Source organism: Sinohyriopsis cumingii, chromosome 10 (assembly GCF_028554795.1).
Source record: "Sinohyriopsis cumingii isolate HCF-2022 chromosome 10, ASM2855479v2, whole genome shotgun sequence".
In the NCBI taxonomy this organism is placed as follows: Eukaryota; Metazoa; Mollusca; class Bivalvia; order Unionida; family Unionidae; genus Sinohyriopsis; species Sinohyriopsis cumingii.
In genome coordinates this window covers 87,980,339-88,052,427 of record NC_142970.1, presented here as the reverse complement: position 1 = coordinate 88,052,427, position 72,089 = coordinate 87,980,339, and the positions used below count along the sequence as shown (strand labels likewise).

The 72,089-nt window shown below is 35.5% G+C and overlaps 2 protein-coding genes across 2 annotated transcripts; both read left to right on the top strand.

Moving 5' to 3' along the window:
* Nucleotides 1–5,233: 5,233 nt before the first annotated feature.
* Nucleotides 5,234–10,183, top strand: LOC149790547 (uncharacterized). Its single transcript, XM_089971419.1, has 3 exons — nt 5,234–5,372; nt 5,959–6,195; nt 7,609–10,183. The coding sequence occupies exons 2-3, from the start codon at nt 5,962–5,964 to the stop codon at nt 7,903–7,905; spliced, it is 531 nt and encodes a 176-aa protein (XP_089827545.1). The 5' UTR covers nt 5,234–5,372; nt 5,959–5,961; the 3' UTR covers nt 7,906–10,183.
* Nucleotides 10,184–15,021: 4,838 nt separating this feature from the next.
* Nucleotides 15,022–34,817, top strand: LOC149790546 (uncharacterized). Its single transcript, XM_089972594.1, has 3 exons — nt 15,022–15,169; nt 26,693–26,778; nt 33,282–34,817. The coding sequence occupies exons 1-3, from the start codon at nt 15,050–15,052 to the stop codon at nt 33,433–33,435; spliced, it is 360 nt and encodes a 119-aa protein (XP_089828720.1). The 5' UTR covers nt 15,022–15,049; the 3' UTR covers nt 33,436–34,817.
* The last annotated feature ends 37,272 nt before the right edge of the window (nt 34,818–72,089 follow it).

Genomic DNA, 72,089 nt, shown 5'->3' with positions numbered 1-72,089 from the left:
CATCTTATATGGACAGCTGGCCACTGGCATGAGAAGAGTCGGACGCCCCTCACTCCGTTTCAAAGATGTGTGCAAGAGGGACATGAAGGCATGCAACATTTCACCCGATGGCTGGGAAGAGCTGGCTGAGGACCGAAGCACCTGGAGACTGATGGTAAACAATGGCATATCAGTCGCTGATGCGAGGAGAGGCCAGTTGGTGGCAGAGAAACGTAAGAGAAAGAAGAACGCAACAGCAACCACAGTAATGCAGACTTCCCAGTATGTCTGCACCAACTGCAGTAGGGACTGTCACTCACGTATAGGCCTGCACAGCCACAGCAGACGTTGCCAACAGAGACAGGCAACACCCCAAGGGCGCTATTCGCATGGTCTTTCGAGACCGAGTCGCCAATGATGATGATGATGATGATATATATATATATATATATATATATATATATATATATATATATATATATATATATATATATATATATATATATATATATATATATGATATTCAATATAAATATATGACATGAGAGAAAGATATTCCTAATCTCGTCTAATTTTTTATTTAGTCTGATATATCTTTACACAGTAGAGCCACATAATGTGCTTTAATATTAAAAAAAAGCTTACTGAACATAATCAGTCACTTGCAAGACAATAAGAAGCTAACTACTCGTTTAAAATAAATAATGTTACGGGAATTAAGTTGAAAGTATGGTCATGTGCAAGGTATTAAAATGGTCCCATAGAACCTATAATAAAAAATGTTATTATACATATATTTTCTGTAATCTTGATAAATTTTTATAAAAATGTCTAAAATAATGGAGCTAATGTTTAATTTCATTATTATAAATTCACGTAAGATGCAAAATTTAAGTTTACACTCAATAGGTCAGTTGTGCTTGTCATCAAAATATTCGAAGACAATTTTATGTTTGAAAAGCACGACTCCTCTCCACAACGAACTAAAGTCTCTTGGGCAGTTCTTTAAGGGTAACAACTGCCCATGGTTGAAATACAAGTTAAGTATGTGAATTTGCCTTTTCATTCCCAACAAGTATATTTCTGGTGACTGGTTCGCATTATCAGTTTTTTTCTCTCAACACGCTTACAACGTAGTGGATAGCTATCTTGCAGAGTAAGAATGGGTCCCAGGGTTAAAGTCAGTGTATGCATACATTTGGCTTTTCAGTACTTCTGTGTGTGTGTGTGTGTGTGTGTGTGTAATTCCAAGTAATTATCAGTGTCCAAGACCGTTAGGGTAGGAAGAGGCACAGAGGTCACAATCAGTTTCATATATACATTTGTATTTTCATCCCCGATAATTGTATAGGTGATTAAAATGTGTCAATGTTGTGACTCAGAAATAACAGGAAATGTCATCTGCATGATTGGTTTTGTCTTTTTTATTTGCATGTTGGGAATTTCATTAGTTACTATGTTCAGGACCTATGTTCTTGAGGTAGGTCAAATCTACAACGCATCACCCACGGGTCTCATAATGAAATTTGTTGACACTTCATAAAACATAAATCATATATGAATGTTCTAGGCCATGTATGTCATACATCCGAGGAGTTTTTGAATTTATGTAAAATTACTCTCTCTCTTTCTGTCTGTCTCTCTGTCTCTCTCTCTCTCTCTCTCTCTCTCTCTCTCTCTCTCGGTTAGAGCGTCCGCCGCGGATGCGGGAGGTCGTGGGTTCGATCCCCGGCCAAGTCTCATTGCTAGACATCACTATAAACTGCCACACTGCAGACATCGTAGCGATATGACTAAAAAATTGTTAAAGCTACGTTAAAAATACTAATCAACTCTCTCTCTCTCTCTCTCTCTCTCTCTCTCTCTCTCCTACGCACTCACGGGCACGATAAAAAGTTAAGCAATGTCAGGACAATTTACTTCCACAAAACTATCATTAAGAATGAATTCCAATCTTGAAAGCCTGGAATAGTGTTGATGTGCAAATATTGTTGATGTAACACAGTGATATAAGTTAAAACGTCTCTAAATGAGTTAAAAATACTCCAAAAATAGTGATTTAGTCCAAAAGTATTATTTAGCACTTTGTAATTCCAGATAATAACTTCAATACTAATTTAATATAATCACAAATCCTCTCACAAAATAACAGAACACAACTATAATTGATTCCACTAGGCCTGATGTTAAAATATGGAATAAAGATTTATGTGTACATGTACTTCTCCCTTAAATAAAAACGTAAGTCACAATATAACGACCATAAGAATACTTGAAAGTTCATTGCTAGAACATTTTGTTTTGTTAACAAGATCGTGTCTAATACTATAGATTTTGTAAATAACATGTAAAACATCGAGCAGTCAAAGTTTTTCCCAGGAGAATACCAGACCCCAAAAACCATGTTTACCTTCAAGTAATAATGATCTTAAGATAAAATATAAATATAAAGACAAGAATTAGCTATGTAATATATTGCTTACAAAAAAGTGACATTTGCCGGGTAGTCTCAGTTCCTACCCTCGATTATGGACAACGGTTATAAAAATATTAAATATATATACAATCATTCTGACAGTAGCATTTAAATGTACATAGACAAAAGTAAAGCCTAGAAGTATGATATTTCGTTAAAATGTTTTCTTCAAAATAAAATTCTAACTGTTAACACATTAGAGAATGGTCCATCACGGAATAGCTTGATATGAAAGGTCATGCACGCCGTTTCTTAATGCTACCTATTACTTCATTTTCTTTTACGTTTTCTCCTTTTTAGTTTATATGTGAAATCAAATCTTATGAGATAAGCGGCCAGATTTATAAAGAATATAATATTTCGTTATGACAGTAACACCCAAGCTGCTAATATTTATTTTTCCATGTTGATTTTGGTCATCAAGGAGACAGTGAAATTCTAATATATTTAAGTCAAGTCTGCGTTGAATCAGGCTATCATTTCAAAAAATTGGTATAAACGTTTTCCAGTTTCAAGTCGGATGCACAAAACAATTCCACAAGCCTCAGCCATCTTGAGAACGATAGAAGGATTAATTGATATAAATAATTTTATAATATTGTTCACTTAAATTTAATTGCGATATGTACTAATATGGAAACGCTCTTGAAACAGTTCGATAGAATATCCATTTTCAGAATTATCTCCTAGCTATATCCTCAAATATCACATGCAATATTGGACTTGTGTGAATTACAAATTCCAATCTCTCTCTCTCTCTCTCCCTCTCTCTCTCTCACACACACACACACACACACACACACACACACACACATCCTCTGCAATCTCGACTAACGGGGCTTATCACATATTATCACCTAACATATTTCGAACAACTTTAGCTTTTTAGCAAAAAATTTAAAATGAACTTAAAACTATAAGTTATAGACATATACAGAGTTTGCTGGTGAAGTGAGGCAACTCTTTTTTCTTTGTGTGTGTAGATAGATAGATAGATAGATAGATAGATAGATAGACAGATATATAGATAGATTGATAGACAGACAGATAGACAGATAGTTATTGCTGACTTAAAGTTTTAATGCACCGTTTTAAACTTTTCTTGCTACCTTTAAATGGTATTACAATAGGTGTTTATTGTCAGGGGTTTTGTCCAACGTATTTGTCCGTTAAAAATGTAATATTGGGATTAATGTTATTTAGAACGGCCAGATCAGAAACAAATAAATAATTAGGTCTTCTTTCATCTTTTCTATTGTATGTTTCTACTGTAAAAAGAACTTAAAAATTTCAGAATAAGGAAAGCGTTAAAAACTGAAAAGAATTAAATGACCTTCAATATTAGTGCATTTGAATGTCTTACATTTACAAAACCAACCCAATAAACAACTTGATAAAGAGAGAGAGAATGAGAATATATATATATATATATATATATATATATATATATATATATATATATATATATATATATATATATATATATATGTATACTGTCTGTATATATCTACCTGGGATATTTTCTTTAGAAAAATGTATTCAGTTCAAATATTAGCTTAGTACATCTAAGTAGATAATGACAGGTCTCTACTGTGGTTTTATTATAAGTTGTTTGCATAATTGCCCCCTTCCGTTAACGTGCTTTGTATCTTACAGGTGTGTATATTAAAAGGAAAAAGAATTGGAAACCTTGGAATGTAAATTGCTCTTTCATCTTTTTGGATAATGCTCTAATTAAAATCGTTGTCAATAGCAACCCATACGACTCAAAATCAAAACTCTGAAGGACAGTTTTAGATCCCGACGGTACCAGAGTATCTGTCTATGTATGTATGTATGTATGTATGTATGTATGTATGCATGTACACATGCATAGAGACATGCTTGCATCCATGCATCAATGCATTCATCCATCCATCCATACATACATTTCAGTACATACATTTCAGGTTAGCTACTGCACCGCTCCGGCGGCATAGTGGTTAGAGCGTCCACCTCGGATTGGGGAGTTCGTGGGTTCGATCCCCGGCCGAGTCATACCAAAGACTTCTAAAGATAGTACTAACAGCTGCCTCGCTAAGCGCTCAGCATTAAGAGGTTAGCGTTAGGACTGGTCGGCATGGTGTCAGAATAATGTGATTGGGTGGGACATCATGCTACGTGTCTGCGGCATGATGCCTCAGTACTAGACATCACATTAAACTGCCACACTGTAGACATCTTAGCGATATGACTGGAAAATTGTTAAAGCCATGTTAAAAATCTAAATCACACAGAAATCAGGTTAGTTACCTATTGGCAAAATTCTTAAGTGTAAAGCTCCATTAAACATTGTTAAATCTTTCTATCTGGCCATCTGAACATTTTCATTTGATACGTGACTGAAAAGAATAAGCCTCTGTGTGTTCTGTATGTAATCTCGTTTATGTCACGTTGGATAAAATTTCCCGAAAAATGTTGAACATTGTGTAAAATCAGCTTTCACTGTATCATATTGCGGTTAATAAAATAATTGTTGTTATAAGCATTTTCTGTTACTTCCCCAGAATCAAAATTTTCTGAAATATTTATTTGCCTCCATTTAAAAAAAAAATACTGAATGTTAAATTTACGTTTCCGACTTATAATCGGTTTTATGTTTCATCTGAAAATACACATTAAGGGTAAGGCACGCACGCACATATATCTTTGCTGTTACACTACTAGTAACGGTACTTTGGCACTCTAAAGTCATGAGCTCTCTCGATAACACGGTAACATTTTGTATATTATCAGAGCGTGCAGTTCATCTACTTGATGATGGCAATCTGAGGTATGGATTTCATGGGCAAAGATCACCTTATTACAAACAAAATCATTTAAACGTGTCCACGCCAAAGGCATAGGAATAGTGAGGTTCAGAAGTGCGATCATACATGTAAGTAAACAAAATATCTGTATGATACGTTCTTGTTCTTTTTCATCCTTTCTTTCTTTTCTGTGCGAAATGAAGAAGCGATTCACCTTATAAAGATGTAATATACATACTTATCGAACACAGGCATGATAAGCTAAGGTGGATCAGTTTAATTATTCTATTGTTGCTGTAATTGTCTCATCTGCATTATTAAAAACTTGCAAAGGTCCCGGTGTGTGTGTGTGTGTGTGTGTGTGTGTGTGTGTGTGTGTGAGAGAGAGAGAGAGAGAGAGAGAGAGGGTGCAGCTGAGGAGGAGGGAGAAGGGGAATGCGACCTATATTCTTATAAATTTTTGTTTGTTTCTTCAGATAAGGTTCCATGCTTGTGATGAACGTTTGTGCCTTAGCATATGTATGTATGTATGTATGTATGTATGTATGTATGTATGTATGTGTATAAACGAATAGGTAATTAGTATGGTATTTAGGCATGGAGATACGCAGATTGATCAGTCCTTTTGCAAGAAGTTAGTAGGAATGTAGGAGGGATGTATTTGTAGTTCTGGGACGAATGGATGGTGTGTAATATATATAGATGTTGTTACAGATAATGCCTGGCAGTGTTTCGGAACGAAGAATTACAAGGAAAGTTCATTTAGGCCAAAATGACTATCCTGTACTCTCCTGTAATGATACAGTATTCTTCAATCATTGTGTTCCTGTTTTGGGACATATGCGTGGGACACTGGCCGTCAGCATGCCCAAAAGATACGAAAATACCATGACAAAGTTACCGCCCTTGGTTAAAGAAGCTTCCTTCCAGAACATTTCGAGCAGAACAAAGGTAGAGGAGATAACCTTCTTAGTATGGTAGATAACAAACGATGTTTAACTTTTCAGTATGGTAGATAACAAATGATATTAACCTTTTCAGTATGGTTGATAACAAACGATGTTAAACTCCGGCTAAAACCATAAATTTGCCTCAATGTAGGACAAGCCGATACTCGCTTTATATCAGTCAACCAAATTTTTTCTAATTCAGCAAGTCATAAAATACAGTCAAAACAAAATTGCTAATACAAACAGTAATGGGCATCATGTTTTGTGTACTTTCCTTGATTTTACATTTTTTAAAACATTTTTTTCGGGTTCGAGCTTTTTTTATTAATTTTATCAGACCACTATATAGTTAATCTTGACACTCGTAATTCATATATATATATATATATATATATATATATATATATATATATATATATATATATATATTGAAGTAATTATTTTCTGAGTCTTTCAAATGAGTGGAAGCTAAAACTTTAGCCGATATAATACATAATTTCCATCAAAGTTCCATACACCTACTCAATTAGTCGTCCTCCACTAATGATGATAAAATAATGTAAAATATTAAATTTATACATGTCGAAAATAATGAATTCTAGATAGTAAGTATAAACCGAGTTGAAATGAACTGCTCCCAGTCGTGAGTGAATATAAGTTCGAAATAAAACAATTAATTAAATGAAAGTGCGAATTTTTTAATAATATAATTGTTGTCAAGTCACACAAAATGAACATTGATTAATGTACTGTAATTGACGCGCACACTAGAAAAGGAAAAGAAATCTTATCAGTATACAGGAAAATGAGGAATATGAAGAAATCTTCATGACTCAGTTGGAATAGTCTTCATAGTTTGTCAGATGATGATCCTATCTCTCAGTTTGAATATTTGGAATAGTCTTAATAGTTTGTTAGATGATGATCCTATTTCTCAGTTTGAATATTTGGAATAGTCTTAATAGTTTGTCAGATGATGATCCTATCTCTCATAGATATAAAGATTGCAAGCTGAATGAAAGTGCAATCTTGGTATGTAACGATAACAAAAACAGTTTCAATTAAAAAGATCTATCATACAAAACATTTTTGCCTTCTTTACGGACAGATACTTAAATGTATTAATCTTTTAATTATTGCAATTAAATCTTGAACATTTTGTGTTTCAAATGTCAAGATCTACGTAATAACGTTTGAAAAATATTCCTGGCCATTGAAGATGATTTAATTTGTCGAATAAATTATAATAAAATACCATGCACAAATTATACGTACTTTGACTATTTCTTGTTATTCTATCATTGCACCACCCGACCCCCATATTTCTTTCTACTAACAGCGAATTTCCTCCCTTGACTCTGAAGAAAAGTAAGGAAAATTTGGCAGGTGTTAATCCAAAATTAATTTCTTTCAGGGGCGCTTGCCGTATAATCAAACCACTCTTTCAAGCCCAAGGAGACGCTTAGATGAACTCGCTCGGTCAAGAAGACCAAGAATTCGAGAAGAGAATGAAAAACGGATAGTTGCTCATCTTAGAAGACATTTGAACCAGCGGAGAGAGACAGCGCGTCTCCAAAAACGACGTTGTGGACACACACATGATAACGTCGAAGATCACAGCAATGGGCCACCGACAAATTTGGAAGATTTAGTAGAAGCAACGCAGAGTATGAAAAAGGAGGGAAATGTAAATGGTCCACTTCAGGCCTGATTCGTGTAGAGAGATCTTCTAATTCGCGTGCTTATAATTATAGAAAGTCGGGTCGTGTAGGAATTGAATAGATGTTCTTAGTAGAGCCAGCTGAAAGCGATTTTCCTGCGCTGGATAATCCATTAACAAAAGAGACTGTTTTGTGGGAGAGGTGGAAATGGAGGCACTATTTAAATACACTTCCTTTGTTTTGTTACTCTCGTTGTTTGTGTTAATAACGGTCGTACATGGATCGTTGTTTGTGTTGATAACGGTCGTACATGGATCGTTGTTTGTGTTGATAACGGTCGTACATGGATCGTTTTTGAGTAGTTTGCAAAGCTGATACACCAGTCGTTGACTAACAATCTCTGGCTTTTTTGTTGGTTAAAATGAAAATGTAATGGTTTTGACTGCTTGAATGTCCGTCTTCCCCACATTATCGTTGAAAAAAATTAAAGGCCGTTTGAGAGAAGCTGAAAATATCTTTTACATCGCTATTTTTCAAAATAAATCATGACCCACACCTCTGAAACAGTGCTACTAAAATGGCACCGGCCAGTGGGTTCCACTGGATTGGAAGGCCTTATTCTTAAGTGAGACCAAAGTCTGTGATCATGCGATCTAGAGCAAGTACCTCTGGAAAAATCCAGCTGTTGATAAGTGAGGGTAACTAGCGATGGGATGTCGCTTTTCGTATTGGGATGTTGGTGTGAGACAACGTATCATAAGTCGTTTCAGGACTTACAACTCGCTAGTTTATAACACTAACTTATGAACCTTTTCTAGACTCTATTGAGTACCGTTCACACAAAAAGGTTTCAGACGATATGATAATAAAATAAATTCGAATGGGAATATTTTTGATGGTGGACATTTCCAAGTACTCAATGATTTGCACTTGAGTAATCAAAGACTTCAGGGAAGTTTGTGCAGCACATCCAGTCTAAAGGGAATGCCAAGATACACTAATTACACGTTGTATCATCTTCAACCATCCACTGAACTCTCGAGGGAGTGCCAAGATACAGTAATGACACATTGTATCATCTTCAACCCTCCATCGAACTCTCTAGAGAGTGCCAAGATACAGTAATGACACGTTGTATCATCTTCAACCCTCCACTGAACTCTCTAGAGAGTGCCAAGATACAGTAATGATACTTTGTATCATCTTCAACCCTCCAATGAACTCTCGAGGGAATGCAGTAATGACACTTTGTACCATCTTCAACCCTCCAATGAACTCTCGATAGCAGCATATTCGGCATCTAGTTAAGACTTCATGTCACCGTCAAATGAATTTTATTTGGCAGAAAATTGTTTTGGTGCCTTGAAATTACACTGGTTAACACGCCCGCCTGTAGTCCTGGCAATGATCGTCTCAACTAGCGAATGGTTTCCTGCTGATCCTCAAGTATCCTCCAGCTTAAGGGGCACCGCGGCTATTTGAGTGCTATGAACATTCTTGGAAACTGCTGTATACTAGACGTCAGAACGTTCTTTATAAAGTCTTTTTATTCTATAGAACATAGCGGCACTAGGTTCGTTCCAATCGACATCGTTTGAAACTGTTGGTATCTCCGTTGGTTTTCTACTGACAAACCATTTCCTTCACATGTGGTCAAATTTATGTCAGTACTATTGCATACATAATACTCCTTCACCGCCCCCTTTGCTGTACACACAGTAACCAATCCGCCCCCTTTGCTGTACACACAGTAACCAATCCCGTGCGATCACTCATTAAATGCACGTTAACAGTCACATGTTGTCATTTATTTATTGTTTCAGAACAGAAAGGGTCGGCATCTAATATCACATTCCTTCCCTTTTTAGTCCATCATGTCACGATTCGATCAGCGGTCTCATTCTGTGGAATTATTTCATCTGTTTCGACTACAAGACCAGACTTAAAGACTTATTAATGTTTAATTCCTTAATTATTGCCAGCATACTTTTCTTTTGTAATTTCATGGTGTTTGTTTATGTAATATTGTTGTTGTTTGTGTTCGAATGTGCTATTTAATATTGTAAAGAACTTAGAGCTTGTAAGGATTATACGCTGTCCTATTATAATTATTATTATTATTATTATTATTATTATTATTATTATTATTAAGAATCTTCACCAACAGTGAGTTGATGACTAGTAATCAATCTAGAGAGCATATTGTTTTACTATTGTTAATTACGTTGAGAATTTCTGAAAAAGAACATAATAGTGTTGCAATTATCTGATATCTAAATATTAAGATATTGATTAAAGATTACGACTATTCCTTTTTTGTAACATGATGCACATTTTGAAAATAAAAATGCTTCTTTTGTTGGAAAAGTATTTTATTTGCGTACTTAGTTTGTGAGTGACTTGATAATGAGTGATATTGGAGCGTAGCGTGTTTTACGGAGAGAGAGAGAGAGAGAGAGAGAGAGAGAGAGAGAGAGAGAGAATGAATATGCTGTAGTCACTAACCACTTTTATTGTTGTGTAAGCAGCATTTGATATCATTCTTCATTTTACATTAGACATTTAATTTACAAGAAGCAAGACAGGAGCAGCAATATTTGAAATGAATGACAGACAAAAAGGGGAGGGAATGATTTACGTTCTGTTACGAATCTATGGTCTTAAATTAAGTAACAGAAGAAGAAAAAAAAAAGAAGTGAGAAACAACAAGATTTGTGGCATTCAGCAAATAATTTATTTTCCTAGAATACAAAGTGAAAAACGTAAGAAGAACTTACGGTATTGCGAAATAGATACCAAATAATCCTCGAATTTCAAACACAAGTCCAAATGATTAAAGTTCGGAACAAAACTTTAGTGGTAATCCCAAAAAAATAAAATAAAATCCATCTATGGAAGTGTTAATGTGCCTGTGGTTGCCCGTGTGTTAGTGTTCTGCCAACAGTCTTTTGTTTTATCATAATTATAGAATCCAAGATATATTCCTATTTGAATTTCACTATGAATCTAAGTCTTTATTTCCAAGAATGCCATGTTTTAGCACTTTTTTTAATCAAATAAGCTGACTAAATAAATTCCTGCCCAAGCCTATTACTGGAAACAACAACAATACAACTGATAATGTTTCCAGTAACACGATGATATAATCCTCTTCCTGACCTAAGGTCACTATTAGCATTTTCTATATAAAAAATCCAAACGACAACTTTTATCTAATGGAAAATTTCAGTCTGGAAGGGTCCAAATATTCATAAGACGGAATCTTAGTTATAATTACAAGGCCTGTTACTAAAATGATAAGAAAGGACATGGAAAACACAATGTCCTTGACTCGGACCAAGATAAACACGTTTACTTTTATTAATAATAATCTTAATATTAATCCCAATACTCACAGAGAAAATATTAGCTGTGTATTAGTTGCTTACTGAAATAAATAAAAAATAGTGAATGAGGACAGGTAGAAAACGAAGTTGATTTTGGACAAAAGTCAGCAATAAAATGATAATTGTACATATCTCACATCATATACTGAAATAAAACAGTTATAAGATGAAACAAATAACAAGGGATGCAAATTAAATATACATAACATCAGTACTTAAACAGAGTATGCAAAATTCAGTAGAGGAAAGCAAAGAAGGCAGAGAGGCATACGTTTAGTCTCCTTCCTAACTGATGTTAGTCTTATGGTCACGTGCCAACAAGATCTATACGGCCGTTTACTAAACGAGAAAGAGAAGAATGAAATTAGAAAGAATTTGTACAAATCACGTGAACAAATCCTCAACGATGGAGGTGTTCAATGAGCTTTGTTTATATGCTTTACTAAAATATTTTAACGACATATGCTCACAGTGATTTTAGATCATGGAGGCATGTTTATTTTTGTGTTTTTACACAGACAGTCCGTGTGAATTTACTCAGAGTAGAGGATCGCACACTCTGTTGAGAACAAAGCTGAATTAATGCAACGTGTTAAATGAGCTCTCTTTCTGCGAGGTTCTGCGAACAGAAGATTGACATTCTTCATTAAATGATTAAAACATGCTGAATGTCATAACAGTCACTTTACCGTGGGGTTTCTGCATAAGGCTAGTATGGCAGGTACAGAGAAAGACCACGTGTTTCACGGATTTTACCCTATGTGCATCTACCATTGCATTTTTATTTTTATTGCAAAAGTAACATGTTCGTCTTTTGAATCAAATTTACGTAATTAAACAAGACTTGTACCAAAGGGGGTATGGTTAAAGATGGTACATAAATATAAATATGGATTAAAGCAAAATGACAATATTCAATATTATATCTAAATCATAACATAAACTAATTTACATTAAACAGTCAGACAGAATTAGCTAAACACTAAAATCTTTTGAAGCTTCTGCAAGATTTAAACAGGCAAGAGAAGCAAAGCGTTTCATAAAAAAAATCACTACAAGCTCGATTTCAAATAATTAGAAATATAGCACCAGCAACGACACAAGTTGGTACTCGTCCTCACCTATTTAATCAGATCCACTTATCCTACAAGTACACAGCTCTTTAAGCAAGATAATATATGTTAACGATGAGTCATTGTGATATGTATAGGAAAGAAACTTAAATTTAAACATGTCGTGGTGAAAAAATTTCAATCAACAAGGATCTTTAACAAAACTATGCAAATGTTGGAACAAATCTAACGAGAAATTTGTCAATTCCGAAAAACTTGGCACTCATTCTAAACATTCTTACAAAACCTGAAGCCTATAAATCAATACGCTCATCTCATAATAGAAACAGTATCACTAACTTCAACGACAGTGAGTATTAGTTACAAATGGAGGGAGGAAGATAGCAAATAAAGGATAAATAAACATCTTGATCAACTACCTCCTTCGATAAAAAGGTAAGAAAAATAAAACAGACGAATTGTTATATTGTACATTACAGAAAGTAAAAAAATTGAGAATCATTTTATGGAAGAAATAATTTCTTTCAACTATATATCTTGAAATAATATTGCAACTTTATGGATACTATAGACCTTTTCCAGTACTAAGGCCAAGAGGAATCGTGAATGTCAGGGTTGCGGGGGTGGGTGGGGGTTGGGGTGGGGAGGAGGGGCAGAGGAGGGAAGGCTAATGCACATATGATCAGCTCAGCAGCAACATAAATTAAATGTATCACGCCGTCGTCTTATCCCTCAATAATTAGTTTAAATAAAATGCAAAAGCTGATTGCAAAATGGTAAGTACCATGAGAAATAATGTTGAAGAATTAAAGTTAACATGTATATGCATGTATTTATAAGCAACTTTCTTTAATTCCACGTTGGAAGAGCAACCATAAGAATACTGAATGCGTGCTCCAAGCTAAAGAAATATGCATTACTTAAATAACATTTTGAGAATCAGGAAGTTTGATTTCGGCTATCATTTTGGATCAATAACGAAACGTACTGCCTACTACTGCGAGCACTAACATACCAAGTGAGTTTTCAGAACTTAAACAAACACACCCCACTCCCCCCAACCCCCCCCCCCCCGCAACATCTGGTACTTGGAAAATTTTAGATGTTGCGATTTCACCAGACACAAGAACAATTAGACAACAAAAGTTACTAATACTCGTCAAATCCTAATGTTAACGATACATTTTCTAACTACGTATGAGGTAAATTGTATTAATAACACAATTTTGATGAAACAGACAATATACTAATGTAAATACGTGTATAGAAAGGGTTAGCTTATTTCCATATTTAAAAGTCATTGCATTTCTGTTTTGTCCCTGTTCATTTTTCTTGAAGACAAAGCAATGTTAATGAGGTTTTTTTTGTTTTTTTTCGGTCAACAAAATTCTCACAATTACTGAAACAGCACATTTCGCAGCACGACTTTGGATAATGTAGACTGGAAACTCCTATCTAAACCTATAAAATACAATCTTCATCTACATGCATCAGGCAATAAGCCGAAATAACATGACTTGTTTGTCATATTTAACGATTTTAAGCGTCAACACTTAAGTCCGGTAGTTATCTCTATCCAGATAGTTGGTTGTCAGGGTACTTGAAATTCAATAAACAGATTAGACTGTCTTCGGGTTTTGGTTTCGTTTCGTGTTTTACAGCTCGGCAACACAAGCATTATATTTATAACCGACTATTTAGCCGCAAGTACGGCTTCTTTAGTAAGTCTATATAGCAAAAAAAAAAAAAAAAAAAAAAAAAAAAAAAAAAAAAGTTTAAAAAAAAAATACAATTTAATTGGGCCAGTATGTTCTGATGTCTTTATTTTTTGTTCACATATCGCACAAGCATAGATAACCAAGCGCACCTTATTGGCAATGCAAAAATAAAAGCAATTTATGCTGATAGTTATCCCATTTAAAACAATGTTGACCGTTAAGTTAGGTGACGGATATTAGGCCTCAAAGTCCGAAAAGGTACCAGTGAACATGCAAAGGTCATAATGCACACACATCTGCCAGCGATAATATTGACTTGCGGTTCATATATATTAGCAAGTGTTAGGGTTTGAGTGACATAATGAGATACGTTAATTTTTTTTTATTTTATGGAAAGTGATGTAAATATTTTCTATATAATTACCGCTCATGTCTGGGCAAACATGAGGTGTAAGTACTAACTACACAATACCAAATTTACAAATTAACTTGAAATAATTAAAAAAGTCAAATTTAATGACAATATTTTTCTCATGTGTATCTTTTTCCAAGTATCACACATATATTCACAAGGAACACATTCAGTGTCACTATTTTCGAACTTAAGAAAATTGTAGGTACACTTACTTCACTGAGACGAGGCACTGGGATGAAGAAAAAAAAAAGCACAAAAGAACCTAAAAAATCTCCAACCCACCCATCCAAAAACCCCAACTCCCTCAATAAAAAACCCAACAAATAACAAAAACAAAACAGTGTATTTTATTCTTTCGAATTTCAAACGTCCAGAGATCATATTTGAAAAGAGCTCTTTCGTTTTTTTACTTTTGATTAACATTTTATAAAATGAAATGACTTCAAATTGTGGTGACAGATTTCCACTCAAACTTTTATATCTTACCTTTATTAGCAAAGTTCAGATCCGTGATTTTCTGAGCTAGTAATTATAAACGAGATCGGATCTGCAGGTAAGTCTGTAGTTTAGGTAATACTGAGATCAGGTGATATTGTTTACAAATGGCAGACGCTGGTGACGACACGAAAAAGGATGCTGATGAAAATACAGAGGAAAATGGATTAGAAGAAACAAGAAGAAGTTTAGAAGATTTTGTCACTGATCATTATAACCAGCAGATGGTAATATGTAGAAAATATTTGTTTCGAGTAATGTTTGCATTTGGCTAGTGTAACTACCGTACTCCTCGATTTTGTTAATGGTTCCTATGTACCGCCAAGTCGGCCTATTCTGCGCGTCGGGTAATTCTGCGCAACGATACGTCATTTCTGTAAACATTTGATCACGTGCTATTTTGGGTCAAAAATCTTATTTGTATCCATAAAGTGTACAAAAATATCCCACATTTAGACTCGAAATGCACATACAAATGTGATTTCTACATGGCAACGTGAAGACCTACTCCATGACTTTCTTGAACCTGTAACCAAGAAAATTCGATTTACTATGCATTTTTTAAAATCATACAAATAAATACATTATATAAAAGATGGAAATGTGTACCTTAAAACAAAATTGTATTTTAATCCAAGTTTCCAATTTTGCAAGAAGTTGTCCCACACATACAAAATCGTCTGCTACCCAACGTGTCTAGTTGCCGTTAGAACATGAATTCTCAAAAATTACCTGGCGTATAGTCTGTTTCTAAATTCTGTAGTAATTTTTCCTGATCATCAAGACGTTGTAAACACATTACATCCTATTCATTGTTGTTTTTCTTCCACGTAATAGCTTATTTTTCATAAAATGTTGAACTTTACTAACCTTTTTACAAGATCGGTTTAGATTGCTGAATATCTCTTGCCATTTATTAGCATTTTTACGTTGAATTTTGTAAAACTAGCTATAAACCTGACCTAATTACTCGACTGAACTGCTGACAGAAACAGTCCAAAAAGTAATATATTTCATTTCTATAGCCAGATGGATAAACATTACATCTTTTCAAAGCTTTGCGCAGAATAGGCCGACATATCGCGAATCAGGAAAACAGGGGGTGGGGTGGTATCCCCTGTGACCAAAATTAATATTATTTAAATTGAACAGAATATTTTATGGTGACACTTGCATCTTTTCAAATGGTAAGGATTGCTGTATTTTAATTTTGTCAATTGCTCGAATTTGGTATGTGTTTTGCTTCAGTATTGGAAACAAAAAGCTTAGGTGTGCAGAAATGGTTGACAGCAGTGTATTGTTGTTAAGAAAGCAAATATACATCTTATCCAAGACGAGATTAAACAAAAAGTAAAATGGAGACACAGTCTTCTTAATTACTGTTAAAAACATAACCAAACAAAAAAGGTAATTTTGTCTCTTCTGTCTAATGCCCAGTTATTGTGTAAAAACACAGCTGGAGTCATACAGTAGAATCATGTAGTCCTACTTGTAAGACGTATCACATGTTATTTATATTTTAGTGCTTCTTCCCTGACGCCCAAAACATAAATATCAGCGTCTTATATGTAGGACTAAGAGTCCTGTTTTTTTAAAAAATGAAATGGAATCATAAAAGTATTATCTTGAGTGTATACTCATTTTATCGAACATTATTTCATTTCATATGCCAAAATTTAAAAACTTAAGAAAAATTTGAAGTAAAATATCTATAACTTAAATAATGAAATGTTTTGAAATTTAATTGATTGAGTAACTTAAGAATCAGCAACTATTAATCGAAAATGCTTCATTTTGCATGCCAGATTTCCAGTTCACATCACAAATTATAGTCTGAATATATCTCACCATTTGCTTGCACATCCCCCACCAATGATTTAAAAAATGAAAAGCATAAATGAGATAAAAATGTACTGAATTTAGTCGGTTCATTCACTGATTTATAATTTCAACCTGATTATGACCGGGGGGCCCTAACACCATTATCGTCTGAGTGTTTCATACCAAATGGATGTTTTCAGTTTAAATAGCAATGCTTGTCATTTCCAGTTCCTGGACATTTCTATTTTCATTGAAGGGATGGATGCATGTACATAGAAGGTAAAAACTACATTGTCTGCTTCCAATATTTGCAGTGTCAAATCAAGCAAAGGAAAAGAATAACAACTACAAATTTACCTGTCATGTAAATTTAAGAAGCAGTATAATTTCTGTGTGTATGGCTGTAAAGGGATACAACTCTCAGTTTTAGGGTAATTTACAGAATTATCCAACAGTTACTGAATATGATGAATTACTCAACTCTGTTGTCTGAAGAAAATAGACTCTCCCATAGTGTATGCCATGTGGCGCTGTGTTAGAAACTCTGTTAAGCTTGAAATGTGCATATGATGACAGTACTATTGCCACCCTGGTCGCAGTCAGGTTAGAAATTATAAATTAGCGAACATAAATACTAAAATCTTTGCATTTTTTTATCACTTTGAACATTTTTGTTATTGAAATCAGTGGGGTATACCAACAAAAAGGGATTTATGCAAAAACTATAATATACATTGAGAGTGAGGACTGATTTTGACCTTTAGCAATGAAATAAACTAATTTCTGGATTAAGTTTAAGTAAAATAGCAATAACTAGTTTGAAAAAAAATGGTATAGTTATGATGATTAATCCATTTCACATTTGCTTTTATGTATTGAGTCTTTTTCAGTTATTGAATATCCTCTTTGCTAAAAATAATGCATATTCCCATTTGAGAGAATGTGATCAAAACATGTAAATTACAATATCTTGATATAATGATTGCAAATGCATTGTTTATTTTTGTTATTAATTTCAAGGGTTAAGTTATACCATCCAAAAATATATTTATGATTCCATTTGACATACAATTGCACATTGCTCAATTTTACAAAAAAATCCCCCAAACCCCTCAAAACACAAACAATCTATTGCACATTTAAGTCCAACCTAATTAAATATGGTTCCGTTCTACAGTTTTGTACTTCTGAGAGAGGAACTGGTGTAAGGTGAAGTTGTTTGCACTGGCAACATGCACAGTGGAGAGAATGTTGGCATACTTGTGAAATTTCTTTACATGTGGTAGTTTTGGAAACTTATGCACTATCTAAAAAGGAGGACACCTAATCAACATGGCAGATCCTAGGTACTCTAAAAAAATGAGCTTGAACTAAAGTTCACTAACTTTAGCAGTTATTAAAGTATAGAAACTGAATTATGCCTGAGTGGACAATTCTAGAATCTCAGAGTGCAATAAATGAGTTATAAATTATGTAAGAAGCAGAGTTATGAGTTCCTTTTTTCCCCGAGTTACATGTACCTTTGTTGTCCAGGAAGTAAAAATAACCAAGCCGAACTAGCAGTCTTTTGAGAGGTGCACATTTAAAGCAAGGCAAAGTTGTATAGTCCATAACCCAGGTTAAACCCATCAATCATGTACCAAAATTAAGGCAATTAATATATATTTTTTTAAAACAATTCCTTAGATATACAAGATCTTTCTTTAAATAACCATGATAACCAGTGAGGAAAACCTGGTAAATTCTTTATGTTTAAATATCAAAGCCTGAACAAAGTATGAAACTGTGGAGTGTTTGCACATGACCACTTTGCACACAATGTTTTTGGTTCCAGCCTACAGTAATTAAGTATTTTAGAAAGACGGATAGGTATGAGGTGAAAGTGTATGCTTATGCAACAAGCACAATGCAGAGAATATTGGCATATCACTATGTTGCTTTCATATGCTGCAACTCAGATTCTTTTCATTGGGTATATGAAACCCCCAAAAAAGAAAAAACCTGAAGCAGACAGCTGATTGAAATGGCTGCTCCTATATTAGCGTGAACCAGTTCTTTTATTCTTGGTTTAAAAGATAACTGAAGCAAAATTGGCAAACATTGTATTGCTGTTTCATGGAAGCATAAAATTCTTTTTGTTGTTGTTTAAAATGTATCAGAAATTTCATTTTTATAATTGTGAAATGATATGATCATAATATTGTTATTGTAGTTACATACTTTTATCTCAGAAAAGTTGTTCCATACCAAGATGTTTTTATTTGCAGCAGTATCTCAATCAAATTTAGCATGTTGATAAAGATATTTAAGCTGCATTAAAAATATTATCCTTTTTGAATATTTGGAGAAAAAAATATTTTCTATATCTTTTTATGCAATAAATTAATAGTGTGTTTAGTTACTTTTGGCAAATTGGCTTCAGGCACAAGCTTAATTATGAGAGGTATACAAATGAATTTTGCTTCATACATATATTTTATGGAAGCAAAGTTTTATTTTACCAAATACAGGTTTTTTGTCTTATAACACACCTCATGATAGCATGATTTCAGATATAGTGTGGTACTATCTTCATTTCCTGTTCCAAACGCCATCAATTAAATTTTTTGACAGTGCAGGCTATGTGAGGATTAAGTATATTATGCTATTCTCAAGATATCGTAGTTTAGTAGTTACTGCAGTTTTTGGTACAACCCAATTTGATACATAATGCTGCGTTTGGTAATGGACCCCAACAACCACATTATAATTAGGGAGAGCTGTATGAGACTTAAAAGTTGTGTGAATACCTGGTTTCAATCAAAAAGTCCTTCATTAAAATCAGATAATAAATAAGAAACATCTTTATATGCTAATTGTTTTCTCAATTAACTTTACATTGTCAGAATCGCAGAATATTTTCCCACAGTAAACTGCTTCATGCTGCACAACATGTGTGTCTAAAAATAGTGTCATGTACTGCTTTGTAAGCAAATCATGTACAATCATGTATTAAATGCTTTAGATTGAATGATTAGATTTGTTTGTCCATTTGAAAGTAGAGATGATAAAGTTAACAATGTGGATGAGTTCACTATTCACAAATGAAACTTTCAAACAAGTAAATGAATGAAAATAGTATTCACAATGTCCACAGCAAATGTGAGAGATGCAGTGCCAAAAATACCATTCTTATTATTTAGACACTAATTTAGGAGAAGTGTTCATAACTTTTCACAGATAGAATGGTTCAGGCTTTAGGGTCTATAACAGTTGCACAGAAAAGCATAATGAGGCCAAGGGTTATTGCATATCTGTCAGATATGTACCATTTTTCATGTTAGCTAAAATACTAAATTAGAGAAAAAAACATGGAACTGAATGTTTTGGTATAAAACTAAGAGTCTCAGAGTCAGTAAGCCAAGATGACGAAGAAGTCTTATTTCTGCTAGCTGTCAAACAGTAGCTGCTTTGCAGATTTCCTCAGAGTCATTAAGCCAACACAACAAAAAGTATTCCTTGTGCTGTCTGAATGGAGTGTCACACAACAGCTGCTTTGCAATTTTCCACATTTAAATATTTTGATATAATGTTAGGCTAGGGATAGAAGTCATACAAGTTAGCAAGCATGCTTTTGACAGGGCACAAACATATCTTCTTTATCTGGTAAGAAGAATGGCAGTAAATATGCTTACATTTGTGAATCTTGTTTTTCCTCAGAGTTTACTTTCTTAGTTCTGCAATCCGAATGATATCACTCAAAAACTTGATATACACATCATGAAAATGTACTGTAATTTTGACTACATTTCTAATTGAAATCACTTTATCCTTACTGATCTCAAAATGAAATGAATGAGCTATTCCATAGCATGTTTTTGATAATTTCAATTAAAAGAATTATTAGGTTTTGCACATTATGATTCCAAACAATCAATGACAGAACAGAAACAGAGGTGCAGTTGATTCATTGCTAGTTGCCTGCTCAAATTACATGTACATTGTACAAATTGACTTAGCTATAAAAAAAAAAATCTAAAAAAAATCTAGTCCATCACAAGCACAAAAGCAAAATTGAGTTGGATCAACAGAAAAACAAAATCCATCTATTCTAGACCAATGGAAAAAATGTTTCAATGTGCATTCACTCTCAATAGAACTCTAAATTTCAATTTTAACAAGACCAAAACAAGGATTTTTAAAAACTAATGTTGAGTGCATGACGAAGTTCAAAGGTCATTAAGGTCTATATCTATATCTCTCTTTCTCCCCTCTCTTTCTCTCTCTCTCTCTCTCTCTATGTATATATATATATGTATATATATATATATATATATATATATATATATATATATATATATATATATATATATATATATATATATATATATACATATATATAAAATGATTATAATGCGCTTCTGTTGCTGGTATTTCTTATGCCACTTCTCATTGCCTATTGAGTATGTAATTGCACAAGAAATACAATTCTTAAATAAACCTGTCGAGCTTAGTAGAATGAAAAATTTAGTACTGCATTATTTCTAAATGTACTATGACACATACCATGATATACCACAAATATATTAGGGACCAATGATTGATTTGTTCAGGAGGCAGGAACCTGACACTTTTTTAAATTAATTTTCTTCTATCGCTAGCTCTATTTACATCAAAATAACACCATATTATATCCATGATTTAACTTGGAAAAAAATGTTAATTGTTTTGAGATAAAGGAATAGATATCACAAGCTCAAAGTAAATCACACACCAAAGCCCCCAAAATTAGATTAAATTAAATGGCGTGTGACATGAATGTTTCTTATAGTAGATGAATTTGCTATGTGTATGCTAATTGTTGTATAATTTACTATGTTTATGCCAGTTGTTGTATAATTTGCTATGTGTATGCTAATTGTTGTATAATTTGTTCTGTATATGATAATTGTTTTATAATTTGCTATGTGTATGGTAATTGTATAATTTGCTATGTGTTTGCTAATTGTTGTATAATTTGCTATGTGTATGATAACTGTTTTATAATTTGCAGTCTAAAAGCTGTAACTGAAGTGGGATGATAAAGCTGGTATTACAAAAGACATGGTGCTAACATTAGAGAGACTATGGATAAAAATAGGAACAGTATATATGACTGAAGCCAACAGTTTTTCTATAACTACACTATTGATACAATAGACAGTGAAGCTTTAAATGAGATGACACCTGGACAAGATATTTCTCACAGATGCTCAGCAAATATTAAAATTGTAGGATGATTGATATATGCTATTATTTAAAATGACATGGATTTTTTGTAAAATCAGAATTTAATGTCTGAAATTTGGATTTGGCCCAAGAATGTTTCACAGCATTCCATGCATTACATTTGTCAAATATGTGATTAATGGATTATAAAAGTAATAGTAATGAAAATATATTGTTGATACACTGTATCACTAAAGTCATCACAGGATTCTTCTGGAATTTCTGTAAATTCCTTTCTGAAAAAAATTTCACAAGTACTGGTACAATGAAAAATTACTATGGTATGTACCACTGGAAAATGCTATGGTAAACTGGTATACTGGTAATACTGCATTCCTCTAAAAACCTGCTTTTTTCGTAATGTGACAGACATACTGCTCTGGTGGCCTTGAGGTTGGAGCGTCTGCCTCAGATGCGGGAGGTCATGGGTTTGATCCCTGGCTGAGTCATAACAAAGACTTACAAAAATGGTACTAACAGCTGCCTCGCTTGACACTCAGCATTAAGAGGTTAATATTAGGACTGGTCAGCCTGGTGTCAGGATAATGCGACAGGGTGGGACATCATGCTACATGTCTGCATTATGATGCCCCAGTGCTAGACATCACTATAAACTGCCACACTGCAGACATCATAGAGATATGACTGAAAAATTGTTAAAGCTACGTTAAAAAACACACATACACACACACACACACACGCACACACACAATGTGACAGATGGTGGCAATCATATTCTTCCAATTTCAGTCAAATTGGGTGATTGCACTGCACAATATAAACTTGACCTATTTTACAAAGATTACATGCAAAGCTGTAACTAATTTGTATGATATTGAAAGAAAATACCTTCCTATAATATATCCTATCAAAACTATCCTAGTGTAGTGATTGTAACTTGGAAATGTCATGCTCTGTAAATATTAAATTCAACTTACATTGCCTTAAAACGATGCGCTTATGATGGGAATTCTGTGCACCACTAATTTAATATACTTGTATGGAGAAAAGCTATTAGTCCATTCCATGTTTAATAAAATTATGATTTTATAATATAGTGAAAAGATCCCTGACTCCATGATATCTCCTATCTCTTTTTTTCCTAGTTATTTTTATTCCTGAATTTTGAACCATGTTTTCAGTTTGAATGTTTGATTAAAACCAAACCTTGCTGAAATATACAACAGAAAGAAAATGCCTACAGCAGAAGGAACCAAGAATGAAAAACAACAATGGAGGAAAAGGAAAAGAATGAGGAAAGATTACTATAAACAGATAAACTGAATTTCAAGAACCCATAGTACAAGGAAACATACGGAAATACTTATGTCATCGCTAACAAAAAAACGTCAGACCTCCACAAAAAACATTAAATTTTATGGAAAAACATGTACAAGAAGAAAAACCTAATAATATATAGGTATACAGTATATATATATACAACAGGAAACAGGTAACTATATGTAGGAGTGCAGAGAAAGGGTGACACACAAACACTCACCATGAAATATGAAAGAAGTAGAATAAACTCATAAGAATTTGATCCTTAGAGGTAATTAAACTATATATATATATATATATATATATATATATATATATATATATATATACCTTTGATTTTAATATATTTTAAACGTAAAGAAAGTGAAAGAGACCTCAGTGCGGAGGTCACACAAAGCATAATTTTGGTAAAGGGGAGAAAGAAAGCTGACCAACACAAAATACACGAAGGGAGGTGAGTCCTGACCTGGAAACCTCTAGTCATAGAAAACAAGATTGATGTATGCAAGCTGAACTAGAAATACCTTCATGTATTTAGAAAGTTAATGAGGGTGACAATGCTAAATCTCTAACCAGACATACAAGTATGTGTTATGGACGACTTGGAGGTATCCACAAATAACACCTAATCTATGAAAAAGTAGTTATTTACAGTCGGAGAAACATTTATAAAATATAAATGATTGAATAATCCAACACTTTTAATTTACATGTTTTCAAAGCAGGTAATATTGGAAAATAAAAATTTCTCCTTTTTTCACATTGACAAGGAAAAAATCATCAGGCAGCACCCACTTAAATTAAGATATACTGATCAAGTGAGTAATTGCCATGGATTATCTTAATTGCATACTCAATAAATGATAAGAACAGGTGTCATTTGAGTCTGGTCTTTGTATCTGGATATAGGATGTTTATTTGGGAGATTAATTTTAAATGGATACATGGAAACATTAAGGAGCATTGGCATTAGTGTATTTTATATCAGCGACTTCTAAAGAATCACTGTTTAAAATGATAGTGTATTGGGACTGCTACTATTAAAGGCCCTGTGGAGAAGATTGACCTCTTTAATCCAGGTAGCTAAAATTAGCAATTGGATCTGGTAGTCATAGGTTATCCCATAATATTTTTGGGGTTAGGAGGAGTCAGGATGTTTTTGAAAAAAATGTCTGGTCCGCAGATGGCTTGCATTGGTATTTAGAAAAAAGAAGTAATAATGTCCTTTATGTTAGATTTAGAAAATAAATTATGTTGAAGTAAAAGAAATATAGCCTAGTTCACAAGAAAATCACAGCTGTCCCCACCCAGTTACAAATAAATGGTTTATCCTTTATGAGAGATGCACATCAGAACTAAGGACAAACTGTATACACTCCAACCCAAATTACACTCATCAGTCATACACCAAATCAAAGGGAATTAAAAGTTCTTTAAACATTACCAGTCCTAAGGTATACAAGGTCTTTTTAAAATACACTGCTGCCTCATTTTAGCGTGCCAGGGTAACTAGTGAACCTGTGCATCATGCAGAGGCAGGTATGGAATCAATTTTTTTAAGCAAAGGCAAAAAATAGGATTCATTCTTTTTTAAAATCATGATAATAATCTGAATAATGCCCATTGACAAGGACTTTGCTCTGTAAATTTGTCTACATATTAAAAAATAATGAAAAGGCTTTACCTGTATTTCCCAATTTGAATAATTTACAATTTAGCAACCCTTCTTGCCAAATGGTATCATACCTGTTTTGTGCCAAGAAAAGCAGTGTAGTGATTGCAAAAGAGAAAAACTCACTGATGTGTAGCCTTAACCCTGTTGGTAACCATGATGCTGTGAACTAAGTTACATTAAAATTAATGCTCTTCAGCTAAGTGACCGGACATCCATGAATAATTTTCTCAAATTTTTTATAGATAACTGGCAGAAAAGTAAGTGGCACATAACTTTGATTTTCTGTAATCTTTATACCATGGTTGTACTGTACTAACATTTTATTGCAATCTACAGGTATGTAAGATCAGTTAGTCATAACTAATACCTTAGTTCTTATAAATAATAGTCAATTAGTCATCTGATTAAATAAAGCAGGATACTCTGTGAAAGTAATCACTGCCATATATCAGATGTTCATTACAAATTTGATCATTTCCCGATGCAATGGATTTCTTTAGGCTGTGCATGATTTCTTTTCGTTCACACACACTGTTATTGTTCATTAAAGCCTCAATATGACCGGCACCATCTTGAAGAGGTTGACTTCATTCCCACTTTATAAATGCAAAAATGCATTCCTTAAAAATATGGCAAAACTTTGGTGTGTGAATATCCCCATTATCTCTTGCTAAGTCATTTGAAATGGAAGCATCATCATACGCACAAGCCCCATCAGTTGATATTTCCTGACAAAAATGTATATAACTTTAACTCCCTTACCATTTATGACATTTCCAAAATTATAAGTCAAATGTGGGAAAACTGAGTTAAGTGTATTTGTTATTATGGCATCAGATTGTGACTGTAAAGTATTTATTTTTATTCAGAATAGGTAAATCTTAATATGTTCAGTAAATTCTCTCTGTTTTCTTTAATGTTTACACTGCATTTTAGACAGCAGGAAATTAAGCTTATGCATGATCAGTCTTTTGACCATGTTATATAGTATGTGAGGGGCCCCAAGTGGCCGAGTGGTCTAAAGCGCTCACCGTTCTGGATCACTGCCATCACACCTCTGCCTGCGTGGGTTCAAGTCCAAGGTTCGGCTAGCATGGGTACGTGGGAAAGCCTGACAGTAGCTTCTCGTGGGTCGGTTGTTTGTCCCTGGGTTTTCCAGGGTTCTTCCTCCACCAGTTATACTGGCTGCCATGTGTTTCTAATAGATAATGGAATTTATAATTTTATTACTAAACATGTTAAAATAAACACTAATTGTTGCTATCTTCATATAATGTGTATTGTTATACTCTCCTTATGAGGGCCTCAAGGGAGAATAGTCCTTGATTAATAAGTTACCCTCTGTAAATAAAGCATTATTATTATTATTATTATTATGTATAGCCTATCTTGTGCTGAAAAATGGCGTTAAACCCTAGAACAACAACAACAACTATATAGTATGTGACAGCTAAAACTGTTCAAATTGTATAACAAAAAACCGTAAATGAAAGTGATTGAATGATGAATAGCTGTAGGCACCACCAATTAGAAATGCAATTCACAACCTTTGGACTTGATGTTAGATCTCTTTGTTAAACACTTGTGTTTTCTCATCATATTCGTTTTCTTAATTGCATGTTTGAAAAGAGAATGACTGCATAGCCAATCCTAATGTTTTAATTATCTCTTCGAAATGACATTATTGCCCATTATAAATAATGGCTATATTGTTTTCACTTCTCAGGATGAAGGAAAAATGGATGCAACAGATGAAATCTGTGATGAGCGAACAGCCAACTTTTTCTCAAGGGCATTAGCAGAAAGTCGCAGGTATAAATATCTTGCTTACAAAATAAAAGTATTGTAGGAAGACAAAACTAAAATATTTGAAAATTCAAAGAAATTATGATATAATTTTTGAAGACATTTTTTTAAAAGTTTGTGATAATAATTTCTTGCTGGTACTAATGGTTAGTTGCAAATAACGTGTTAGCTCTTAGTCCCTTAAATCAGTAAGACTAAGCTTCCAAAACATTGATGTTCAGAGCTTCCATCAATGATTTTTTAAAACTAAAATATCTAACAGCATATAATTAAGTTTATCAGTGTAACTCATATTTGCAGTGAATCTAATCAATGTTAGATGCTTATAAGAACTGATTGTACACAATCATACACCACTTGTAGCTTGGTCTGTTTAACGGGCACAAGTTCAAATATAGTGACACTATCCAAACTAGACCCTCTTTTACTAATTGGCTTCCTCTTCAGACTGGCTATATATTTTGAACACTAATAATACCGTATATGCATGCTTATAAGTTTAGACCAAATACAAAAAATGTACACCAAGATACACCATAACATAATGTGATGGTACATCAGAGTCTGTCCTGATTACTCCTAACAATCTGCATAGACTTGAATGGCAGCCATAAAAACAGCTGACATGCTCCACACCTCCTGATGATACAGTTCCTTAAACAGTGTGGTCTGCATCGATGAGACTCACGTTTGGTAATGTCATGTAGCTTATTTAGTGGAACATTTTTCTTGATAACAACAAATTCAGTTTCCATATACCATAATATTATTATTTGGCCAAATTACTTATGATAAGGTTGGCAAATCTTGGTTACATCACTTGAATGACCTGTCCCGAGAAAATGTTTAAAATGATGAAAATGATATGATGTGAACCTTGTTTCGAAAAGAACTCTCACTATAAAAATCTATCTTGATGAGATCTCCTGGTTTGAATCTAGTGGTGCCTGTAGAGTGACATCAATACAATAAAAACAGTTTTATGTTCAAACATCTTAATGTTTACAATTTAGTAAATTTACCCAAACATAGGATAGATCTTAAAAATTATGTGAATGTTTTCTGGTAATTATTTTCAGCCAATCAGCAACCATCATTCATTTAAATAGGGTATTTAATACATCAGCACACATGCTGGTTCCCTAGCTTAGGATGATCCAATATTTTCACCACTACAGCCCACATAGAAAAAAAAATAGTTTGTCATGATATATATTATAGTAAATATACTATAATTTTTAACTGACTTTGTATGAGCATGGGCCACAAAACAATGACCCATGGGCAACATTTGGCCCAAGCATCTGTAGTTGGATCACTTTGCCCTAGTTGATAAAATAATTAGTTGCTTGTGACCATTTAGTAGCATTAAAAAGAACTAATTGTTCATGCATTCCTAAACCAGTCAAATTGTGTTTGTATATTTACATTGTTATGTGAATCCTTGTCATATATTTGGAGTTGTGGTGTCAAGATAGTTATAGCTCACTTAAGTTGGCAGCAGCCTACAGCTGACATTGCTATGTTCTGATTTGATTTATGTACTTAATGATAATTGGATTTATTGTATCACAGACAAGACAAATTTTGAATGTTCTGGAGAGCATGTGTTAGTTTACATGTAAAGCATTTTGTCACTGGTTGACTATCAGGCTCGATGAAGTCAATCCTGTGCTGCTCTTCGCTGATGAGTCCGATATGAGATGTGTATGTCCTGGAGCAGTGTGTACACCATAGGTATGAGTTGGTTCTTGAGATTGGGGCCTTCCTACGTTCCCTGGCATCAATGACTTTTGTTCTGCAGGTATCCACGAAGGTTTTGCACCCATTACTAAAAGCTGCACACCAGCCAGGTCTATCCTTGGCACAGGACTCAAGGTTTGTCACAGATATTGAGCAGCATCTCAGGCTCTGCTTGATGGAGTCTTTGAATCTTTTCTTCAGGCGACCCCTCCATATGGATGACATGATGCGTCCACTGGAGTTGGGCTCTTATGACCATGGCTTCGATACTGGTTAAGCCTGCTCTATCCAGCACTTCTAGGTTCATCACTCTGTTTTGCCATCTGACACCCATAATCTAGCACAGGGCTCTCATGTAGAAGTCCTCTAGCTGCTTGATGTGCTTCTTGTATGTTGTCCAGGTCTCACATCCATATAGAAGGCTTGTTAGCAACTGCTTTATATACCTTTATCTTGGTGGGCAGTTTGATATTCCTGTCATTAAACACGAGAGAACAGAGATGTCCTAATGATTGATGCATGCCGGTATTTCTTTGTCTAGCGATCCATAGGAATATATGATGCTTCCAAGGTACCAGAAGTGATCGACAGCTTTCAGTTGGGTGTCTTTGATAGACACAATCGGGGGGTGAGCTATGGTGCCTGGGACATGTTGGTGAAGTACTTCTGTCTTGTTCAGACTGATAGTAAGTCCGAAGAGTCTAGAGGCTTCCACGAAGCTAGTAACGATGATCTGGAGATCTGCTTCCATGTGTGCCATGAGAGCAGTCATCCACACAAAGTGCTTCAAGAATAAGTTCCTCCATTGTTTTGGACTGGGCATTCAGTCAGTGAAGGTCGAAGAGAGAGCCATCCAGTCTGTGCTTTATGTACACTCCTTTCTGGAGATCATGTGTAACATGGTTCAGGACACATTTTGCATTGTTTAATGAATTGTATAAGGGAGATAACCCAGTGTACCATATGCGATACATTATAAGCATTTACATTTACTGTCTTGTTACACCTGTAGTCTGACTATACATCCCTGTTTGTTTGTACTCCCCATACTGATTTCAATAATGGAAACCTTGAATGTGATAAAAAGTGCAAGGAACTTAGCCAATTCATTCATTAATTTATAATTTCTAACCTGGCCGTAAATAGAGTGACCCTAAAACCATCATCATCTGTGTGTTTCATGCTTAATGGAAGTTTTCAATATAATAGATGGACATGCTCGAGATCGATTTCCAGTTCCTGGACAAGTCTAATTTCAGCAAAGGGGTGTGTGCACAACTTCATACATTTGTCATCTTCTTCCGATATTTACAATGTTGAATGTAGCAAAGTAAAAGAATCACAACAAATTTGCCTTTCACAATGGATTTAACAAGCGGTTTAATTTTTATGTTCTTGTGTGCAAAGGGATATAATTCCAAACTCTCAGCGTTCTGGTAATTTATGGAATTATCGGGCAGTTACCGAATAGGATGAACTACGTCATTATGTTGTCTGATGGAAATAAACTAGCCCAAAGTGTATGCAATATGGCACCATGTTAGTATAGAAAATCCATTAAGAATGAAAGGTGCAGGTGTTGCCATTATTAGTGCCATTCTGGTTACAATCAGTTAGAAATTATAAATGAATGATTCAATTGAATTAGTTCTGTGCACTTTTTATGACATTAAACGTTTTCGATATTGAAATTGGTGTTGGGGGGAAACAAACAAACAGGGATGTATATTCAGACTATAAACTTCTTGAGACCCTGGATGACTGGGAACTTTTACAAAGAATTTATAATTTTTCATGGCAATCGACACAGAGGAATTAAAATTATTTTAGTTCGTTAAAGTGCATTATCACTAGGCATGCATGTTATTATGGGTACACTGGGATACTGTATTTTTTGTTGTTGGTACATACCATGGTACATTTTCACTATTCCAGTACATTGGTAGTTTCCAATAGTAAAGAATGGGCAGAAGTTCCAGATGAATCTAGTTATGAGTTTTATGATATTAAAAGCATGTTTTCTTTTTTCATAAAAAAATAATTTGCAAAAATTATCAATTTTTTTCACAAAATAGTTGTATTTGTAACAAATTATCTTCCAATACAACAAAATATAATTATATTTGTGAATCTTTAATCAAATGTCACGTATACCAATTTGGAAGCTGAATGTGATGTGAAAGATATTAAGGTCAAATCCAACTTTTTGAAAGATTTTGAAATACAAAAAATGTGGAAAACTTTTATTACTTTTAGTTTTTTTACTAGGGTATGCAATTGTGTTGAGTACATGTATTCATTTATAAGATGACAATTATTCTAAGATTTTCTGGAGTTAATTGTTTTCTGTTCCAATTTTATGTAATTTCTATGGTCCAGCAAATATTTTTTTTGTTTCTTGAATCAGTGTGTTTATGTATATAGGCCATTTATGATAAATGTCATGCCTGGATATTAGCATCCCACCCAAGGTTTCCATGCCAAAAACAGTATATGAATAGTACAGCTAATAAATTGTAGGCTTCATTGTCAACACTTCTTTTTATAAACAAGGTCTCCAGTATCACAGCTCAATGTTTTTCATAGGATGTTAGTATAGTGTATTTTTCTTAATTGTCACACATCAGTTAAAGGTTTTAGATGGCAACTTACACAGTAATTATTATACATGTAACAAATTGATCTACTTTAATGTACTGGAAATTTTATTTTTTTGGTGTGGGTCTTTTTTATTTTCTTTTCTTTAACTCAAGATAATTCATTTGTTTCAAATAATATAATGGAGATAACATGGTTTTGCTACGATATGAATGACAGCAAGATGTTTCTTCAGCAATTTGAGAACCAGAAAATTATTTTTAAAAAAGAGTCCCAAGCCCCTGACCCAGAAAATGAAATTGTTGGTCCCTACTATTGGGGTATAGTGTGGTACCTATCATGGTATGTTCAGAAATACTGTGATACAAATTTGTTTGTGCTACCCAGCTCTAATGATCACTAACTGACTGAAGCAAACTTTATCTCTCTTACATTACCAGCAAACACACTGAGACTTGAAAACAACACAGCAGATCTTGTTAGATTTTGTCAGAAAACACATTTCTAGAAAAAAATCTAGTCATGCAGTGTCTGAAAATTGCGAGGCATTTCAGTATTATTATCACCAAATCATTATTGTGCTCAAAAACATGAAAAAATATGGGTAGTCTTTTTCTCTTCTTTTATTAAATGAAATCATATGACTGGCAAACTTGTTTCAGGATTTGGATGCTTAATGATGACAACTAACTTTGCTCAACCCACACACCTAGAATGATGCCACATAAATGTACATGACTTTGTCCCCCACCTCCCAACCCAATATTAATTATATATTTAACCCTACTTAACATGTCTGTAATTATCTTGTCATTGTTCAAGACAAGTTCAGTGTTTGTTTATTCATGTATCTGGTATATGTATATCTTAATCAAACAAGTACAGTACCAAGGTCTGTACTAATGACATAATTTGGTAAGATTAAGTATCTGAAATATTTCTTAACTCTGTTTTTCATTTCTTAAGAAAATGCAGAATTTCCGATTCCTTATATTTAGTTCATAACATTTTTTTCCCCAGGCCCTCATTTAACTTTCCATTGCATAAGTGATGCAAGCTGAATGGGACATTTGACCAAGGGTATAGCCTGGCATTTAAGGCATGGTGATATTAGTTACCAGCTTTGACACTGTTGGGATCCGGCAGCAGGTCAATTGTATATATATCTTATTTACATGTACTAACTCAGATCCAACTGCAAGCAACATAGACCCAGATCTGCCAATCAAAATGCACTGGCATATCTTGGTCTATTCAGTTTGTTATAACTAATCAGTAGAACAAACAAGATGGACCTGATCTTCTGGTGCATTATTCCATGGCAGTTCTGGGTCTACGTTGTTTGCAGTTGGACTTGACTTGTAGGCATGTAGATATGGTAAACTATATCTAGCTCATGATACAAGAGTGATAAAAAATATAGACGATAATATATAATTTTAGTCTTGCTACAGATGATGGCGATGATGATGATGATTGTAGCGTTGATTATCATTTATTATGATGATTCCACCTATCTGAATATGAATAAATTCATGATGAGACCATGGCCTTAGTTTATCTCGGGTTAAATCCTGGTATGAACATAGTGTGTGTGTGCATATATATATATATATGTATATATATATATATATATATATATATATATATATATATATATATATATATATATATATATATATATATATTTATTAAGGAAAAGAATAGACAAGAAATAAGTTTACAAAATTAGGAATGCCTTCTAGAAAGTATTAGAAATTGACCTTTCAATGGATAACTATTTCAAGACGACATGGGGTGATGCAGACTATAGAAAAAGATTATTTTCTATTGAACTTCATTTTTTTAAGGTTCAAAGTTTTCCAATATTGTTTATAAAATTTATTGAGAAATTGGGAAGGTATTGTTTTGATTCTGACAATAAATGAATTCTAATGCAGAATTAGATTCAAATACTGTAAATAACAATGTATCAGTTGGACGACAATTTAAGTGAATTAAATAAATTAACCCAATTAGCACAAACTATAAAAAGCTAATATCTAGAATTAGGAAAACTAAAGAAACAAAATAATGTTGCAAATACAACTAAATTATAGAATTTGTCAAAATTTAAATGCATGAAATATATTAATATTTTTGTTTATTTTAATTTTATTTCTTTTCAGAATGAATGCAGAGGTGCAGAAATCTAACAAAAAATCAGAGAAGTTGCACACAGAGTTAGGTACAGAGAGATATGCGCAGTGGCAGGCTGAACATGCCTCTGAAGTGCTTTTACCGCATGAAGTTGAACTTGTAAAGGTTTCCCAATATCAGTGAAAACAACTGCTTTGCACTACTGTTGTGGATTTGAGAAAATTCAGTGGTTTTACAGGAAAACTTTAAAAGATGTTAATTTTATGATCCATTATTAATTGTTTCCATGTTTATGGCTGGTTGTCTGATATTATTAACCAAAATAATTATGCACTGTTATAGTGTATATGAGGTTATTTTGTATGCAATAGGATTGCTTTGAAAGATCTGATTGTTGAACTTCTTAACAGTTTCTAAGTATCAGTAAAAATGTATGTTCTATAATTTTGCAATTTCTCAAAAATATACATTAGTGACATAGATGTTCTTTGATAGATATTGAAGTTGAATTTTTAAATTTTTTATTTAGACATCTGGAAAAGTGGAAAAACATTTGTATCAATGCCTTTAGTTAGCATTTATCAGTTCTGAATGCTTCTGTTACATAAAAGCCCATGATTTCATTCTGCTGTAGATCTTTTACATTAAAAATGAACTGTCACTGTCTGGTATTTCTGTCTTGAAGTCAGTGTCATAGCCTGTCTGAGCTTTAGCTCATGCAGACATGACCCTGTGAATACTTGTTTTCCAAAGCAAGTTTGTCAAGCAGGGAATAAATGTCTGCATTATAACTTGTTATCAGGCGCTTCTTAATAATAATATTTATAAGTATATAAGATTCACTGACATTCAGGTCATAACCTAGACACAGGTAGTGTCAGAATGAATTTGCTTCTTCCTAGTATTTATGGTGGCAAATAAAACTGCATTGCCAACTTTCTGGTCTATTAAATATTCCAAGATTGCAGTCTCTGAGAATCAGACTTATTAGGGGCTGCTTTGATGCTGATTTCATGGAAACCATTTGTAATTGTTATTGACATAACTTGTGAGATTTTTCTTACAGGTATTGTCTCATGATTTACCACCTGGATTTATTTTAAAGCATGAACACTGCTATGAAACATCTACCATCCAAGAGTGCTGTTTATCATCTATCGTTTATGAAGGAATTACATGAGACCAATACATAATTTTGTTTGGCAAATAATTACATAGGTAAAGGAAGTGTACTTCTTTCATTGTATAAAATAAATGGTTATGAAACCATTATGAAACCATTCTCATTTCCATGTGAAGCTTTCAGTATTGTTGATGTAGTGGAAGAGGGGAATCATTGACTGTCTGTTGGTCTGTGCTTGTGTAGCTATCTATTCATTATATTCACTAGCTATCATTTCAAACCCTTCCATTTTGCATCATCTTCATATCAGTCTGCATGTAGTAATAGGTGCATCAATTTGGATAATATCCACAAGTTTCTAATAAGAAAAAAGAGAAAATGAAAAAAAAAAGATTTTTATTTATAGAATAAATATATGACTCAATAAAAAAAATACCTTGTTTTTTCTTCTTCTCATTTTATACCTTTTGTTATGATATTGCCTTATTTTTGGAGCAGCCTCAAATCATCAAAGGGCAAGTTCAGTTTTTCATTGGGCTTGCCCTAGGGGTACATCATTAAAAGAAGAAAACCCTGATATTTACAACATTACCCCCCCCCAAAAAAAACCCCAAAACAACTCAGTAGCAGTACTGATTTTCTCGAAGATAATGAAGTTGAAGGTTTCTTGATCTCAATAAGTGTAGCAAAGGTTTGATAGTGACATATAAAGGCTTGAAAAAGGTAGAGGATTTCTCTTTCTTCAAGTGTGCTTTAGAAATTTTGAAGGTAATGAAGCTGGAGGTTTCTTATCTTGATAAAAATAACAAAGGTTTGATGGTGAGCTCTGACAGAGAGCAGTGTTGATACTAATTTACTTTCAAAGATGCAGACTGCTAAATGTCTCATTCAAAATTTCAGTTTTATTGAAGATAACATAAGTAGATTTCATACACAGAGAAACACTATAAAAAATAAAGGCTTGTAAAAGGTAGAGGTTTCCTTTTCTTAAAGTGTGCTATAGAAATTTTGTGAAATGTTAAAAAATTTGTTATTTATTGAATTCGTTGGTCTTTTAAAAATAAATTATTAAAACTGTATTGAATGTGAAAATAAAATTAAATTTTGTCAACACTATCAGCAGTTATTTTTTTCATGTTTCCAACTGAATCTTAACTGCAGTTGACAAATTGCCAAGCTTCACCTATGTATCACCAGTGGTCAGTCTGTTATCATTTATTAAAATATTCTTTGTAGCAAGGATTATGCTTGATGTAGTATGAGAGTACACATGTAATATCAAACTTGTCAGTCTCAGGGACATTTTTTTCACTGAATGCTAGACATGTTGGAGGTTTTTGGCAGCATGTACAAATTCAAGTTGTTGTGGTTCTCTTCCATATAATGACCCTAAATTTATATATTTAAGATAAATATTTGTATGCAGTAAAATGGTACAGTTTTCATCTTATAAAAAAAAATATTCAATCGAAATGAACAGCCCAGTAAATACATAACAATTTTAGCTAAGCTGTCCTCTCTGATGAGGAACTTTTACAGAAAAATTAAATATATATATATATATTTATGGGTTAATGAATATGTATTTATGGGTTAATACATATGTATTTATGGGTTAATAAATATGTAATTATTTGGTTAATGAATATGTATTTATTGGGTTAATGAATATGTATTTAATGGTTAATGAATATGTATTTAAAGGTTAATGAATATGTATTTATTGGGTTAATGAATATGTATTTATTGGGTTAATGAATATGTATTTATTGGTTAATGAATATGTATTTATGGGATAATGAATATATATTTAAGGGTTAATGAATATGTATTTACTTATGTATTGGGTGCACAATATGATCTGGATTGATAAACCTGAAAGTTGTCTTCACAGGAACACTTGCCACCTAAGATGCCAGATCAAGTCTGAATTCAGTGAGGTTATTCTGGGACAGGACAGATTTTACCTGTACTTAGAGGGTCACCTAACTGTTAACCTGAGAGAAATTAAGGCCAGATGTATGTATGCATGGATGTGTGTGTGTGTGTGTGTGTGTGTGTGTGATTTGAATTTTTAATGTAGCCTTAACAATTTTTCAGACATATCGCAATGATGTCTGCATAGTGGTAGTTCATAGTAACGTCTAGCACTTGGGCATCTTTCCGCAGACATGCAGCATGATGTCCCAACAAGTCTCATTATCTTGACACTAGTCGACCATTCCTAACACTGACCTCTTAGTGCTGAGTACCCATCGAGGCAGCTGTTAGTACCATTTTCATGTCTTTGGTACAAGTTGGCTGTGGTTTTACCTCCTGCATCCAAGGCAGATGATCTAAACACTAGACTACAGGAGTGGTCCTGTATGTGTGTGTGTGTGTGTGTGTGTGTGTGTGCATGCATGTGTGCATGTGTGTATGTATGTATGTATGTATGTATGTATGTATGTATGTATGTGCATGTGTGTATGTATGTATGTATGTATGTATGTATGTATGTATATATGTATGTCTGTGTATGTATGTACGTATGTTTGATGTATGTATGTATGTAATGTATATGTATGTATGTATGTATGTATGTATGTATGTATGTATGTATGTAGGCTTATTATTTGAATGACAAATCAGCACAATACTTACTATATAGTGTCACATAAATTTAGGTATCCTCAAAAGGCATGCAAAATAAAAAAAGGGAAACTCATTAAAATTCCAAGTCACATGGTACAAAAATGCTGCCTCCATAAATAAAATTGCTTCTTTTGTAATGGAGGTTGCACAGAATGCAGTATTTGATATTCTCATTAAAGAAAATAGACTGTACTGTATTTATGTTTTGTTTATTATTTATCAAAATGAATTCACCTTTTATATGTGGAACCAAAGATCTATAATATTCTTCCCCAAAAAATCTATATTCCAGCACAACAACTTTTGAAAAACTCTTTATGGTTGGAATGATTTATTATCCTGCTGATATTATTTACTTAACTCGTATATATTTTAGACCCATTATATACTCAAGCCATAAGTATTTGAGGCAATTATATGCACAGATCATACATATTTGGAACTATTACATATGTGTGCCATATGTATTTCTGACAGTTATATACACAAACCATGTATATTTAATAAAATTACATATAGAAAAATACACATTTGAACAGTTAAACACACAAGCCATATGTATTTGGGATAGTCACATGCACAAGCCTTATCTATTTGGGACAGATAAATACACAAGCCATATGTATTTGGGACAGATAAATACACAGATCATATGTATCTGAGATAGTTACATATACAAGCCATATGAATTTGGGACAGATACATACACAAGCCATATGTATTTGGGACAGATAAATACACAGATCATATGTATCTGAGATAGTTACATATACAAGCCATATGTATTTGGGACAGATACATACACAAGCCATATGTATTTGGGATAGTTACATACACAAGCCATATGTATTTGGGATAGTTTCATACACAAGCCATATGTAGTTGGGATAGATAAATACACAAGTCGTATGTATTTGGGACAGAAATACTCAAACCATATGTATTTGGGACAGTTACATGCACAAGCCATATGTATTTGGGACAGTTACATACACAAGCCATATCTATTTGGGAAAGAGAAAATACACAATCCATATGCATTTGGGACCATTATTATACATAAACCATGTATAGCTGGTAATAGGTTTATAGTTTGGTGTATTGACTGGTGTTAATGCAGATTGTCATGTTAATGATAGTTGCATTTAATGCATCACAGACAAGAAAAATATTTAATGTTCTGGAGATGTAAATTATTTGGTTGAATGAATGGTATAAGGGAGATCACCCAGTGTATCATACGCCTTATAAAGTATGAGCATTTATATTTAGTGTCTTGTTACAACTAACCTCTTGAGTCCCAGTTTTCAGTGAATAAGTAGCCAGGCTAGACATGTAAAATATATCTAAAAAGTTACTGAAATTCTGTTTTGATGCACAATATGTTAAACCAGCAAATTCATTGACATCTTTTTTGGTTTATAGAAATGGATTAAGTATGTCTCTGCTAAAATAATATTTGATCAATGTAGGTGCGAATGGGGAACCAGGGCCGGCGCTACCATATAGGCAAACTAGGTAGCCGCCTAGGGCGCTGATTTCAGGGGGCGCATTTCTCCAAATCAACAACAGTTTTGAAAAATAAATAAATAAATTTCAATTTTATTGAGGGTCGTTTTTTATCCTGGTTTATTTCATACAGGGACAAATAATCGGGTAGATTCAGTCTTAACAAAACACCAAAATATTTTCGGGGGGTGGGGCACTAGAATCTAAACTTGCCTAGTGCGTCAGATAGTCTGGCACTGGCCCTGTGGGGAACTATATGGTACATGGGAATTTGGCCTGCCATGCCCATTTATTAGTCACATGCTTTCCATGTTGTGATTGCAGATCATGCTTAAAACCTGGTGCAGTTATGTAGCTTAGTATATTTTTGGATGGCTGTGAGAATACAGAATGTGTATATGCGTGTGCTAGAGTGGTCTTGAGAATACAGAAGTCACAGTAATTAACACATGTTGCAAGCTTACCAAGGACAAACTGACATGTACCCATTTTCATTTTACTGCCAGAAGATGGATCATATGCTATGTTCTCCCATTGTCTGACTGTCAAAAATATCATTTCTGTGCATTAACTCAAGTTGTCCACCATCTATAGTTACCAATCTTGGTGGATAGTGTTATGTATATTTAATTTAAATTGTTTGTTTGTTAGTTTAAAATGTTTTAATTCCATTACATGCTATTGTAATGTAACATTGTTTACTGGACTTTACCTTGTCCAGAATTGAGTTCAGTTCTGTTTGACCTGATCGATTTTTTTATTTCATTGATTTTAACTTTTTCAAAAATTCTTTTTTTATCTTTCTCAGAGTAAGGATCATTAAATTGAGTCAAGGTCATACCTGGATATGTGATATTTTATCATGTGCCAGTTTGGTAAAATATTGCTATTTTTTCCAGAAGAATGAGCATTTGTCCCTCATCTGGGAATCTGTTTTGCATCTTAGCCATATAACTGATGTTTTGATAAAAGCTAGTCAGTCGGGCTTAAAACATTTGACATATTAGGTTATATTATGCTGTGACCAGTTTGGGATGAATTTTATTTGTCTTCAAATTATTGAATTAAAGTGATTGTTTTTTCCTGGAAATACAAAAGTGCTCTGATAATTCTTGGACAAAGACATTCATTGGAATTCATACTAAATTAAAACCTGGAATAATATTTCTGTGATGTAACAAGAGACTGTTGACACATCTACACTCTGTAGGTTATTACAGATATCATTGCCATCCATTTTGAATTTTGTGGGGATCTGAACTGAGATTCACTTAGAAGTTTTTATTACTAGGACGTGTTTTAATTCTTGGATTATTTTTGGATTTAATTCGCACTACTGTAAGTTCTTTTATCTTTTTTTTCACTTTATTTTCTAAGGAAATGATTTTTTTGGGTTAAATTTTACAAAGCTTGTTGTCTTCACTCTTTTCTGTTACTTATTTTAAGAGCATAGTCTCATAACAGAAAACTGGTGAGTCTTCCTTGGAATATGAATTTTGTTGAAGTATTTCAGAAAACTTTGTTTTAGAAATTTAAATTTCCCTAGTTTCAGAATTTAAAATCCCAAGTATTATTTCATGTTTTAGAAATCTTAAGTGAAATCAACAAGCCTTATTTTACAATGTCATCAAAAGTGGAGATCTTTATTTCAAATCCTACCAAGGGGCGTTAGACTTTTTGAAAAAAAGATGAACTGCTTCAGCTTGCCAGAAAATATGGTCTTTCTAAGGCAAAATCATTTTTAATGAAACAAGAAATAAAAAATATTTTGGTCATGTATTTAGTGGAAAAGAATGTTTTGGATAAAAGTGCTTTGGTTTCAATCAGTAATTGGAGTTAAGAAAGCTTGAACTTCAGAAAGAGGAGAAGCAAATGCAATTAGATAAAGAGGAGAGAGAGAGAGAGAGAGAGAGAGAGAGAGAGAGAGGAGAATGCAGGTGCAGTTGAAGGAAGAGAAGAAAAGAAACAAATGCAGTTACAGAAAGAAGAAAAATAAACGCAGTTACAGGAAGAAGAAAAACAAATGCAATTACAGAAAGAATTTAAACAAATGCAGTTTCAGAAAGGACAATCACAGTTACAGAAAGAAGAGAAACAAAAGCAGTTCCAATAGGAGAAAGAGAGAGAGAGAGAGAGAGAGAGAGAGAGAGAGAGAGAGAGAGAAACAAATGCAGTTACAATCCGAGAAAGAGGAGAGAGAGAGAGAGAGAGAGAGAGAGAGAGAGAGAGAGAGAGAGAGAGAGATGCAAATGCAAAGAGAGAAGGTAGAAAGGGAATATCATTTTAGAATAAGAGAATTAGAGCTGGCAAGGCAAAAGCACATTCCCACTTTACATACAAATTCAAGTTATGATGTTGCTAAGAAAATTACATTATTGCCCCCTTTTAGAGAAAAATACGTAGACAAATATTATCATCATTTTGAAAAAATTGCTGAAAATTCGAAATGGCAAAGGGATCATTGGACTCTATTATTACAGAGTGCACTTTTTGGCAAAGCCTGAGACATATATGTGTCCTTGTCAGGACATCAGAGTGCTGACTATGTTTAGTTAAGGAATGCATCTTAAATGGTTATGAGTTATTCCCTGAGGCTTATCAACAAAAATTCAGAAACTATATAAAAGAAGATGGACAAACTCATGTCGAATTTGCAAGAGAAAAAGAGCAGTTATTTGATAGGTGGCGCTTAACCAAGAAAGTTGATCAAGATTATGAAAACCTCAGACAACTCGTATTACTTGAAGAGTTCAAGAACTGTGTCCATAGTGACATTAAGACTTATCTTGGTGAGCATAAAGTCGAAACCTTGGAAAATGCTGCTCGTACTGATGACGAGTATTCCTTAGCTCATGAAGTTTCTTTTGTAAGCAAGTCTTTCACTCAGCCATCATCTGGTACAATATTTCAGCTCAATACGACCCCTTTTAAATTTCAATGTGGCACAACTTTTAGAAATCAAGTTTCTGATAAGAATGATCAGAAATCCTTATCTCTTCCTACTTGTACCTGTTACAAGAAGAAAGCAAACGTTATTTATGATTGCTACAAATTGAAAATAAGCATCAGAATCAAGATGGCTCTATTCTAAATGTTTTTATTTCTAAGAGGTCAAGGTCACGGTCATGTATTTAAAAAATACATTTGTTGTGTCTAATAAACCCTAATCTGATTGTATTATGGAGAATTATGAACCATTCGTGTCGAAGGGTTGTATATCACTCATGAGTGATTCAGCCAATCCCATCCCTATTAAAATTTTAAGTGACATGGGAGCTTCTCAGAGTCTTTTATTATCCGCTACTTTGCTTTTTTTTCTGACAAGTCCACTTCTAATGAGAGTGTTCTTTTTTAAGGAGTAGAGGTCGGCTTTGTTAATGTTCCTGTCCATTGTTTAAATTTTCCATCAGACTTAGTCTCATGAGCAGTGACAGTCGGAATAGTGACTTGTTTACCTATTAAGGGCATTTATTTATTGCTGGGCAATGACCTAGCTGGAGATAAGGTTGTGTTTTAATCTACTTGTAGCTGACTATCCTTGTTTGGATCAGAAAGTCGATCCTGTTGAAAAATAATTCCCTGATTTATATCCAGCTTGTGCAGTTACTAGAGCTATGTCAAAGATAGCTCTTGAGGATGATGATGATCAGGAAAATTATTCCTTTAGCTGACACATGTATTGTTCCAGCTTTTGGTTAGGTCACTTCACTCCTTGTTTGGATCAATCAAAAGGAATCGATCACATTGATCCTCTTTTAACCTCACATTCTCTTTATTCTAATCAGGGTTACAAAAGACAATCCCTTGTTCGTCGAACAGGGAAAATATCCTTAGATATCCTGTTTGTTTCAAATGGCCGTTAGTGAAACTGAAGCCACATAAGTACCTGTTTGTTATTTCATTAAAAATGGGATTCTTATGAGAAAATGGAGACCTCCCGAGGTATATGCTGTTGACGAATGGTCAGTGAACTATCAAACTTTAGTTCCAAAATTCTTAGTCTGGCCCATGAAATTCCTTTGGCTGGTCTTTTAGGGATCAATAAAACTTATTACAAGATCTTAACTCACTTATATTGTCCAAAAATCAAAAGTGATGTTATTAAATATTGTAGATATTGACATAACTGTCAAATGGTAGGAATACCCAATCAGAAAATATCTAAGGCTCATCTACAACCTATTCCTGCCCTTGACGAACCATTTAATAGATTTATGGTAGATTGTGTTGGTTCTTTACCTAAGGTAACCAGTATATGTTGGCCATTATGTGTTCGCCAACAAGGTTTCCATAGGCAATTCCCCTGAGGAATATAGAATCTCAAACAATAGTAAAAACTTTGATAAAGATTTTTTTAAATACTCAATTTGGCCTTCCCAAGTCTGTCGAGTCTGATCAAGGCTCAAATTTCATGTCTGGAATTTTCAATCACGTTATGTGCGAATTAGGCATCCAACAATTCAGATCTTCTGCCTATCTCCCTGAGGGCCAAGTGGAATTAGAAAGATTCCATCAGACTTTGAAAATATGAATCGAACATATTCTTTAGATATGGGTAAAGACTGGGATGAAGGTATTCATTTACTATTGTTTGCTGTTATCGAATCAGTTCAAAATCTTTAGGTTTCAGTCCCTTTGAACTGGTTTTAGGACATAATGTGCGTAGACTATTGAAGTTATTGAAAGAGAAACGTCTTTCTAATGAAGCTACTGAAATTAATCTTCTTGATTATGTTTCTAATTTTAAGTACCAGTTGTCAAAGGCTTGTGAGGTTGCAAGAGCAAATCTGCACCCTACTCAATCCAAAAGGAAGTCTATATATGATAAAAACTCTATAGATAGGAGCTTTCTGTCTGGTGATAGAGTCCAAGCTCTCTTGCCCATACCACAAATCCTCTTCAGGGCAAGTATTATGGTCACTACACAATTGACTGGAAAGTAAATGATCGAAATTACATTTTAAATACTTATGGGAAGCGTAAATAAAAACAACTCTGTCAGAGATAAACGTGTTAAAAGAGTATACTGAAAGAGATAGCCAGGTTAAACATGCAATTGATTTAGTTGTGATTGTCCCATTCAGTGAAACTTTATGTGAAGGAATATCATCAGATTCAACTGATATTGGAGTGACAAATCTTCGGAATTCAGAAATTATGAAAGATCTGGACCAGAAACTTTCACATTTGCAAAAGCAAGAAAGAAATGAATTTAAATAGTTATTTTTTGGATATGAGCAATTCTTTCCAAATGTTCCTACAAGAACGAAAACAATTTTCCATGACGCTGAAATTGTAAATTCTAAACCTGTGAAACAACACCCGTACAGGATGAACCCTCTCAAACAGGAATACTTGAAAAAAGAAATTCAATATTTGATGGAGAATAACTTTATAGAGCCTAGTAAAAGTGGCTAGAGTTTACCATGCATACATTTTCCAAAACCAGATAAAACTTTCCATCTGTGTACTAATTTTAGAAAGGTGAATAGTGAGACCAAAACAGATTCATTCCCATTACCACGAATCGATGACTGTATTGATTAGATCGGGAATGCCAAATATGTCACCAAATTTGACATTCTGAAAGAATTTTGGCAAATTACACTGACTAAAAGAGCAAAGGAAATTTCGGCATTCGTGACTCCAGATGGACTTTACTAATAAAAGGTTACGCCGTTTGGAATGAAAGGGTCGCCAAGTACATTTCAACGTCTCCTGAATATGATTACCTCTGTTCTAGACAATTGTGATGCTTACATCGATGATGTTCATCATCTACAACGACTCCTGGAAATAACATTTAGCAACAATTCGGAAATTCTTTGACAGACTTACTGATGCGTGTTTGACAATGAATTTATCTAAAAGTGAGTTCTGCCGTGCTAGTGTAACGTTTCTAGGACATATTATGGGACATAGACAAGTCAAGCTAATATATGCTAAGGTCAATGCTCTCTCTCTGAATTCCCTGTGCGAACCCCTCCACGAATTGTGATGCCTGTCATCAGGTTTATACGACGTAATGACAGTCAGTGGCGACTCATTCCAGTATAAAAAAGACCTGTGATAAAGGATGGATATTAGTGTTTTGATGCTCCTGAACGCCCAAAGATGTCCCTTAAAAGACGTGAACACCGCTCTCTGGATAAACAAGGAAAGAGAAGGAAAGGACTTCCTCCTCGTCTAGCCAAACATTGGGACATTTTGTCCGTCCTGTCCAAATCTCCTTCTCCCATGCAAAAATAACTCATTGAAATAGCCACCAAAGACGTCGTCGACACCGTGTGTTAATGTTGCTTGAATTTCTTGAAAGACACTATACCTTTGTCTCCACATCATAAAGAATGCTTAGCCAGGCATTTTCATGTTCTTTACCAAATGGTCCAAAAGAAAATACCCATCCGAAAAAAATGTTGGTACAACGCGGAGGAATTTTGCCCACGTTTTTAGGACCCTTGCTGAAACGAATATTGGGAATGATACTGGTAGGACTCATGGGAACATGAACAAAAATGACCAAGAAGGTAAAAGGGACCTCGGGAATCAAAACATCTCAGACTTGACCATTGAAATCGAATGGAATGACCAAAACTGGCTTTAGTGCCTTACAAACCATGAATGGAATACCATCGTTGGCAAGAACAACGGACCCCTCATTGACCTCCCAATGCTTATTTGATCGAGATGTCACACGTACAACACGAACTGCCACAGTTGATGGATCAGAACGATTTGTCCGAAACAGAAAAATAGCAAGAGTGCAGTCCACTATTGCAACGACTGCAACCCTTTCACCAGAAAGCTGTAGACGAAACAGCTCTGCTAATTCTGAAAGATTTTATAACCCTGTTGAAAAGTCCATTAGCACCACACCACAAACACCTCCAGAGGTCAGGACAGTCGCATCCACACGATTGCCTTTGGAGGAAGAGGTACGAAAAGTCTTTCAATGAGCGTCAGCAGCTCCCATTCCTAGTAAGATTGCATCGTCCTTGTTGACCCCTTCCCCAACTCCCAACGAGAATAACGTAAAGCTTGTGTTAAGAAGACGATGTCCACTCCTCCTTCGACAGAGGGCAAAAAGAAAAAAGGATAGACCTAAGTGATAACAGAAAAGAAGCCCAAAAGGAATCACATTACCACCCCACCCCCACTACCCTTGACTTCTACTCCCGTGGCACATCGGACACGTAAAGCCGTATCCAGACCACCATTGCGCCCCACACAAAGTAGCGTCAGCGAAGAGTGAGTGACTTATTCAAAAATAAAGAAGGTGTTAACCATCATTTTCTACGATCCAGCCCATCCTACGGGATACGGAGGAGTTCAGAAATGGTATCATGCTGTCAAAACCTGCCTGGAAAGTCTCCGTTTACGTCAAGTGCAACGATGGTTACAAGAACAAGCCACGTACACTTTACACAAACCCATTCGACGAAACTTTTCGAGTAGTCGCACCCGAGTGGATGGCATCATTCATCAATGGTAAGTTGATTAGCCAATGTCTCTCGTTTGGACACCCACAATCGTGGCTATAAATGTTTGTTTTGTGTCATCAACGACTTTTCCAAATTTGCATGGGTCGTGCCGTTGACTTTCAAATCGAGCTGTGAGATTTGTTTGAGATTTTGGGCAGGGACACTAAGTTAAGGATGAATATGGAGACAAAAAGGCGAATTACCAGTCGTGTACGACAACTTGAGTTTTGCGACGTTGTTTAGAGGCCCGATAGAAATGAACAAAGGGTTAAATTTGATTTTTGTGTATTACCATGTGGCTGAGTACAACATGGTGAGACACACCTCCGTACCGTTACTACGTGTCATTCCTTTCAAAGTAGATTCTGCCACGAACGCTGACGTCATTAACTCGTATTTCGACAGTGTCAAAATTGCTATAAAAGATGTGGGACAAAATATTCCATTTACGAAAAGGAAAGTCACTGTAAAACTCCATTTTAGAAAACGATTCTCGAACGAAACGTAAATTATGTATCCAGTGTACCGATGATTCGCTCGACAACGAAGACAAGGTTTAGAAGATATGTTGAAATCGGCGTTATTTTCTGTGGCGCCAGTTTTGAAACCGATGGTGACACGACGATTGCACGCCTCGAAAGATACCGCGTTGACACATGGCAATGAATTTCGCCAAAATGTCATCATCGGCAAACAAAACCCCCAAAAAGCTTTCGTGAGAGTAGGCGAAAATGTCTTGCTTCAAACACGCAAAAACATTTTCGGTCGATGAAGAACTCCTATTAATGCCCTGGACACTGCCGAGTCAGGTATAACTGATTCCTTGATGCCACAGCAAGGACAAGACATAAAGAGAGACGAAAACACTTTCAGAGGACTTCACACCCTAAAGCTAGAAAGATCAAGAAAAAGGAACCCTCTGAGACTTAGACATTTTTAATTATTAAATTAACTGAGGGCAATAAAAGGAAAGAAAATGATACACCGAGAGAGAGCCTTGCGCCTGTTCCAAGTCAGAACTGGATCTGTTTGCCATGCAACCAACGTTGTAGATCATGCAATAATCCCAATTGGTATAATTTCATCCCGTGTCCTCTTTGGCAGATTCCGCTCCCATCGAGTTTGAAATCAAAGGACAGCCTGAAGATTACATCGATCTGAATAGCAGTTACCTGTTCTTGAAAGTGAAAGTGATCAAACCGCCCAACACTGACCTAGACAACGATGATGTAGTAGATCCCGCCAACAATTTCATGCATTCCTTGTTCAGTGAAGATGATTTATAACACACTGGGTATCAGCAGCATGCATAGTTACCCATACCAAGCCTACCTGGAAAAATGACGTGAGGTACGGAACAGAAACAAAAAACACTCACCTGGGTGCTTGCGTGGTATGGAAACCTAAGAGAGAGACCAGTGCAACAGCCTTAGGGTTGTTGGGGGTGATCAAAATTTATCAGGATTTATTGAACGACGAAAGAAAACTGCTTGGAGCCGTAGTTTAGAACTGATTGATCGCGTGCATTTAGAAATGTAGTTGCAAGAGAAGTAAATGCTAAACCGGTTGATGTTCGCTTGAGACTGAATCGCTGCAGGTGATACCCTTTAAAAACTGTCATCGATAAGCCAGTCTCTACGTAAGATGTATGGAAGTGTTACCTAAAGTAAGAAACGACATTAGTTACACTTTGAGCAGAACGACCGCCAAGTGTCCGATACGACCCGTGGAAGTGAAAATGTTTACCCGCTGAACAACGATCTATGATCGAAGATCATCTGTTCCAAGGGCACTTGCCCAAACGTTGAATCATTGGCATCGTCAAGAATTCAGCCTTCAACGGAGCCTAATATGGAAATCCTTTCGAGTTTCAGCATTACAAAGTGTCCAAGATCGAAGTCAGTAGCAATGTCAAGACCTTGTGTACCAGATCTTTCGAACCTAAGTTTGGTAACGAGAAGTACTTGAGATAGTACTTATTTCTGTACGAAGCTACCGGACAGTTAGTGACCAACACCAGTCACGGTATTTCGTACGAGGATTATGCAGGAGTCTATACTTCGTGGGCTTATGATTTCCCTCGTGACCATGGCAGCGACGGGGGACATTTCCACCCTATAAAATCCAGCCAGATTCCTGTGGAACTTCAGTTTAATACATCTCTAAGCTAGACCGCGAACGTCCTCTTGCATGCTTAATTTGATAAGAAAGAAATCAACAGTTTGAGTGAAGTCATTCTTTATATTTAGAAGCTATGGTAGACTGTACTTCCTCTTTGAATATTGGAGAATCTATGGAAATGGAGAGGGAGGATATCATGGAAACAGAACCACAAGACAAAGACGTAAAAGACAGTGATGAAGTGCAGATGGCCAGAGAAAAAGAACAACATTTAGTCTCCTGTTTTACTAAACACCTTGGAAAAAATTGACAGAATTGACTAAGATTGATGTTGATGTCAAAGCGATCATCGCAATCAGATTCAACATGATACATGTCTGATGATGAGTCAAGAAGAAAATTGGACGAATATCCGGACGAAGCTTGGAGTCTTATCTCGGAAGAAGTCGTGTTGCATCAGTGGTATATAGACTTGTGTGATAATTCCTCTCCTCCATCACTTTGAAGCTCTCTTGTCCCAGAGTGCGAAGACGAAGCGATGAAACGGTTACTTGTCAGAGATTTTCAAGCAAAAACTCATGATTGAATTGATGAAAAACAAAACAAACCAAGAATAGATACCTGGGAACTTTATTACCTTTTGAAGCACAGAATTCATACATTGCCTCTTTGAATCCAGCGGTGTGTACTAGAGATGAAATGCCGCATTGCAATCCTCAAGATCATCAAGCTTATGTCATCATCACGGACGAAGCCATCTTCCAAGAACCCACTGGGTAGCCGTCTAATATCCCCGTGATGTTGTGTGGAGTATTTTGATTCGTATGGATTGTCACCTTTCGAAGAGGACGTCATCAACTTTATGAGAAGAAATGCCAAGACGACACGATTCAATAATGTGAAATTACAAGGCACAGATTCCATGGTGTGTGGACAATATTGTGTCTTTTTATCAACGCAGTCTTGGATATTCGTTGGAACATTTAGTGACTTGTTTTGATCGTCACTCTTCTTGAAACGATGACAAAGTATATCGACGGTTTTCCGATCAGTATGGTTATCTTTTTTCTTTAGCTAGGAAATATTGTGCACATCAATGGACCAATAACTTTCCTCAGTGGAAGCCCAGCTTAGCTTCACAAGGTTGTCAACCTCGTCAAAAATAGAATATCATTTGAAAAATGTTTGTTTGTTTGGAAAAAATCTTATATGGTTAATTGTTGGTTGCTAGTTGTTTGAATAAAAATGTTGAATTTTAATAACGTGTCGTTTGTTTTCAATTTTTGTCCTTTTAATACTCTTTGAATTTTCTCATCCCTCTTCCTCAGTAAAAAAATCATAGCGTTCCGACTCTAAACATTGTAGGAATGTTTTCTATCGCGTCAGCGCTTGAACCATACAAAGTTTCCCGTCTTAATGACTAACGAAGCAGTAAGCAGCACGTGAATTACTAAGAGAGTCAGCGATGGAAGCCATTTCCCCAAACAAGCTTTTAACGCGATAAGGGGGTTAAGCTTCCAAGTTGACACAGGATGAAGCCTTCGTGCTCAAGAAAAAAATACCCTTGCTGATATGGGAAGAAGATAGCAGATACAACTGGAGAAGTGCCAAAAGAAGAAATTGGAGAAATGAGCCCCCAAGAAGTCCGACACCAAGAAGAGAAAATGAGGCACCGCAGAGGAAGCACAACTTACAACATCAGAATTTATAAACGCCGGCTGCAAGTGACTCCCTGTGTCGGCAACTTAACGACTCCTACCCACGGAATGATGTCAACAACTGTTAAATCACCTCCTAATATTCAACTGGTAAACAAGAACAGTTGAAATCTCTACTAGAAATGGAAAAGAGTCTCAAGAGAGGGGCATGGAGGTGAAATCAAGTCATTTAACTAGTGGAAAGGAGTCAATGGCAATTGAGAAACTCTAAGGGAGGGGAAAAAAAGGAAAAAAGGAAGCTGTTCCAATTCCTTTTACTAGTCCAGTACCGCCATCGAAATTAAGAACCACACCAAATTTAGAAGATCCATAGTAGCTACACTACCACTTATAACCAAGCAAATGAACACGGGTTAAAAAAAACAACAACTTCAATAACCCCAGTAGAAGATTCACCGACATCTCCGACTTCACCAATTAGAGACAGCACCAAGAAACAACAACCAATCTTAATTCAACTTGAAGCAACTACAGCTACAACAAAATCAACAACTAATGTTGCTAAACCAAAAACTGGAATAATATCAACTTCAACAACTCCAGTAGCAGACTCACTGACATATCCTACTGCAGCACCCCCTAAACCATCTAGCGGGAAAATTGCTGAAGGTAAAACTACGGATCCTGGGTAAAACACAACAACAACAACAACAACCAAAACTAGTGAGCGTACCAAGAAACAGCAGCCCACTACACTTCCAACTGAAACAACATCAGCATCAACTACAACCAAGTCAGCAACCACTGGTGCTAGACAAAAAACCCGTACACCACCAGAAAGTAGTAGAGAAAGACTGATAAGAGCTGCGAAAAAGCCCCACTAAAGGAACAAAAACGAGAAGTCGCGATACCAAGACTGACCAAGCAACGATTCAAACTTACATAAATAACTATGTGGCTGACCAATTTGATGTATGGGGCCTTTCTTACCTACTTCAAAACTATTGTCAGAATGTTGAAAGTGACCGAAGACCTGATAGAAGAGCTCTTCAGAGAGGAAATAAAGCAAGAAGAAAAAGAATAGACGGAGACGTGCAGACTTCAGAAGCAGAGAGAGCAGCAGCAGCAACAGCAGCAGAAGCAACAACAGGAACCAGACAGCAGTTTTGTCGACTGCCTTGTAGACACGATCGAGTTATCCTTCTCCGTTCGAATAAGCAGACCCTTTCCTGCGGGAAAGCCTCTCGTAAGATGTGGACGCAATCTTAGAAGATAGAAGATTACCTTAGCTCCCAGTCCATAAAATACAGTCCTTTTCAGGGCTATCTCAATACTCTAGAAAAGACATATTACTTAAATTGCCAATTGTATGTTAGTAAGTTAAAAAATAGAAGTTTGTCTATAACATTTTATTTCCTTGTATTATGTAAAAATTTAAGTGTGTATATATTTCCTTCCTTTCCGTAGGTTGTAAAAAAACTGCATCTGTTTAAGTTTATAGTTAGTGTTTGTAAGGAAAGTAGGAACTTCGATTGAGAACTCAAGCTTGTTAGAATCAGAGATGCACGCGTGTTGGAAACGTAACGAGGGTCTTGGTTGGGAAATAAGCAGTATAATAATGGGCATGTATCACACCATGTATACCTGTCATAAATCTACAAACTCTGCCAAGCAAAGCTGTCAAGTAGGCGTCAGAAAAATACTCGGTGGTGAAAATGTCACGGGGAAATACAGAATGGGTGCTGTGTTAAGAGACGTGACAGGCCTCAAATGTTCATTATGATACTAATACACAAGAGAGGGTGTGTGACACTTTAGAAAACTTATTTCCTTTAACACTAATGCTAATAATAACACTATTACTACTAGTAATGAACAGGAAATAATAAGAAAAAACAACAGCAACTTATTATAAACAAAATTCTTTAAAAAATCGGCGTCATGCAGTTTCGGGTGTCTTCCGTTATATTTCTCATCCTACCGGCACGTACCACAAGCATATTTCTTTCATCATTTGGAGGATAAGGGAAAATATATCATCCTTATAAGGCGAATCAATTAATGTAAGCAAATTAAATTGCTAGAAAATATGACAGAACGTATCTTAGCTGTCAGCATTTAGCTAAATACCACCACGTTTTTCCTTATGATTAAAATTGTCATTTAATTGACATGAGTGGAACTATTAATTCCAATGCATCGCTCACCAATCTTATGCCGGGTTATATGTGATTGATTACGTAATTACAACTGGCTTGTTAAGGTCAGTTTTACATTGAAGATGCGTGCTTCACTGACGGTCTAACACCTAGGTATTGTTCTCTATATAACCTATACAAATTCAGCTGTTACAACTTTAGCATCACCCACTTTTCGTGAAGAATTTGCTATATACTGTGAGCTAAACGTTTGCTGTTCTTTTTTTTTATAAAGCGATATAATTTCCAAGACCAAATATTTGCCCATCAAAGCGATATAATTTCCAAAGAAACCTAGACCATTAAAGAAAATACTATACTGATGTGTAGGCCTGGTTATTTCTGTTTCTATGGTTACTTTACTGTATTATCTTTGGGGTTTGTTCCCTATATGGGGCAGATGTATCAATGATATATTCCTAACATGTTTTAATTAAATCCTTTGCAAGCAAAATATATTTTGACAGTACACATGTTGAAGCTAAACTGAAACAGGTCTTGTTCCAGTTTTGTTTACTATTAAGCTCTATGCGAGGCACTAACGAACTTGGACGGCTATTAGGTAGTGCCACTTAGATCACTCAGTCAGTACAGTTAGGCATCTACCATTTTTTTATTTGGAAAGTGTTGGTGTTTTTTTTCTTTGAACAAGAAATTTGTGAAATCTTTCTTACCAAATTAAATTGGACATCAATAACATTTGTGTTTGTACAGGGCAAAGTGTGGTGTCACTGTACAATGGAGCCATGCATATCATCTAAAGGTCACGAGATTATGTTGGACAAAAATATTCACATTGGAGATTATAACCCTGAAAGCTTTACTACAAATAAATTTTGGATGGTGTACAGTATACATTTTTGTAGGTGTATACTTTGTTCAGAAACTTCAGATTATATGTGACCTCATTCACACATTGTGACACGTCATCTCTCATATACCTGCTACTTTTCATCTATTTTCCGAAGTATGTCGTTGAATGGTCATCAGTCATGACTATACTGTTACACAAGTAAGTGTTTGAAGCTTTTAGTTAAAGGTGTTCGGGTCTGTTTTCCTTCTTTAATATTGTGTTTATGTGTGGATGTTTATTGGCGCATTTGTCTTATGAGTTAGGAATCCAGAGAATATAAAAACACGCATGGTGGATTCCACTAGCCATTTCAAAGCTCTCCCTCCCTACGTCTCTGTCTCTCGCTGTCCCCAGTCTCTATCTCTGGATGTTGTTCGTGTTCTCAAACAACCCTATGTAAACATAGATACAGTGTGTGTTCATTATTACCTCTCGTTTATGTGGACAAAACAACAATAAAAAAGGTTTAAACATTACTTTTATCTTTTGCAAACGTTTCAGTAGTACGCATAATATAACAATACCGTTTAAGTCAGCACAACAATGGGAACATCATCATTACGACTCTACGCTATACTGCACTCGCAATGCACCGATACAAGTATGTCCTGGAAAGTCCATTTAGTTCTCAACTCACTCGGTATGAAGACATCGACACAGATGGATGCTTCAGTTTTCATAAGTACTTTCATATACACACCTACAGATTTGCAAAAGTGATTGCCATGAAAGCAGGTTGTATTTAAACACCTTGTATCTGTAATAAATCGAGGGTAGAAATTTGGTCCGAGATCTCGCCATACCCTTTCTTGATGACATTGCCAGGATTCCAAATCGCCGTGAGTGCGCCTGTCTGTGAGGCGACTTCTCAGCTGAGCAAATGTCGGATAGGGACACATTGTACTTAAGGCGTTGGTGGATACTTCATAATATAGGACAACCATCACGACATACATTATTATCTGAAAATTATAAAATATAATGCTTGTTTAAACTAACATGCTTCTGGATACGATTAATATCGCATATGTCAGTCTTAATATAATCGTAAAGTTCTCACCAGATTTATCCATATATATATATATATATATATATATATATAATTCAATCTGAAACTAATTTTAGCATTACAAATTCTAATCCACGAATAAGACAGTAACTTAATATCGGAGAAATATCTATCACAAGGCATTCTTTGCAGAGAAACTTAGGTTTACTGAACAGAATTATCCCTTAAATAAAGGCAATATTTGGTTTACTGTTTTTTAATACAGGTTTTTAGAAAAGCGAACAGATTTAAAAAAAAAAAAGATTTCTGGTGACCTGTATGTAGTTCTGGCCTTCTTCTTACTGGGAACTTAACATTATAAAACTTCAACAACCTTCTGCAACATGGGGTTAGATACCCAGATTTTACGTTGGCAGCGAGTCTATAATAGTTTATAATATTTCATTTTATTGCAGTGCTGAAACAAGCATCGTATAGCTCTTTTAATGAAGTTATTTTGCAAAATTTGTTTTTGATATACATAATTACATATGCACAAATTATTAACATTTATCTGTGCTACAATGTGTTAAATGTATATTTAGTGTCTCAGTTGTTGTTGATGCTAAAATATTGTATATAGCTCTGACCTACAATGTACATAGCACTGACCTACATTGTTCATAGCACTGACCTACATTGTTCATTCAACAAATTGACACTAAGTCATCATGATGGACGACCAACATATTTGATCAACTGGAAATGCTCATAACTCTTGTATGCCAGCTAGGTGGATTAATTGTACTATGAGATTTATTAACAGGTTCCCTGTTCACGAAATTGTGAACATGAACAAAGTGTTTGAAGAATGGGTCTAATTGTCATAATACCCATAATATTTATCATCTGTCAAATCATTAGGCCTTTCTGCTGGCACCGTGGTTAGGGCGTCCGCCTGATAAGCGGGAGTTTGCGGGTTCGAAACTGGGCCGAGTCATGCCAGAGACTTATAACATGGTACTAAAGGCTACGTCGCTAGGCGCTCATCAGTAAGAGGTTAGTGTTAGGACTGGTCTGCCCGGTGTCAGGATAAAACATCACTATAAACTACCACACCGCAGACATCGTAGCGATATGACTGAAATATTGTTAAAGCTACGTTAACAATCCAAATCACATCTCAACAACTTTCATATCTTTGAAAACGTTAAAAATAGATATTGGTCAAACCAAACAAGTAAAGCATATTAGGAGCGATCATGGTTTCGGATGTGTGCACGGACTCAAATATACTGCGTGGACTAAGCACCTCTCAAAATTAAAACTGAGGAATATGGGACTACAAGACCAAAAGGCATGCCATCGTGGAAATGGAGTATAGTGTGCGTTTATTCGCAAGTGCGATGTGTTTCTGCCGTGAGTTCTTCTTTAATTTCGTTGATGACTATAGAACATTGATTTCGTGTCATGAATTTATATATGAAATATTTACCTTTATTAGCGTTGTAGCAGTTTTTGGTTCTGATATATATATATATATATATATATATATATATATATATATATATATATATATATACATATAATCATCTGCTGACTTACGTTGCGGAATGTATCATGCAATGTTCCTGAGATTGGAATCTGCCAATGAGAGTTTTTCAAAAAAGACATGGTTTTGGTACCTATTAATTTTAACGTCATTGATAATCCTGAATTTTTGTATCTTCCATGTAAGATTTGTTTGAATTATAATACGGGAACAATAAAAGTCGGCCCTCAGTTTGTGCAGTTTGTTTTCAGACAAATGCAACCGCATTGCAACCCATTGCCAATTAAAAGTAAGTGCAATATTATTATGTTCGTTATTAGTTTACAATTATATGCACCATTGTGGTGGGGATGTGTCAGTAATGTTTGTTTACATAAGGACATGAAAGCTATTTTAAATGACCTTCAATCCAGCTGACAATAATTGTGAGACTCCAGCTAGAATTACAATTACTGTACTAAACAAGCTTCGCGATGTCGTATTGAATACAAACTCATTAATAACATTTTACATTGTCCAAGCTATCTGTATCATTTCAAATGTGTATGTGTTATCAGTAAATCTCACGAGATGCGGAGTGTCTGTCGTGATTTTTTGATGTCACAAGAAAGATTGTAGTCTTCCGTAACAATGCAGTATCTCAGGACACTTTTCTATTTCACACCTTTAAAGAAAAAATATTTATTGCAATTAATTACTGAACTATTTTATCCTGCGTAAGAGAGTTATTATGCGTACAAATAGGCCTCCGCGTGCCCTTTATATGGATATACTATATATATATATATATATTCTGATACTTTCATTTACATGTGATTTAGCCTGTGTTATTATTGCTAATTTTAATTATACTTTGTTCTGAAGAAATTTGTTGATATAAATGGTTCAATCATTGACTTTGGAAGCCTAATTATTTTCCCGTATCCACTCTTGAAACTGGTTGCACACAGTTGTGACACTAGAAAGTGGTCGGCGACATCTAGTGTAGTTTATTATGCTTTTAATATTTGCCAAAACGGACGTTACAGTTTTGTTGCAGTGCCAGGTTTGATTGTTTTGTTGTTGAGTTTAATTATAGTGGCGTGCGCACAAATGTGCATGTGCCACTTTTTTCTGACTGCACGGCAGCCTGCTAGTCAATCAAGGAACCCTGATAGTTCGGCCTCAATCTGTGGGTCCATAAAGGTCCCGTACAGTTGAATGGTTGGCTGTCAGGTTGCCAGGTTTGAAAACAACACACACTTATTCGAATACTTCACTTGATTCTTTTTAATAACTAATGACGTATGGTGCGGTCACTTATGCATCATCATCATTAAATATGTACAGTAATGGTTTGGATTCGGACTAATGTAGAGATATATAAAAAGTCTCACGCAAAGTAACGCCTGACATACTAGCTAATGTGTCCGATCATTTGTAACTCGTATTGTTGTTAAAACTAGGCAAACGTTCATTCCACTGGGACGACTGCTGCATTTTAAATTCAAGCAAGTTTGTTCACCTTTGGGTCTTACAAATGTATAAAATATCTTTATTACCTTAGATTCTCATGCTGTTACCAAATTATTAGGATGCTGGGATGATGATGCCATTCATCTTATCAAAGTCTATGTCATTATTACGTGTTTATAAATGTAGGTAAATGGAGAGACATAAATTTAAATGTTCAGAAATATTAAATATAGGCCATAAAAAATAATTGTTAAGCAAATCTGTCATTCAATAAATATATATTTACATACCCATCTTCTTGTGTGAGCTCCGATGTTGTCTCTGCCCATTATGTCTCCACTATCCATCGTTCCTATTTGGTTTGGGTTAAATACTTTGCCTGTAACCCTTGACATTTCCTAATTAGCTGATATGTCAAGAGCTTTGATTTGTGAAAGTAATTTTATTACTTGTAACACGAGCTAAGGACAGAGTAAGGCAGCTGGTAGCAACTAATATCATAATATCAAACAAGATCCAAATAAGTCAATATGCAAGTGTATGCCTTTGAGCCGAGATACATATATCTAAACTTGTCATTTTAATAATTGATGTCCTTTTTAATAATTTTAGATTTTGTCTCTGAAGCATATGATTGCCATAAACACAAATTAACAGCGATATATTACTAATGGATACCTTTAAATGGCGATTCCATTAGTCAACAGGTATTTTATTAAGACCCGTCTTTGAATTATAAATAGATTTAGAAAAATTGTCCACGAGGAACGATCTGCCTATTTGATGTCTTCCATATTCATATAATGATGGTATGGAGTGAACTCAGTGTTTAATTTTGGTACGAATTATAGAATTGAGACATAATATCTTCTTGCTACAGGCTAATGAGATAACAATCGGAGTTTTTCATTAATAAGGTAGAAATCCAGTCCACATATATGTTATGGGTGAATTTATTGAAAGACGTGCAATGGTATAACACGGTATTCAAATGGCAAATACATAACCAGATGTTTAAAAAGGCAGTTATTCTGAATAAATTATATCAATGTAGAAGCAACGTATCACCCATTATAACCCGATGTCAAGCCTTAAATTTAGTTTACTTTGCACATGTTTGTAATTTGCTATCGAGAACGTGTAGCTATGTTAGAAAATAAAGAACCAATTATTTACATCCTCTTCTATAACCAATATGTCTGTCACATAAATGTAGATTTTGTTTAACATTAATACGTTTGCAAGGGTGGTTTTATGGTATCGTTTACATTAGCCAGGGCGTGTGCTTTGGCTATCCTCTGAACAGAAACACAAGCAACTTTGATCATTTTGTCTTTTTTTGGGACCTTGTTTATGGTTGTGGGTTATTTTTCTGAGATCATTCTCAATTCGACTTGCAATATTGTATGCACTTTAGTAACAAGGCAAACAGGAAATCGTCATCGTTATTTATATATTGCCCTTACCGCGTGTGTTTTTGTTCGACCATATGTCTGTCTAAAACATGCTTTTTGTCTTCTCTTCATGACCAAGGTCACCAATGGATCGACAGTCCGATTAATAGCGACATGATTTTCAGGTCATATTGACCAAATTCACAAAAGTGAACCGTCAGAGAACAAATATTGAGAATTTTCTAACTTTGCTAAAATTTTAACCTTCTGAAACATCGACATTCTTTTGGTTTTAATGGGGTTTTTTTTCTTCTCTTCATGCAAACCACATCTAAACCCGACTGTCAGTAACATGTTTTATTTTTATTTGAGTCTGAGTTCAAATTTTGTGCATAGATTGTTTGATGATACGGTGCAAAAATATTACAAAACTCAGAGTTTGCATCCCAGATTAATCATCCTTAAACAGCCACAATAAGTCAACTGCTTTCATCCCAGATTAATCATCCTTAAACAGCCACAATAAGTCAACAGTGTTATTACAAGGAAAAGTCCTTAGTATTTGCTTGCCGCAACATCTCGTAGTGGAACTGATTTTAAAACTGATAGTCTTCAAACATTATATAGTCATATAATCAGTCGCAGTACCAGAATTGCGCACTCTGATTTGTCCCCTCTATCAGACACACGGATGATGATGACTTGATCGATTATAACCTTTCACCATCAGTTTAGCATACAAACGTAAGAGCTATGAATTGTTGATCAACGAGTTTATAATTTACGATATAAATATGTCAAAACAAGTTCTCTTTGAGTTTAGTATTTTGTTTTCTAGGGAATTTAATTCGAGAGACATTTCGTTGTTATTTAAAAATAATGTTACAGAAGATGACGTAGAGTACTGGAGCGATTGAATGAATGTTATAGTTCCAAGGTAAAGAAAATTAAATTGTTGAATTGCAGGTTTTGCAGACTTGAAAGTGGTATTGCTTATTGCATGGTCTATAATTCTTCGTTCATCAGTCGTACGTCTTCCCTACTATATTTACTGTTTTGTATATTTCCGTATAGATTCCATAGCAATGACATGACGTACGTAGCAGCAATATAGAAAACGTACTTTTGAATTTAACTCCAGAACTGCTAAGTTAATGTTGATTGATATTGGTAGAACATGGTTTCCTTGGAAGCTAGTCAGAAAACAAATTTGAGGCTATTTTGCTTTAGGCCACTTGTCTCTGGAGAATTACTTTATTGAAAATGTATTCTGAACGAACCATTCAATAACGTCGTGTCCTACACAGAAACCATATGGCTAGTCTAATTGTGACTATTACATTAGAACGTCTACACAAGATGTTATAATATTTAAAGGGAATGTGTCTAGAATACTTTCTGTTGGCTTGCTAGGGAAATCTGTGTTGTCAGATGGAACCGTATGGTGAACATATTTTCAACTCATTTCCAGATCTGTTTAAACAACTGTGGACAAACACGGTGGAAACGTAGCCTACAATATTATATCTTCCTTATTACGTTTGTTGAAAAACCTGATCAAGATTTCTTCGAATAGTTGAGCCAATTTTAATCACATTTGGTAGGTATGTGTCTTAGAACATTATACATCAAAGGACGAGGACAGGACCCTCAAACAATCTTCGAAATTTGGTATTCGGCTGGAACCACAATTGCGATACTTTTGATGCATCGTAACAGTTTCTGCCCTGAATGTTATAGGCCCTTCCTTTTGGCTAAATTTCCATATTGACTACATGAAGACAAATAAATACCAACACCTAACAGTAGTAAGTAGGGGCACCCTACGTACAATGGGAATTAGCATTACAGACCCCCCCTGGGCAAATCTACGTACAATGGAAATTTAACATGGCGAAAAATCGTGGGTAAATCTACGTACAAGGGAAATTTAACATGGGAATAAATCGTGGGCCACTTTACGTACAAGGGAAATTTAACATGGGAATAAATCGTGGGTCAGATTACGTACAAGGGAAATTTAACATGGGAATAAATCGTGGGTCTGTCTAGCGACAAGGGAAATTAACATGGGGGAATTGAGTTTGGGCTTGTCTAGGGACAAGGGGAATGGAACAGGGGACTATAGTGTGGGTCTGTCTAGGGACAATGGGAATTTAACATGGGGAATAGATCGTGGGACTGTCTAGGGACAATGGGAAATTTAACATTACGGAAACCCCTGGGGGATATAGCCTCAAGGGAATTTAACATATGGAAATTGAACATGGTGGATCTGTATAGCGTCAAGGGGAATTGAACATGGTGGGACTATCTAGGGACAATGATGGTAGAGGGTCAAACACAACAGAGACAGAAACATACATACACTAGCACAAGCGTGGGATTTATATATAAAGCATTACCAAGACCTGAAATCTTGCTGGGGTGTTCAAAAATTTGCATAATTGTAATGATGCTATAAATAGATATAATCAAGGAAATGCTCAACGACAAAATGGATGTGACTAAAAGTAACGTTAAAATGACGAAATTGTCCCAGAATTTAAAGGAAAATAAACATATCCCCGAAAATTAAGTTACAATGGTTTAGACTAAAATGGATAAAATTAGTAACTACTTACAATATCAACTTCTGTGACGATCGTGGATAAATACCTATGTATCTATAATCAGCTGAAATTCCTATGAAATCCCACTATCTATTTATAGCTCCAACTTGTGGGTTTTTCCTTTGGAAAATCCCACTATCTTTTTATAGCCTCAGCTTGAGTGACGTTCCTGTTTATGAATTCTAGTATATATGTATAGCTACAAAATGTGGAAATCCCCAAGTCGATATTTATAGTCTCAAAATCTCCAGCGTCAGTGACGTCACTGTACTGAACACTAGGGGATAAATGGCAACAGTGTTGCAAGTGGCTGACCTGAATACGCGCTACTGTAGGTAGGTAGGTAGAGTGTATCTGATAGGGATAAAGTGAGTTTTATAGAGACAAACAGAGTCCAATACACACACACACACACAACATACGCGCGCAGACACACACACACACACACAGAGGAAAGAGGAAAAAACAAACCCCAAATATACTATCCACACTCGGGAGGAAGAAGAAAAAAACAACCAAATATACGATCTACACAACGTACGCGAACACACACACACACACACACAGAGGGAAGAGGAAAAAACAAACCCCAAATATACTATCCACACTTGGGAGGAAAGAAAAACAACCAAATATACGATCTACACAACTTACGCTAACACACACACACACACACGCGCGCGCGCGCGCGCACACCACAGAGGGAAGAAGAAGAAGAAAACCATTATACACTATCCACACGGAGTGAAAAAATAACCCTTTATATATACTATCAACAGAGAGTGAAGAAAATAACCCATTATATTCCATCAACACAGAGTGAAGAAGAAAAAGTTTTTTGAAAGCACCTAAGCCCTCACCTGCAATGACCAACTCTGCCAAACACCTACACCCCACCCCACCCCCACTCACAACACTACAAAACCCATTTAACCCGTTATTTTATGGCATCAGTGTGTGCTTTAGGAAACATCAAGACACAAAAATGATGGATGAATAGACTGACTATTGTTTACGGACTTGCATGCCTAAAGAGCGTGCGTGAAGGAAAACATCCTTCCATTTCAATTCTAACTAAAACATGATCCAGAGGGATAGAGAGAGGTGAAAGAGCACAATTTCAAAAAGTGTGAGTAAAAACAAAACACGCCATCCTTATTATTCAATGTCAAGACCAAGAGACACTTACGTTTTCTTTCTGGTCTATTCTCTTTTAGAAGGTAGTATGAAATTTCACATCAGGGCCAACGCATCGGCTCACATTGTCAATTTTTCCATTTCCATGTCTTTACTGGCACAAGTTCTTCATCATCTTCAATTTCTTCTTCTTCTTCTTCTTCTTCTTCTGAATCCCTCTTCTCTGTTTCGTCTTGTTTTTTGCTTCTTCTCTTTTCTCGTAGGGCACTCTGAATTCCAGTGTCCTTTCCCCTGACAACGATATTAGTATCTTGACTTTTGTCTCTCTTTCTTAGACGAAGCAGGTATTTTGGAGACAAATACCCATTTACCTTTGCAGATATAGCAAACTTCATTAGCACACACTTTCGTATGACTCTCATCAAATCAACGACCAAAAGAGTAAGTTTTGTTGCCACTTTCGCATGTGAATTATGCTTTCGTATGACTTTTAGCAAATATTTGACCAGCAGGTCGATCTGTGCTGACTCTTCCATCTTCGTGATCGTTTGAGAGCGGAATGAATACTCTGACGCTAAGACACTCTCCTTATATACAGGGACCTGCTGCGTATGAAACCTAGTCAAATGTAATTTTGCAATAAGATGAAACGATTTCATTGAGGAAGTAAAAGGCAATGATGTACCGTATCGCCTCACACAAAACCTGAAGTGTTAGCTCAGATCCGTGTCAGCAATTTCGAAGACGACATAACTGAGCTTTCATCAATGCTCTCCAATTATGCCACAAAACCACGAGTCCTGATTCACGCCAAAAGAAATTTCGTTCGGTCCATAAAAAATAGTATCACATCTGAGAAACGCAAAAACGAACTTCCAGAAAACTGAGAACGACGGCTTACACCTACAACGTAAATGTATGAGTTCAAGTAGTGCGTAAAACTTAGTCAAATTAAATTTTTATAGTCAAGACGAAACGATCTCTTTTCGAACAAGAAAGCAGACACCAAGCGACAATGGCAATCCGTGTCACACAACACTTTTCAAAATGTATATTATCAGAGGTTTGTTCTAGCGATCTGCACGGTTAAATTAAATGTTGATGTATTTTGCAATAAGACGGACACAATTTCCATGGGATCGCCCATGGAACGATTGTTCGTGCATTAGTTTAATTTTTAAAAATATTTTTTATATAAATCGCCTATAGGATAGACCCAGTAAAGCATGGCCATTCTCGTCACTGTCTGAATAGCTACTCAAGTCAATTCGAAGTGAACGCGGTAAGAAAATAAGTATAGCCAATGAAATGGCTTACAACGGGTGATGCATTGTTTTGTTCTAGGACTGTGTGGCATAATAATCCCTATGTTCTTGCGTTGTTACCATTACAGTGCAGACAGACTGAAATGTGAACTTACAAGCCCTCTTTGTGTGTGTTGTACCATTTCTTCTTACCACATCAAAATACTGAGCGTGACAGTATTGGTTCGCGTTTTCAAGCTGACCATTTTTTTTTATATCTCACTTAAACATTTTAACATAAACACTCACACTCACATCGGTAGAGTCAGAACAGATGTGTCACAGTATTGAGGAGCATGTTATCTTTTTTTTTTCAAACTAATAAATTTGGGGTTTGTATGAAGTAAAGAACCGAAAGTACAGTGAAACTCAAGGATGATGACCCAAGGATTTACTTAAGAAGAAATATGACCTCTAAAACACAAAGAGATACGGCAAGCATGATTAGAATGAACATAACGATGTTTTCCTTCACGCCCGTGTAATTTAGAGCTTCAATCCTCTTTGAAGACAAACTTGGTCTCCTTTTGTAGGGCTTGAAATAATAAAAAACCTGAAAAAATCTTAAGTACTTTGCTATAGATAATTTCATCAACAGACTAAACAACATAAATATCGTTACAACACTAGAAAGCCTTAAATCTTCTATCAAAAAGAAATGCATCAAAAAATTAAAGATTAACGACAACTAACCAATGAAACCGAATTTAACAAAGGCAGTGACACGTGAAGAAATGGCTCTCACTTTGGAAAGGTAGGCGAATGTACTCTGTTATGCACCATCAACTTGAAAAAAAATTATAAACAGAGAGAAACCTGAATTCAAAATTCAGTTGTTTTTTTCTTCAAAATTGTTTCGTTTCTTTTTTCTTTTTTGGAACAAATCTAAGCACTAATATAGAGTGGAAAAGGGAAAATGCACATACAAGCTTTGATATTTCTGAAAAAATGAGGGGATATTCCTAACGTTCATAACCACCTATGGACTTGGACTTGTCTGTGACTTATCCACAAAACAAGATGTACATATTTCTGGTCAAGCTGCAAGTGTGTGCGTGTTTTTGAAAATGGTAAAAATTGGATATACAATTTTCTCGTGACACTTATAAAGTGAAGAGTCTGTGCAAGTGTCAAAAGCCAAAGTCATATAAGTTTTGTATTTTGTACGGCTTGTAAAGATTTCCACTTTAGAAAACGTGAAGTATCACAAGTTATTATCACAAACAGAAGTGGAACATAGGGGCTTGCAAGAAAGAAAATAACCCAGACAGTTGGTGTCATCAAGAGTGCTAGAGACGGTACCCGAACTTGCTTGCTTGCTTACTTGAATTAAAGTGATTTTCGCTCTAATGGAGCATATATCACTGGTTTAATAACGCACCGCGTGATTTTTAATTACTCCTGGGGAAGGAAAGAGAGTCTCATCCCCCAGGCTTTTATGTACTCACAGACTACTTTTAAATTTAGCCACTCAGGTGTAGGACTAACTAGTCCTTAACAACCTGACTGAAAGGCTTTAAACATGAGTGGGAATGAGTCTCACCACACACTCATTTTTCTGTCCGAGCGTGGTAAAGGAGGGAAAAGGTGCTCAGCAAGACAGCCATGGGTGTTAAGTACTCAACAAAACGCTAGCCCGTACTTATTTCAAATCAAGTCGTGTCACCAAAAAAGACGACGTGTACGACATCAAAGGCATTGTCAAACGCAGAAACCGTAAAGTGGGCAAACGACGTGTCAAAGAAGTCAAAGTACGTTGGAAAGGATATCCACCCAGTTTTGATTCTTGCATCGACGCTTCGCACTATAAAAAGAAGTGACCATCATGCCCTTTCACACAGATTCAGCTACTGCGATCACTCCTTCACCCAATTCTTCTCTGCAAGATTTACAAACACAACCCTTGTGGGTGTGGTATGGAAAACGTGTGCCTAAAACGCAAATCGTCTTTTTCTACCAAACCTTCGTGGCGTATTGTGTCATCGGTGCATCCATTGCCAATTTGAGTTTGCAACAAGGAGACAAACACTTGTGGACCATTGTATTGAGCAGTTACATCGGTTACCTGCTTCCTAATCCCTCCCTGAAATTCTCCTCGAACGGGAACCACGGGAACCTAGTGTCCAGTGCCAGTGCCAGTCACCAGTCGAACAACAACAACCACAACAACAACAACAACCCCATTTTGGGCGGAGACACTCCTCTAACTTCCACTATCGCCTCGGAGAGCCACAAAACTATGGAATTATGAGCAATAACAACCAATTTTACTTAACCTTACCCAGTGAGATTTCCATGGAGGTGTTTCCCAAGAACACGTTGTGCTGTTACACGGTCAAATTACCTCAGACCATCCAGTTAGATCACGAAGCCCATTGGGAAGTGGCTTTAGTGGAAATCATTCACCCAACACAAATCAAAAACATCACCGAAAAGCAAAACACTTTCGAGGTGGAAATCCTAAATGCCCAATTGGAGGAAGAAATCAACAAAATCGGGTTTTTAGGGGACACAAGACCAGCCAGCAATCCAGCCTTCATTATCTACACCTTGAAAATTCCTTCAGGTTATTATTTTAGTGGTGAACATTTGGTGGACACTATTGCGGACAGGTTCAACTTAGCCTTTGGCAAAGCACTGAACAGAGCCAAAAAAGTGTGAAGATTGAGTACCATAAAGTGGCTCATCGTCTCGTGATCAAATTTCAAGATACGGACACATTGTCCCTCAGGTTCAATGGTAGTTTGTTTGAAATTTTGGGTGGACATGCAGAAATGGTCGCAAACAATATGAGCCCCAAGATCAAAAGTAATATGGATTTTTACAGAGCTTTTGGAAACCCGGTAGAACTGAACCAAGGACTTAATTTGATCTTTGTGTATTCCGATGTGGTGGGGTACAACGTGGTGGGACACACCTCTGTGCCGTTACTGCGTGTCATTCCTTTCAAAGTGGATAGTACCACAAACAATGACCAGGAAGGTGCAAACACCTATCACGTACACCGTGAATTTGTATATCCTCACTATTTGCCCGTCAGTAAGTCGTATTTAGACACTGTCAACATTGCTATAAAAGGAGATCTGGGACAAAATATTCCATTCTTCAAAGGGAAAGTTACAGTGAAACTCCATTTTCGAAAACGGTTCTCTAACGAATTGTAAGTCAAGACAGCGAAGAGGGACATTTTCATCCAATAAATCCGGCCAGATGCGTGTGGAATTTCTGTTTACAGAAAATCTACGCGCAGATAATACGGTGAACGTAATCCTGCATGCTGAATTGGACAATACGATATAAACCAACAGTTTGAGAGAAGTCATTCCAGACTATTAGAAGTCATGGAAGACTTTTATCAATGTTTGTATAGTAGGGATTCTTTGGACATGGAATGTGAAGATCCTGAGGAAGGAGAACCCCAAGACAAAGACGAAGAAGTCATCATGATGAAGTCTAGATGGCCAGAACAAGAATCACATTTAGTTTCCTGTTATGCTATAGTCTTGACAGAAAAAAATTAAGGAATTGATCAAGAAAGATTGCTATGGATGTCATAACGATCATCCCAGTGAAATTCAACACGATAAATGTCTGATGCTGAGTCAAGAAGAAAAATTGGACGAATATCTGGACGAAGCTTGGAGTCTTATCTCGGAAGAAGACGTGTTACAACAGTGGTCTAAAGGCTTGCGTGAACATTATTGTCCTCCATTAACAACTCAAGAGATCCATCGCATCGAAGCTCTGTTGGATCAGAGTTGGGAGACAAGGTGAAGAAACGGTTACTTGTCAGACATTTTCAAGCAAAAAGTCAGGATCGAATTGATGACTTATCATTGCCTGTGAAGAAGAAAAAAAAAACAAAAAATGGATACCTGAGAACTTTATTACCTTTTGAACCACAGTTTGTACACTGCTTCTTGGAATCCTGTTGTCTGTGCTAAAGATGAACTCCCTCATTGCACACCTCAAAACCATCAAGCTTATGTGATCAACACGGACGACAGTCATCTCCCAGGAACCCACTGGGTAGCCGTCAACTTTCCTCAAGAAGGATGTGTGGAATATTTCGATTCGTACGGATTGCCCCCTTTGGAAGACGATATCATTGACTTTATGAGAAGAAATGCTCAGACCACACGATTCAATAATGTGAAATAACAAGGCACATATTCCTTGGTATGTGGACAGTACTGTGTGTATTTTCTGCATCATTGCAGCCTGGGCTATTCTTTAGAACATTTAGTGACTCATTTTGATCCTCGTCATTCTTCTAGAAACGATGTGAAAGTACATCGATGGTTTTTTGTATGCTTATCTTTTGTCTCTAACTAGGAAACGTAGTGTCCATCAATGGCCTAATGACTTCCAACAGTGGAAATCACAATTTCATTCACAACGTTGTCAGCCCTGTTTAAAGTAGAGTGTGAATTGAAAAAAAATGTTTGGTATTTGAAAAAAATGTTTGATGTTATAGTGTTGGATTATTGTTAAAAAAATGTTAGAGTTGTTTGTTAGTATGAATAAAAAAATGTTGTGTTTTGAAGAAAAAAATGCCTTTGTGGTTTGTTTGGCTATAGGAATGTTGATTCATGCTCTTTGACTTCTCTCTATCCCTCCCATAACACTATTTGAACGTTCCGGCTAGAAAACCGTGTAGTAATGTTTTCCTTCACGTCCGCGCTTTGACTTTAAGAACCGGGGAAGTTTCCAGTCTGCCCATCCATTGTTAACTCATCCTCCTACGAAGATGTGCTCCAAACTAGCTAAGCTAAACGAAGCCTACGTGAATTTGCATAGGGTCAGACAAAGTCTGATACCGAAGCCAGCAGAGATAGAAAATGTGAGAATGCTAAAAGTCACTGAAGACCTGAAAGAAGAGCTCTTCAAGGAGGAATTCAAGAAGGAGAAAGAAGAATGGATGGAGAAGTACAGACTTCATAAACAGCAGAGAGAGCAGCAACAGCAGCAGCATGAACCTGACAGAGGCTTTGTCAACAGTTGTATCGACACCAAAGAGTTCTTCTTCTCTTTTCCGAAGAAGCAGACCTTATCCTGTGAGAAAGCCTGTCGTCAGAGGAGGTCGCCATCTTATAACCTAAGCGACCGCCATAGCTTCAAGTTCCAAAAAAAATATTCAGGGCTACCCCATACTCTCGAAAAGAAATAACATTCCATTGCCTATGATATGTTAGTCAGTTAGAAGAAAAATACAGAAGTGAGTCTATCAGCACATGATTTCTTTATCTTGGTTAGAAAGTGCGACTCTAAGTCCTTTGTTTTGTGGATAAGTCACAGACAAGTCCAAGTCCATAGGTGGTTATGAACGTTAGGAATATCCCCTCATTTTTTCAGAAATATCAAAGCTTGTATGTGCATTTTCCCTTTTCCACTCTATATTAGTGCTTAGATTTGTTCCAAAAAAGAAAAAAGAAACGAAACAATTTTGAAGAAAAAAACAACTGAATTTTGAATTCAGGTTTCTCTCTGTTTATAATTTTTTTCAAGTTGATGGTGCATAACAGAGTACATTCGCCTACCTTTCCAAAGTGAGAGCCATTTCTTCACATGTCACTGCCTTTGTTAAATTCGGTTTCATTGGTTAGTTGTCGTTAATCTTTAATTTTTTGATGCATTTCTTTTTGATAGAAGATTTAAGGCTTTCTAGTGTTGTAACGGTATTTATGTTGTTTAGTCTGTTGATGAAATTATCTATAGCAAAGTACTTAAGATTTTTTCAGGTTTTTTATTATTTCAAGCCCTACAAAAGGAGACCAAGTTTGTCTTCAAAGAGGATTGAAGCTCTAAATTACACGGGCGTGAAGGAAAACATCGTTATGTTCATTCTAATCATGCTTGCCGTATCTCTTTGTGTTTTAGAGGTCATATTTCTTCTTAAGTAAATCCACGCATCAATAGACAGACAGATTGGGTCATCATCCTTGAGTTTCACTGTACTTTCGGTTCTTTACTTCATACAAACCCCAAATTTATTAGTTTGAAAAAAAAAAGATAACATGCTCCTCAATACTGTGACACATCTGTTCTGACTCTACCGATGTGAGTGTGAGTGTTTATGTTAAAATGTTTAAGTGAGATATAAAAAAAAATGGTCAGCTTGAAAACGCGAACCAATACTGTCACGCTCAGTATTTTGATGTGGTAAGAAGAAATGGTACAACACACACAAAGAGGGCTTGTAAGTTCACATTTCAGTCTGTCTGCACTGTAATGGTAACAACGCAAGAACATAGGGATTATTATGCCACACAGTCCTAGAACAAAACAATGCATCACCCGTTGTAAGCCATTTCATTGGCTATACTTATTTTCTTACCGCGTTCACTTCGAATTGACTTGAGTAGCTATTCAGACAGTGACGAGAATGGCCATGCTTTACTGGGTCTATCCTATAGGCGATTTATATAAAAAATATTTTTAAAAATTAAACTAATGCACGAACAATCGTTCCATGGGCGATCCCATGGAAATTGTGTCCGTCTTATTGCAAAATACATCAACATTTAATTTAACCGTGCAGATCGCTAGAACAAACCTCTGATAATATACATTTTGAAAAGTGTTGTGTGACACGGATTGCCATTGTCGCTTGGTGTCTGCTTTCTTGTTCGAAAAGAGATCGTTTCGTCTTGACTATAAAAATTTAATTTGACTAAGTTTTACGCACTACTTGAACTCATACATTTACGTTGTAGGTGTAAGCCGTCGTTCTCAGTTTTCTGGAAGTTCGTTTTTGCGTTTCTCAGATGTGATACTATTTTTTATGGACCGAACGAAATTTCTTTTGGCGTGAATCAGGACTCGTGGTTTTGTGGCATAATTGGAGAGCATTGATGAAAGCTCAGTTATGTCGTCTTCGAAATTGCTGACACGGATCTGAGCTAACACTTCAGGTTTTGTGTGAGGCGATACGGTACATCATTGCCTTTTACTTCCTCAATGAAATCGTTTCATCTTATTGCAAAATTACATTTGACTAGGTTTCATACGCAGCAGGTCCCTGTATATAAGGAGAGTGTCTTAGCGTCAGAGTATTCATTCCGCTCTCAAACGATCACGAAGATGGAAGAGTCAGCACAGATCGACCTGCTGGTCAAATATTTGCTAAAAGTCATACGAAAGCATAATTCACATGCGAAAGTGGCAACAAAACTTACTCTTTTGGTCGTTGATTTGATGAGAGTCATACGAAAGTGTGTGCTAATGAAGTTTGCTATATCTGCAAAGGTAAATGGGTATTTGTCTCCAAAATACCTGCTTCGTCTAAGAAAGAGAGACAAAAGTCAAGATACTAATATCGTTGTCAGGGGAAAGGACACTGGAATTCAGAGTGCCCTACGAGAAAAGAGAAGAAGCAAAAAACAAGACGAAACAGAGAAGAGGGATTCAGAAGAAGAAGAAGAAGAAGAAGAAGAAATTGAAGATGATGAAGAACTTGTGCCAGTAAAGACATGGAAATGGAAAAATTGACAATGTGAGCCGATGCGTTGGCCCTGATGTGAAATTTCATACTACCTTCTAAAAGAGAATAGACCAGAAAGAAAACGTAAGTGTCTCTTGGTCTTGACATTGAATAATAAGGATGGCGTGTTTTGTTTTTACTCACACTTTATGAAATTGTGCTCTTTCACCTCTCTCTATCCCTCTGGATCATGTTTTAGTTAGAATTGAAATGGAAGGATGTTTTCCTTCACGCACGCTCTTTAGGCATGCAAGTCCGTAAACAATAGTCAGTCTATTCATCCATCATTTTTGTGTCTTGATGTTTCCTAAAGCACACACTGATGCCATAAAATAACGGGTTAAATGGGTTTTGTAGTGTTGTGAGTGGGGGTGGGGTGGGGTGTAGGTGTTTGGCAGAGTTGGTCATTGCAGGTGAGGGCTTAGGTGCTTTCAAAAAACTTTTTCTTCTTCACTCTGTGTTGATGGAATATAATGGGTTATTTTCTTCACTCTCTGTTGATAGTATATATAAAGGGTTATTTTTTCACTCCGTGTGGATAGTGTATAATGGTTTTCTTCTTCTTCTTCCCTCTGTGGTGTGCGCGCGCGCGCGCGCGTGTGTGTGTGTGTGTGTTAGCGTAAGTTGTGTAGATCGTATATTTGGTTGTTTTTCTTTCCTCCCAAGTGTGGATAGTATATTTGGGGTTTGTTTTTTCCTCTTCCCTCTGTGTGTGTGTGTGTGTGTGTGTGTTCGCGTACGTTGTGTAGATCGTATATTTGGTTGTTTTTTTCTTCTTCCTCCCGAGTGTGGATAGTATATTTGGGGTTTGTTTTTTCCTCTTTCCTCTGTGTGTGTGTGTGTGTGTCTGCGCGCGTATGTTGTGTGTGTGTGTGTGTATTGGTCTCTGTTTGTCTCTATAAAACTCACTTTATCCCTATCAGATACACTCTACCTACCTACCTACAGTAGCGCGTATTCAGGTCAGCCACATGCAACACTGTTGCCATTTATCCCCTAGTGTTCAGTACAGTGACGTCACTGACGCTGGAGATTTTGAGACTATAAATATCGACTTGGGGATTTCCACATTTTGTAGCTATACATATATACTAGAATTCATAAACAGGAACGTCACTCAAGCTGAGGCTATAAAAGGATAGTGGGATTTTCCAAAGGAAAAACCCACAAGTTGGAGCTATAAATAGACAGTGGGATTTCATAGGAATTTCAGCTGATTATAGATACATAGGTATTTATCCACGATCGTCACAGAAGTTGATATTGTAAGTAGTTACTAATTTTATCCATTTTAGTCTAAACCATTGTAACTTAATTTTCGGGGATATGTTTATT

Excerpts from the sequence above, each read along its gene's own strand:
- LOC149790547 (XM_089971419.1), top strand. The coding sequence starts at position 5,962 with ATGCCTGGCAGTGTTTCGGAACGAAGAATTACAAGGAAAGTTCATTTA. Across the intron at positions 6,196-7,608 it reads ACATTTCGAGCAGAACAAAG|GGGCGCTTGCCGTATAATCA; the intron begins GTAGAGGAGATA and ends AATTTCTTTCAG.
- LOC149790546 (XM_089972594.1), top strand. The coding sequence starts at position 15,050 with ATGGCAGACGCTGGTGACGACACGAAAAAGGATGCTGATGAAAATACA. Across the intron at positions 15,170-26,692 it reads ATCATTATAACCAGCAGATG|GATGAAGGAAAAATGGATGC; the intron begins GTAATATGTAGA and ends TTCACTTCTCAG. Across the intron at positions 26,779-33,281 it reads GCATTAGCAGAAAGTCGCAG|AATGAATGCAGAGGTGCAGA; the intron begins GTATAAATATCT and ends ATTTCTTTTCAG.